This window comes from Sturnira hondurensis, unplaced genomic scaffold, assembly GCF_014824575.4.
Source record: "Sturnira hondurensis isolate 20B ecotype Veracruz unplaced genomic scaffold, ASM1482457v3 Scaffold0017082, whole genome shotgun sequence".
NCBI lineage: Eukaryota > Metazoa > Chordata > Mammalia > Chiroptera > Phyllostomidae > Sturnira > Sturnira hondurensis.
In genome coordinates, this window is record NW_028089713.1 from 1,436,010 (window position 1) to 1,505,437 (window position 69,428).

Consider the following 69,428-nt stretch of genomic DNA (forward strand, 5'->3'; position numbering starts at 1 on the left):
CTTATTCTCAAGGAGATTTACCAGGAGAATAAATCCCTGCCTGGGAACTGGGACACAGCTCCATCCACCGCATCACGTCCAAGGGAGGGCAGCCAGAGCTGACTTTGAATGTGGTGGGCACACGGCCCTGGCCACGCACAGGCAGACCTATGAAGTCAGACGATAAAAAATCTCCCCATGTTCAAAATCCTTGCATCAATAAGCAATATGGCTGATAGTTACTGAATGTCTAATATGTGCCAGGCATTTCCGAGGGCTTTCCGCATGTGAAGGAAGTGGGCATGTTTATTACGTCTGTGTTCTACACATCAGGAGATGGAGGCACAGAGAGGCGACACAGGTGGCCCAAGATTGCTCATCCAGTGAAAGGCCTGGCTGAGACTTGAACCTTCTGGCTCCAAAGCCTGTGCTCTCAGCCCTCAGGCTATCCTGCCAGAGGGGCGGCCCTCTCCCAGTCCCACTGCGCCTCTTTCTGGTGCCTCACGGTGAAGTGCACACATCCCCGGGGAGGGCCCCCTTTATCCCTGATTTGTTTGCTCAGGTTCCCCTCTTGTGAGTTACACATGTTAAGAGGACAATGGGAGACTTTCCCAGGCTGCGGACTGGTTCTTTGCCTTCAGAGGTTCCAGGCTGCTTCTCCTGGGTTCCACTCACTCATCCATTCCAAGGGATGGATGAGGGGACAGGGCCACCTCTTGAGATCTTGGTAGGGGCCTGGAGCTCCCCTGTGTTTTCAGACCTGGATGCTGCTCTTTGGGCTTAAGTCATAGAACAGAGCCAGCCCCCAAGGCAGTGTTCCTCAACCATGGCCCACTGCTTCTGAGTCACCTGTTATTTGTCCCCACCCTGATTTACTGAACTAAAATGGGGCAGGGGGACACAGCCCGGGGATCTGCATTCTCAGCCAGCATCCTAACCAATTCTGATGCACGAGGATGTCTGAGGAATCCCACTGCATGGCAGGGACTTGGGAGTGTCGCAGACCCAGGTTCAAATCTCAGATCTGCCACAAAATTAACTGTAGGGTCTAGAGGCCCAGTGTCCTCATCTGTAACAAACGGGGGGTTATACCTGCCTGTTGGTCTTGTTGTGGGCACTAAACAAAACCAGGAGAAAACTGATGCACGTGGCACCTAGGAACCGCTCTGGAGGCTCGCCCAGCTAGCAGTTAGGCGAGGGCACATGAAAAAATGCCTTCCCTGGGAAGGAAGAGCTGTGAGTCGAGAACATGGAGCATCACTTACCTCACAGCAAACACTGAGCTGCTTTAAAACAATTCTGACCTTGCATTTCCTCCGGGGAGAGCTCCGTGAAGCTTTTTAAAGATAACTAGGTTTATTCCCATCCTTAGGTGCATGCCATTTCAAGCTGGGGTCAGAGGTGGTAAACAAAATACCGATTTTGGCTCAATGCCCACTAGCCGAGCCCTTCATCCACCAGCCCTTTCCTGCTCCCACGCCCCATTTCCCCTCCACTTTGCCTTCCCAACCCCTCATGCTGAAGCGAAAGGCCTCTTGGCAAGCCACCGACCTGCCAAGGTCCCTGGGACCCTTAGCCCTGTAGCTGCTGCCAGGAGTGGGCCGTCTCCGAGTCCTTCCTTTCCTTGACTCCCCCAGTCTGGCTGATCCGGGGGAATGCCAAAGCTTTGGAAAAGCTTCAGCCATTCATAACAGGTCAGCTCCCTCCGGAAATGTTCCCCAGCTCTGATGAAAGCCTGCCAGGCTGCTCGGTGACGTCCAGCTCTCAGCCCACACAATGGGAAGGGCAGAACAATGCTGAGTAGGAAAAACATCCCACCCACCCAGGGGCTCACATCCTCTTGGGATCCCACCCGGCCCCCACCCTGAGGCTCCCTGGGCCGGAGGAGGTGGCGTGGTGAACAGCTGTGGATGAGGGGCAGGGGAGGAGTGGGAACGTGACCAAATTGCCCCAGCTTGGCTACAACTGAACCAGCTGGGTGAGTCAGATTAGAAGTCAGATCCGCTTATTCTGGCTCAGCTGCCGGCCCGGGACCACTGCTCAACAGCCCCGACACTGGAACAAATTAAAATCTGAGCTGGCAAACAAAGCAGTTCAGAGCGTGGCGAGGCAGGCAGGCGGGTCTGGTGGGACGCCCAGCTTTGTCACTTCACTGCCCATGTGCAAAGGTGTCCGGTCTCCCAGGGCCTCAGTGTCCATATCCATGAATTGTGTATTTGTACCAGCCCGCTCAACCTCACAGGGTGTTTTCAGAACAAAATAGGCTACTGTGCATGAAGGTGCCTCAACATTTATAAAAGAATCACTGGGTCACCAACTGGTGACTAACAAACTGGTCATTAGTAACAAAGCAAGTGGGGGATGGGGCGGCCCACCTGAGGGAGCTCACACCCAGAAGAGCAGGGCACTCTCAGCCCAGGCGGCTCACAGCCCCAACCAGGAACGACAGATGGTGCGAAACTTGAGTGTGGATTGCAGACTGTAAGAGTTTCTAGCTTGTCAGGCTGGAGAGGAGGGCTGGGGTGGGGAGTATTAGAGGTCCCACCTAGAGCTCAGACTTCTTACTTAGGCTGTGTCTATTTGGGCGATGCAGGTTATGAGGGGCTAGGGCCTTCATGAGCCTCTTGCATCAGCATCGGTGTAGGCCTACTTCGTGCCAATAGAACCGAGCCCATCGTGTTCATGCAGTTGATCAAGAAAGGCTTCTTGGAGGAGGAAAGTTTGAGGCATGCTTCAAAGAGAGGGAAGTGGCCCCTACAAAATGCTGAGGTGGGAACAGACCAGTTTATGTAAAACTGGGAGCAGGGAGGACGCTCTGAGGTCATCTGTGGCCCCCATTGATGGCAGGGACAGCAGCCCTGGGCCCCAGCAAGGAGAGGGAACCTGGCCAAGGCTCAGCGAGCCTGACTGAGCTGGGGCTGCAGAGGGAACACGCACAGATGGAGGTGCAGAGGCTTCAGGGAGGAAGCACCTTCAGGGAAAGGTGGGACCTTGGTCTTGTGGGAGAGTGAAGAGCGTGCAGTGGGTTGTCAGACCCGGAGCTGGAGGGAGGGACAGTCGGGGCTGGGCACAAAGGCCCTGGACACCTTGCGTGGGAGAGCACTGCCCCTTAGAGACAGCAATGGGATGGTCAGTGAGATGTCTAGAAGCTCCTTGAAGCTTGTGGCCACATTCTTTTGCATATTCTGGTGGGTGGAGGAAGAAAGAGGGGTGGTAGTTAGGGTTTGGAAACACCTAGAAATAAGACCATGTGGCTGTAAAGGGGCACTTGCTTCCAGAGGTCTGAACTGGAGGAGGCAGAGGGGAAGAGAAGGGAGGGACTGGGAAAGGGTGGGGTCCAGCAGGTTCCTAGCATATTAGATGTTTCATTTTGAGGCTAATTCATGTCACTCACAACTGGGAACTGAACCTACAGGATGGAGGTCCAACTCACTCTCCAAGGCCTGAAAGACCAAAGGCCCTGCAGAGGCTGAGGAGGGGGAGGGAGGGTGGCAGAAAGGAGCAGCCCGGGGCGGCTGCTCGCACTCACTGGGATTATCACTGGGCATCTGGAAAGCGCAGATAAAGGAGCCCACTCCAAAGCCATATTGTTATTATTTCTGAATGGACTTATCTGGCCCTGAGCAGACGCCGAGTTCCTTGTGCAGAGAGCGCTCTTTAATTATTTCTGAATCTTTAGTGTTTCACAGAGTGGTTTGGGCCAAGGAGATTTTTTTTTTAAATGTCTGAGTTTTTTAAAAACTTAGATAATGTTTGTTCAGCTCACAGTCCTTTGTCTAACACATACATCCGTTAGGGTAAGAGAAATGAAAATTCTGAAGTCTGGGGCAGCTGGGAGGACGGGTGCCCCCCCCCCCCAGACAGAAGGGCTTTTATTACCCCTGGGCCCCATGCAGCCCTCTCTCTGTCCAGTGAGTGAGGCCTGCTTCTTCCTGGGGGACAGGCGACATAACAGCCAATGCTTACATGGTGTCTTCTCTGTGGCCATAGATTCTGGGAGCTTTCCACATGCTAACTCCATCTCCACACTAATTCTACGATCACCTCACCTCACAGAAGGGAAACTGAGGCACGTGGCCCCATAACTAGGTGGTGGAACCAGGATTCAAGCCGAGGCAGCTGAGTTTTGACCCTGCACCCCACCGCCTCTCTTGCTTAAGGACCCCAACCCTCCCCGATCTTCTGGTGCCATGGAGCCAAGCAGCCAGTTCCATTGCCAAGTACAGCATTTGCCTGGAAGTGTAGGTCATAGGTGGCTGAGGGCAACCTTGCACCTGCCCAAGGCAGGACACAGAACTGGGCCCATCCCTCTTCCCTGCAGTAGCCATCCCTCCCTCATCAGCTCCGGCCTTAGGGATCCCAGGTTAGTTCATTGCCACACCCTAGTCAGGCCCAGGTCTTGAAAGGCCAAGGAAGTCTGGCCTCCAAGTGAGTGGCCAGAGCAAGAAGAGGCCCAGGCACCTTGAAATCCAAGGGGAGGGTGCTTGCCAGCCCAGAAGCTGCATCTCTCTCGGCTTCTCTGGGAACTGCTTCTCACTGGCTGGTTATACCTTGCTGCCCTCTTGGCAGAGTTAGAGACCCAAGGCACATGGTCAGACCAAGTGCAGACCAGGCCGACCTCATGTGGGCCCTTTCTTCTGAAACCTGGTAAGGCTTCCCAGTGGCAGTGCATGCCCCTGGAGCTCCCATCAAGTGGTCTCCCAGGCCCTGCTTGGATGTCCCTCGGGACAGAGAGCTCACTATCTCAGAAGGCAACTGGTCCACTTTGAGTGACACCTGTGACCCAATGCTTTTCACCGTCGACTCTCTTCAAATGTCCATTTCACCAGCTGCACGTGAAACTCCCTAGAGACAAAACTTGGGGCAGAGGTCCTCTCCTTAAAGCCTCACAGACTCGTTTAGTTAGAATACGCTTAATATGTTCTGGTAATGGAGATCTTATCAAGGGTGAAGAAAGCAAGAAAAGCAAAAGTATGACCCAATTTTAGTGCCAGGACTGGGACCCCTGGGGAAGCTGGAATTTCAGTGGCGGAGCAGGGGGTGGGTGTGTGCAGAGCCATGTGAATGCTACGGCTCCCTGAGCACTCTGTGGTGTGAATCCTTACTACCCTGTGAAGGCGTTGCCACTATCATTTTAAAAGGAAACCGTGGCAAGGAGAGGCTAAGTTACACGCCGGAGGTGACACAGCTTTCAAGCAGCAGAGCTGGGATTTGAATCTCGGTCGGTGCACTTTGGAGCCTGGGATGTGCAAGACTCCTCCCCAGGACCCCAGCCAGTCCCTCCTCCTGGGGAGACATGGGTGGCATGAAGAGTTTTGGTTGCGTCCGAGATCTTTTTCAAAAAATTGGTAAGTTTTAAAAGAATGACTGACGGATGGTTCCCTTTCCCCCAGGTGACTACACCCTCACAGGAGGAAGCAAAGACCACATCCTGGAGACTCCAGGGAGCCAAGCACCTGCGAGGAGGGCCTGAGTGGGTCCCGTGTGCATCTCAGGTCCTGGAACCGCCTGGCGTGGAGTCAGGACTTCTCAGATGAGTGATGAGAGAGAGAGGAAAGGTGCTCGGGAGGAGATGGGAAGATGAGGGCTGGCCCAGAAGCTTCGGGCAAGGAGGGCTGACTGCACCAGGAGGGCAGGGCCGTGTACCTGCCACACAGCCACAGCCACAGGACTTCATGCCTTGTGCTGGCGTCCTAGGACACGGCCAGCGGCAGGAGAGGGGGATAAGGCTGGACAGCAAGAAAACTCTTCTGGGGAGTGAGGCTTGGGACAGACAGTGGGAGGCTGCAGTCTTCTTCCTTGGGAAAGAGGCCAGGTGAGAGGATTGTTCTCTGGGTGTCAGTGTGACCAGGGCCACTCCCAGAAGAGGAAGGAGGGCGGGGCAGGAAAAGCCGGTAACAGTGGGAAAGGGGGACAGGTAGAAGGAGAGATGGAGGGCAGGAGGGAGAGGAGGAAAGGGTGATGAGCACAGAATGCAGTGGACGGCTGTCCCATCAGCACTGCCCTCCGCCCCGCCTGTCCTGTCTGGGGAGAGTTGGGACAAGTTCACTGGAGCTGGGCCCCGAGTCTGGAAAAACCAAGGCCAGTGGTTTCCCATCTCAGAAAGAAACCCAGAACCCCTTCCGTGCCCCACTGGAGGGATTCTCAACTCTGGCCACACATTAGGGGTATCTGGGGCGCTTTTCAAACACTACTGATGCCTGGTTCTGCCAGCAGAAAATCTGGGCCAGTGGGTCTTCGCTGGACCCCCCAGGGAGAACCACCACCCCAGGTGAGGCAGGAGCCAGCCCGCCTGCCACTCTGCCCTCGGCTGTGCGAATCCTCTGTCCCCGGGGGACCACAGGGCTCACCCTGAACTTATCAGAGAAGCCCCTCACCCTGTGCCATCGAGTCTCCCTGACCCAGCTTCATTTTGCTTCATCCCACTTGACCCCTCGATGGCTTGTGTGTTCATTTGGGTGGTGTCTTTCTAAGCTCCGAGAGTGAGGACATGGTGGTCTTGCTTACTGCCCCATTCTCAGTGCCTCACAGTGCCTGGCACGCAGTGCGTGCTTGGTGGAAATCTGCTGTAAGAAAAACCATTTCCACGAGTGGGTCTGCTGCTGGGAGGTGAGGCTGGAGTCATACATCTTTGTGTCCTGACGCCCAGCACAGGGCCTGGCTGTGACCAATTCATGGTGCCGACCACTTGCTTTGGAGACAGAGGGGCTCATGGGGTGCGGCAGAGTGTCAAGGCTGGGAGCAGGGGTCGGGGCAAAGATGAGCCAAAGGGGCTGAGCTGCTTCGAGAAGGGAGGGAGGAGGTCTGGCAACAGTGTCCAGCACTTGGCTGGCCCAGGTAGCCTAGCAGGACAAAGCAAACGGTTGGGCATCAGCCCTGATCACAGGACTCAGACCAGACCATAAGGACAGGGTGACTGGGAGCCCACAGGAAGTGGGGAAGGAGGGGCAGAAGAGAGCCAGCCCCAGGTCCCATCTGTGTGGGAGCTGATGTGGGTCAGGACCCAGTGTGTGATCTGGTGCCACTGCCTCCCTTGCAGACAGGACCTTCCCTCAGGCACTGTAGGGCTCCTGCCAGTGGGCATGTGAAGGGAAGGGCCAGTCAGGCCCCTGGGCATTCCTGACCCATGCCATCAGCAGATGGCAAAAGTGAGGCCGGAGGGGGAAATGACTTGCTAAAGGGGACTTTAGCCCAAGANGACCATAAGGACAGGGTGACTGGGAGCCCACAGGAAGTGGGGAAGGAGGGGCAGAAGAGAGCCAGCCCCAGGTCCCATCTGTGTGGGAGCTGATGTGGGTCAGGACCCAGTGTGTGATCTGGTGCCACTGCCTCCCTTGCAGACAGGACCTTCCCTCAGTCACTGTAGGGCTCCTGCCAGTGGGCATGTGAAGGGAAGGGCCAGTCAGGCCCCTGGGCATTCCTGACCCAGGCCATCAGCAGATGGCAAAAGTGAGGCCGGAGGGGGAAATGACTTGCTAAAGGGGACTTTAGCCCAAGACCCCCACTGAATGGGGCAAGCCCCGTTTATAAGAGCAACCAGGAGGCAGGAGGTAGTGTCAGGTGGGGCGGGCGGCCCAGAAACAGAGGGCTCCAGGCCACAGGCCCTGTGTTGTGGCCGTCTGGCCGCTGGAGAACCCACTGGCGGCCCTCACAGTTCTGCCCTGGTGGGTGGTAACCAGCTGCCAGGACCCTCCAGCTTTCTTCTCTGAAACCTTCGTTTTCCCACTGAAGGCTTTTGAGCACTAACTACATAGTGTAAGCCTGTCCAGCTGAGCCCCCCAGGCTTCTAGGGCAGAAACTCAGAGTGCTTTCTAAGTCCCCCAGCCCACGTGAGCCTTAGCAAAGGCCTGAAGCTGAGACAGCAGGATCAGCGGCCCCCAAGGAAGACTCTTAAAGGGGCAGGGGCCTCTGTGAACTGGTGGGTGGCCACTGCCTATAACTCAGTGGTGGTCTTACAAGGTGCTCCAGCAAAGCAGGGGCTGCCCTGGATCCTACCCTGGTTGCCCAGGTTCCTGGGACTCCACGTTGTCTGCCCCTCCCCCTTCTCCACTCCCATCCATCCCTGAAGACCAAGGGCTGGGAGGGCAGACAGACCTGGGATTCTGATTTACTATGTGATCCCGGACAAGTCTTTTAAGGCTGGGAGCCTTGCTGTTCTCACCTGCAAAGGGGGGAGAAATGGGACCACCGTGAGGCTCAGGAGATGCCTCTACGCATGGACTGGTACACTGCATGGAGCTTCACGACACCAGGCCCCATCCATTCTCCTTCCAAACTCAGCTTATAAGGCCTGGCTCTGGTTCTTGCGTTTCTTGGCCCCTGCCCCCTCACGGAGCACAGACTGTCCTACGGTTTGGAGACTGGCAGTCTGCAAAAGGATGAGGAGGTCGAGGCTGGTGACTTGGTGGCCTGAGCATCAAGTCCTTGTCCGCTCCTTCCTTCCAGGGCCTTGGGAGACACCACCCACCTCTCAGTACTAGCTTCCTCCCCCAGAACGCAGCCATCCCAGATGAGCCCACTGAGCAGGGAGGTCAGGAGTGGCTCAGGAGCCTCCATTCTCTGAGCAGTCTTGGGAGACACACCCAGACACTAAGCTGGGGACTGAGCAGGGTGCTGAGGACTGTGGGAGATGTGTATGAGAGGAGGCTGCAGGCAGACTCGGGGTAAGAGGTGGTCTGGGCAGCCCTGGAGACATGGAGTCCAGATGGCTGAGAATCACTGAGGTTTGGACCTAGTTTTGCTGCCCTGGCCTTGGCCATCCACTGTGTCAACCCTCTTGAATCTTCCTCCCTCCCAAGAAGTCAGGGAGCCACTGGTTGGGGGAGAACAAGGGCTGGTTACAGCAGACAGAACTGCAGACCCCTCCCCAGACTCCATCTTCACCGTCCTGGCCTCAGGCACCACCTGGGCCAAGGCCGGATGCAGGCCTCCTCCTCGCCCACCCACAACACCCAGAGTTGACTTCCTGTCCTAAACGAAGCAGCATCCAAAATACAGTAGGGAGGGTAGAGGGCACCCCTCCTACAGCCCAGGTGAGTTCAGAGACACACACAAATCTAACTCTCTCTGCACTTTTATACACACAAATACACACACACACACACGCACACACACAAGCCTACCCGCATCCTAAGACCCAGAGAAGGCCTCCATCTTTGGCATCAATCTGTCAAATCCAGCTTTTCTGCATGCAAATGCCTGCCCCTTCCAGTACATGAATTAAATATGTCACCTGTCTTTGGCTGAGTCACAGGACATTCGCAGTACCCTGGATGAGAAGTGGCGGGACACAAAGGGAGGCAAAGACCCTCCGGGGCTGCTCCTCAGGCTGAGGGGTGGGGCTGGGCTGGGGCTGGTATAGACAGGTCGGGCCTGGCCTGGCTATTCAAGACTCAGCCAAGTGTGGAGGCGCCCTTGGGGACACAACAGGCCTGCTCCGAAGAGGTGCCAGGGAGTGCCTCCTTCAGGGGCCAAGACCCCTCATACTCCCAGCCCCCTGGGGCAGGGCTCTCAGGATCCAAGCCTGTCTGTCCCATCCCACTTTCCTCTATGTCACTGTGGCATTTACACCTGCCTTCTCGTGACCGGGGAGGCTGGCCCCAGGATTGGGTGCGGCAAGGACAGGGCCACATGGGCTGGGAAGGAGGGGACAGGGGAGGCTGTGCAGGCCCTAAAGAGCTGAAGCCAGGCTGGCACCAATGTCAGGGTGACCCTGCATATCTGGGTGCTGTCCTCAGGACCCTGGCCCGGGGCTGGCTTATCAGCACTTGGGTGTGATAAGCAGGAGCTGCTCTCGGGAGAGGGTGGACTGGTAGGAGCCTGGGCCTGAGCTCCAAGGGCAATGAGTGTGCTACCGCCCACCACCTTCAGACGGCCCCATTCAGGCTAGGGAGACAGGCGGGGCGGAGGAGGCGCAGGGGTGCCGCTGGCTGAACCAGGCCTCCTCCGGGCTCAGCTGGGCATCCAGCAGCACAAGGGGACTCTGGCAAGGAGTGGGGAGCATGAACAGGATGGGGTGCTGACTGGGAGTGGGGGTGGGCTGCTATTCCCCTGTTGCTACAGGGACACCCACTCCTCAGGTTGGGGGTGGGCTTTGGCACACACACTGGTACCAAGGATTCCAGGGTTCTGGAAAAGGTGCCACACTGCTTCCTACTCTCAGAGGGGAAGAAGGTGAAGGGTGTGTGGGCTCCAAGGTTCCCGTAAGGGGTTCCACCAAACTGGTGAGACAGGCGGGCCCCTGAGGGAGGCCTGGTGGTGCCCATGTCCAGGGCACAGTGCTCGGCCCGGCAGCTGGGTTCTCCTGCCCTTGTGGATCCCATGTGGATGATGAGGACTTCAGGGTAGGAAAGAGTCCAAGGTCCCTCTCTGTCCCCCTCACCTCCTCTCAGGGCAGGTGATGGAGGAGTTGGTGTCCAGGCAAAGGCCCACTGGGGAGTCAAGTGGGAAGCTGGGTCAGGACACAGCTGTGGCCAGCAAGACATCTTCTGGACCAGCCTTAGCCCTCATTTCTCGGTCCTCCAAGGGCCGCGGAAGCCCCCTCCTGCCTGCAACTGTGGTCAGTGAGACCTCTCATCCCGAGAGCCGCAGTCAGTGGGCACAGCTCAGAAGATGCTTTGTCGCCGGTTCTTCCCTCGACCTGGAGAAAAGAGGGGAAGAGAGGGAGTGCAGGGAGGAGGCGGGGCTGGGGGAAGGGCATGCTCCAGAGCTGCGGCTGGAGGAGGCTGGAGCAAGCAAGAGCATGTGCTTGGAAGCTGGTCAGTCCTGGATTCAAGTCCTGGCTCGGCTACTCAGGAGCTGCAGGAAGTCATGTCTTAACCACTCACAGCCTCAGTTTCATTGACTCGGGAACATTAATAGTACCAACTTCAAGGGGTTCTAAGGATTCAGTGAGACAATGCATGGAAAGTGCCTGACACTTCCGAGGCCATCGGCTGGTTTACGTACACAGTACAGTTGATCCAGGGTGCAGGCTACTTAGAGAGAACACACCAGAGCATGTACCTTCATCAGGGCTCTGTTGGATGCAGCCCAGTTCTGTCTACAGTGGGGGTAGAGGAGGGAGACACTAGAGGAGGAAGCCTGAGCCAGAGATAGGGAAATCCGCCCCTTCCCTGCTCCCCATGGGCCCCCGGAAGGAAGGCCATGCTGATTTCCCATCACATGAGGGGCTGCTGGGCCCCATCTCTGTTCCTCCTCTGAGCCTCTGTCTGTCCTGGTCTTCTGTAATAAGGGGCGGTGGTGGAGGCACAAGGCCCTACCTGGCTGCTGAAAGGCCAGGCCCCGGTAACCTGGATCCTTCTGGAGCTGAATCTCCTTCAGGGAGAAGATGGAGGCAGCTACAGCGAGAGAGGAGGAAGGCAGGGAGAGAACTGAGTGGAGCCAGCCCTGCTCCTCGGGCCTGTGGCCCCCATGCCCATCAAGTGCCTGGAGCTGGGCCCTCCCCCGTGGCTGGGGAACCCCTTCCGTTAGGACTAGCCAGGGGCAGCTAACTAGGCCTTTCAGGCAGAAACTCAGAGCCACAGTCTGGCCCCTTAATCACAAACGAGAACCCAAGGAGGGGAAGCCATGTGCCCAAGGCTGCACAGCTGGACCGAGGGCCTCTGGCCTTTTTGCTACAGTTCTTCCACTCACACCTGCTGCCACCTTTCCTGGTTCTGGGGTGGCCTTGCTCCCTCCCCCAACCTCCCCCTGATACTCACTGTCTTTGAGCTGGTGCACCTGCTCTCCCAGAGACCGGAAGTAGGGGTGATTCAGGGCTGCCTCTGCTGATATGCGACTCTTCGATTCATACTGAAAAGCACAGCGGTCTGTTGGGTCTCGCCTGGGGGGCTGCAGGGACCCCTTTGGGAAGTGCTACTCCTATGCTAAGTTAGACAGCCAAAATGAAGGGGCCTGAGTCTAAGCTGAGAAGCCCCTGGGGTCAACTGTGCCTGCTCCCACCAGGAGAAAACTAGAAATCAGGCTTCAACAGAGTGACCTCCTCTCGGGATAGAAATGCTGATGCTAAAGCAACCACGGCCATACGGTTAATAACAGTAATACCACTGTGGGATACCAACAAGCACCCTCTGTGGTGTGCTTCCACCATGCCATGCCCCACATTAAGTGTGTTCTACAACCTCAATTGAGCCTCATTGCCATCTTATCAAATACGGACAATTAATCCCACTTTGCCATTGAGGACACTGAAGCACAGAATTCTGTAGCTCGCCCAAGCTAGTGAGTGGGTTTGAATGGCGGTGTGAATTCAGAGTGTACCCACCCCAAATCTGGGGAAACTGGAGCTCCTCTGGGCCTGGGTGGGGGTGGGGTGGAGGATAAGGGGTGGGGGGCAGTTCAGACTTGTGAGCATGAGCACAGAGGTGGGCAGAGGGCCAGAGTGGGGTCCTAGGGCTTCAGTGGTCTTTGGTGCCTGTTCCTGGGCCCAGCTGAGGGCACACTCACCAGGAGAAGGCTGGTCAGGAGGTTGATGCCATCAGAGTCCAACCTGCAGGAGGAAGGAGCTGGCACAGGCCGGGCCTGGGCAGGATGGGGAGGGTGTGGTGGGTGGCACTCTGAGACAGGACAGCCAAGACCACAAGCAGGAGAGGTGTGGGGAGGCAGGCTACCTGGGAGCGTGGCTGATGAGCGGCTGGGGGAGGTACCGGGGGAAGTTATAGGCACGGAACTCGGACAGGGCCATCACACCAGGCCATGTCTCTTCTACAGGGGTCCCTGGGGAGACAAAAGGGGGTGGGGAGGCATGGTAAGGAGCCAGGGCCAAGAGCAACTGGAGGCCACTGGGAGGCGTGAAGTGTGAGGCAGAAAATGGCCAAGGCCACAGGTGCAGCTGCTCTTCCCAGTCCCTTTATGCACCAGGGCTAGACAGAGTTCTGACGCCCCTGGTGGCCGTGTTGGGGGCGCGCAGGAGACTGACCGAGGAGTCGGAAGATGAGGTGCAGCTCCTCCTTGACTGTGGAGCCCGGGAAGAGGGGCCTCCCTGTGGCCATCTCGTAGTGAATGCAGCCCACGCCCCTGCAGGGAGCAAGGAGCAGGGGCGTGTCAGGCTGGGCCTCCTCACGCCCACCCTTCCGAGGGCTGCCCCACTGCGACACCCTGCCCCACAGCGGCTCCAACAGGTCCTGGCACCGGGGTGGGGGTCCAGGAGAAGAGGGGCTCCTAGCACAGCCAAGCCCCCCACTGAAGCCCCTCTGGGGGCATCTCTGGGCTCTAGGACGCTCTGACCGCTCCCCTTTCACTCTGTGACAGGTCTCTAAGCAGCGTTCTCAAACATTTTCCCCCATGGTGCATTCGCACCAGAAGTCCTACACCCATTCTCCTAGGGGACCTGGCCCAGGGAGCAGGGGCCGCTCATCGGAAACCTGGGCCTCAGTTTTAAAACTCCTACTACAACAATGAACAATACCCATTTTTGCTTTCCAAAACTTTCCGTAGGACCGATGCTTGGGGAAGGGCCGTCATATTCACTGCAGGGCCTCCTGTGCCCTTTGGTAACCCCCTGGGGGATATTTCACAAGCACGCCTTGGGGGGGTCTATTTAGAGACAGGAAACCCCAATGTGGTTCAGACTCCATCCTCCAACAGCCAGTCCGACAGGCTGCGCATGGCTTCTGGTCACAGGAGGCAAGGCTGCCCTTCACAGCGGACTTGGGCAGTGACGGGGAGTCTGGGGTGTAGAAGGTCCCCTTGCCCTGGGTCCCGTGACACTCACTCACCACATGTCAATGGGGGTGGAGTACTCTGTGGACCCCAGCAGCACGTCGGGGGGCCTGTACCACAGGGTCACCACCTCATTGGAGTAGGTCTTCGTGGGGACTGACTTGGCCCGGGCCAACCCTAGGGACAGACAGGGCACTGAACCTCTCCTCAAAACAGCGCCCCACTCTGAGGAGACCGTCCAGCCCCCACCTGGCCCTGGCGGCTCTGGGCCTCACCGAAGTCAGCCAGCTTCAGCTCCCCGCTCTCGTTGATGAGCAGGTTCTGGGGTTTCAGGTCCCGGTGCAGGATCTTGCGGCGGTGGCAGTAGGCAAGGCCCCGGAGCAGCTGGAACATGAAAATCTGAGGCAGGAGGAAAGAGAAGGGGGAGCAGTGTAAGGTGAGAGCATGACCCATCTGGGAGACCCTGCCCCTCTGCCCCACGGCTGGGACTCAGATGAGGACAGGGACCGGGCAGGGGGGAGGTACCTAGAGAGCCGCCCTGGCCACGCTGCAGCCCCATCAGCCCAGGGAACCCGGTCCAGAGGGGAGGGCACCAGGTGTGCACAGGAGGTGGGAAGGACGGGGGAGAGCAGCCGGTTGTCTACCCAGGGAGCTGAGGGCCACGAAAGGCAGGGAAGCCCACCACGCACTGGTGCATGTGCTTGACTTTGGCACACACCAGAGACCATTCATCCCTCTGAGCTTCCCCAGAGGCCTCCCTCATCCCAGCAGGTAACTGAGGCTCTCATGTGACGAATGGGAAAGCTGATGCTCAGAGTTGGGGGGGTATATTGCATCCACAGCTAGGGGGTGGCAGGGGGACATGTCTGTGTGGCAAGGTAAGGTGCTCGGCATGGGCCTGGCCCTCTCTGGACAGCACCCTCCTTCCCTTCGTCCTGCACAGAAGGTCAAAGCAACTGCAGCAGCTGGTCCTTGGTGGTGAGAGTGAGTTCCCATGCTGGACTTGAGAACAGGTAGGTGCCGAGATGGACAGGGGCCTAAATGTGTGGGGTCCCTCACCTTGACGTTGTGCATGCTCATGAGGTTTCCACAGTGGTCCAGATACTGCTTCAGGTCGCTGTCCTGGAACACAGAGCCTGGCTCAGCCATGGCCTGTGCTGACCCCTGGCGGCCAGCCCCTCCCTGGGTAAGGCCCAAGCCCAGGAATGGGACAGGTCCCTGGCTCCAAGCTGCCCCTAGGCCGGGGCCTTGGCCCACTCCTATTGGGAAATATCTGAGAACCTGACTTTAGAGCAAGGCCTGGGGCACCCCCCACCTCCCTCACCCTCGCCACCCCACGACCACCACAAGGGGAAGAAGGTCCCAACTCACCAGGTACTCAAACACCAGGGTGAGGGACCGCTCCGTATGGATGAGGTCATGCAGGGTGACAATATTGGCATGCTTCAGGTTCTTCAACAGGGACACTGGGGGGAGACAGGCCCACTGGGTTCCCGGGGCCCCACGTGCCCCTCATGTCCTCTCTTCCTGAGGTTAGCCCCCTGACCCAACTCCTACAGTGGCCTTCCACCCCAGGCTCCCACCAGGGCTCCAGCAAATGAACCCCTCCTCCCAGGGATGCTCAGGAGTTGGGGACCCTAGGGTGCTGTACCCTCGCGGATTGCTGTGCATGGCGCCCCCTCCTCGTGCTCCAGCCGGATCTCCTTTAGGGCTACGAGGTTCCCCGTCAGCTTGCTGCGCCCTTTGAAGACTGTGGCGTAGGTGCCCTGGGAAAGCAGCCGGAGCCCCAGCAACACTCAGGTCCAGCTCTCCTCTGTCCAGTGCCCCCTCTTTGTGCCTCTGCTGTGACTGTGACTTTGATTGGAGGGCTTTCCCCTTCTTTTCCCTTCACTTCTCTGTGAAGCTGTCCCTAACTTCCCCCAGGCCAGCTGCCCCTCTATTATAATGCCAGTTGGTTCTTCCCGAGGTTGATGTTTATGTGCAGGTCTCTCCTGGTTTCTGCAGGGAAAGGGCCTTCTTCCTCCTCTCTGTAAACCTTTGCCCACCCCCACCTATAGCAGAAAGCCCGGGGCAGTGACTACAGATGCAAGCTAACAGTACTGAACTACACCCAGGCACTAAGTGTTTGCTGTACAAAAGCTTATTATAGGAACCTCTTCAATCCACATAACAACTCTGTAAGAGGGAACATTACGAGCGCCATTTGACAAAGGAAGGCAGGCAGGTGCAGAGAAGTGACATAATGTGCCCAAGGTCACCAAGCTAGGAAACAGTAGAGCTGGGATTCGAACTCAGACAGAAACGCTTGTGGAGAAAAAAGCCTGGATCCTGCCTGGACCCACAGACAACTCCATCCTCACGCCCTCCTCCAGGACCTGGGCCCACCTCAGCACCTGCTGAGCCCGGCTGGACAGCCACGATCATGTACCCCTGTGGGGCAGGCGCTGGGAGAGGGCAGGTCAGGGAGGGGTGGGGGAGACCCGTCCTCCTCCCAGCCAGCCTGCCTGGCCACCCTGAGAAGACCAAACCCAGCCTCTTACCTCCCCCAGTTTGTCCAGTTTCACGTATGTTTCCAGTTTCCCAAAGCCAATATCTGACTGAGAAAGGGAGAGACATAGGGTCCTGTGAGCTTGAGGCCCCAGCAGCCCCAAGGCTACCCCTCCCCTGCTCCAGATTCCGGGGGGGACAGGTACTGAGGCCTCCGCAGGGAGAAGGAACAACTGCGGCTGGCAGGGGAGAGGACAGCCACAAGTCCTCCCTCTTCTCCTGCCCCTCGTCCCTGTGGCGCAGGAGGAAGCCCTTGCAGGTGGGAGTTGCTTCCTGCCCTGGCAGCAACAGAGGAGGGTGTGGAGCTCAGGGCCCTAGCACCTGGGGAGGCCTCAGCACCCACCCCCCGTCTGTCTCCATCTTGTTCAGGCTACTGGCTCCAGGAATTGTCTTTTCTCCCCATGTCCAGTTCAGAACCCACCACCCCAATAGCCTCTCTCGAGCTCAGCAACACCCAACCCATAACACTACGGATTCCTAGGCCCTACCACCCAGAGAGTCTGACACAGTGGGTATCTGGAGTGGGGACTGGAGTCTGTGTTTTGGAAGATGCTCCCAAGGAACCTGACAGGCAGCCAGGAACGGGCAGCAGGTACCAGCTGGTCTATTGATCTCAGGGCCCAGAGGAGGCATAGGGGTCAGACCCAGCCCTGGTGAGATCCGTCTATGGAGTGGAGGTTGACCAAGGACACAGGTCTATGTAGATCTGCTTCGACCAGCAGGTGGCACCAGACACTCAGGAACTTCCCGGACCCCCCTGCAGGGCTGATGCGTGTGCATCCTGGGACTCACCAGGGATGCTCTGCGGGACCTGCGGCTGAGCGGTTTGGGCAGGTCTGGGCTCTCCAACTGTAGCTTCTGCAGGAATTCCTGGGGCAAGCGGATGTCCATGGGCAAAGAGAGCCTCTTACTGATGTCCTGCAGTGGTCGGGGTGAGATGTGGACACCAGTGTTTGCTCCAGGGTAGCTAGTGCTGTGGGGACCCTGGCCTCTCACCCTGGGCCTGGCTTTCCCTGTAGAGCCACCCAGTAGGGCTAAGCCACATGCTCCAACCCCAGGCTCACAGCCACTTCAATGATGTGCTCAGAGACATACATGAACACCCGGTGGGCTGGGTGCTGTGTGACTTTTGGAGGCCCCACCCCCTTTCTGGGCCAGCAGTATCACCATCTGCAGACTAAGATGCCTGCAGACAGCACGATTCTGGAAGCATACCTTTCACATACTTGGGTGCACACATATGGGTCATAAGAACAACAGTCAAGTTGTACAGCCCTTGCTATATAGCAGGAATGTTCCAGGCACTTGGCATATATCAATCCACCTAACTTTCACAATGACCATTTTAACACAAGAAGACTCTGGTATACAGAGGTTGAGAACCTTTCCTCAAGGTCATGGAGCTAATCAATGGCTGGGCTGGAACCTGAACCCGTGAAGTCTGGCTCCCAGGCCACCACTCTTCTGGGCACACAGTAGGGGATGCATGCTGCCATGTCCACGGGAAGGAGCCCAAGCCCTCACCTCCATGGAGAAGCGGCGCTGGTTTTGCCTCCGGCAGTGCATGCCAGGGGACAGCTGCCTGGGCTCCTCCCCGCCATCCGTGGGAGAGAAGGTGCTGGGGTCTGGCTGGGGGTCTCTGCCAAGAGGACCGAGCTGCAGGTCTGTGAGGGAGAGGCATCAGCTCCCCACCCTGCCCCTCTGCCCCAAGGGGAGGGGAGGTCTGTGTCCTCCCCCCATCCTCCCACAAGGCCACAGTGAAGGTGGGGGCAAGGAGGGCAAGGAGGGGCTTTGGGGGATGCCGGGGTTGGAGGCCCCAGCCCTCACCCTCATTGCGCTGGTTGTGCAGCTGGGTGAACTGCTCTGTAAACTCAGTCAAGGACTCCTCAATGGTCTCGGTGCGGGGCACAGACAGGGAGAAGCGGCGCTTAAAGTTCTTCACCTTATTCATGATCAGCAGGGACCAGGCAGAGGGCCCTGAGAAGGGAGAAGGGAGAAGAGCCAGCCATGAGAACGAGACAATGGGAGGCCAGTCAATCCCCAAAGTGAATTCCAGACCTGAGTCTTCATCTTCCCAGCAAGCTCTGCCACCCTGCACTGGCCAGCCAGAGTTGGAGCTCCCGGAGGGGAAGTCCCGACCCTCTGCCACACTGGGAGTGCCCCCAGGATTCCCTGCCCTAGGGAAATGCTCACAACATGGATCAGGCAAACCCACAAAGGACTGCTCATTACAGCAGCATGAAGTGACAAGCAAGCCTGCGTGGCAGGGAGGGCACCAGAGCCAGGTGGCCCCCTGGCCAGCAGCTCTTTACCAAGTTGTGTGCACGAGCTTGGACATGTCAGCAGCCAGTACGCCTCACTAATTAATGCCTAGAAGCTAAGCATCAATGGGACAGAGAGTGTTCCAAACCCCATCTCCCCTACTACCAATACTCCGAGATCCCTCTCTGGCTTGTCCTGGGTCCCCAGGAAACAGAAATAAGAGGGAAAAGATGAGGGAGGAGGGGTGTGCATTTGAGCTGGCCCAGCCTCATCTCTCCAGCTGAAATTTGGGAGGTCAGGGGAGCTGGAGGTCTCAGGGGAAACATAGAAGTTGGCTGGAAACAGAGAGGGACCAGGAGAAAACAGTGGGGGAGGGGCGGGCCTCTCTGCTCACCCTCGGGGGCCCTTCCCCAGCCAAAAGGGGTTCTCTCTCTGCAGCTCCTCGGCCCTCTTGCCCTCTGAGTGAGGGGACACCCTGCTGGCCTCCCAATGAGACTTGTGCATCCGAGTCTTCCCACGCACCCTTCCTTCTCCATCCTGCCCTGAAAACCCAGACTGGGGTTGTCCCTCCTCCCCTCCATCGTTTCCTAGGCTCCTACTGCGGCTGCCCTCTCATCCTGTTCTGCCCACATCCCCCCAGCTGCAGTGGGGCTGGGTCCCAGAGGTCCCACAAGGGCCCCACCCTCACCTGCCAAGAAAGCATCAGGGCCACTTCTGTGATGGGAAGGGCCACCCTGTACTCTCCCAGATTTTACCCACGCACCAGGCACAGCCTATTCCAGAAGATGCTCTCAGCACTGTCACTGGCCACTGCCCAGTTGCCAAGGCAACCAGGCACCTCCTGAATCCTCTGGTTTAAGGGATTATGGGTCAGTAACATGTTTGCTTTGCTTAATGATCACATCCTTCTGCCCTCAGCCAGAAAGGACCCTGAATGTTCCTGGCTGCTCCCAAAGCACCTATGTTTGGCCCCCAGTTCCTCTGAGCCCTGAGACTGGACACTTGCAACCTCAGGCTTGCGCCTCTCAGGATGCAGGCCTTGGGTCTGCACTGCCAGCTAAGCCTCCCTGTCAGTGGGCCCTGAAGTCTCACTCAGTTTGGCTCTGCAAATAAGGACCGAGGACCTACCATGGGCCAAGCACTGTGTTAGGCACTGTGCTTACAGTGGTGAGTGAAGCGTGGTCCCTATTCAAGGAGCTCAGGGCTGGCGAGGCCTCTTCAGGTGGGAAGGTAGCTGAGAGCTCATCTTCCAGCTGCCTTGGCCAAGCCCGCCGGCCATGCACTTCCCCGACGCCCCAGCTTGCAGCTCATTCCTGCAGCAACCTCACCTCGCGCACTCTGTGTGCAGCCAACCCCGGGGGGGGGGCGTAATAGAAGGGTCACATGAGTTCCAGTGACAAGGGACACAGATGCACCTTCCCTGTAGAATCACACTTCCCAGTGTGACAGGAGAGTGGAGATGTCCCTTGTACATGGGTCAACTGTTTACAATGTTGGCTGAACATCAGCATCGCTGGGATGTTTTATAAAAAATTCAGGTTCCTGGGTCTCACCCTCAGCCCATGGAACTGAGGCTCTGAGGATGGCAACTGAGAAAATGCAGTTTTTAAAACCACCCCCCAGCCCTGGCCAGGAGTGTCGTCCTGCAAACCAAAAAATTATGGGTTTGATTCCTGATCAGGGAACATGCCTGGGTTGCAGGCTTGGTGTCCAGGGCACATACAGGAGGCCACGGATCGATGTTCTCTCTCCCTCTCTCCAAAATCAGTAAGCATGTCCTTGGTGAGGATTAAAAGAAATACACAAAACACAAAAACTAAAAAGCATCCCCAATGATCTGGACAGGGAGCCACAGTAGGGAAGCATTTGAGGTCCAGCTAAGGGAGAGGGATCTGTCCAGGTTTCTGGGCTGCCACACTCACTGAGATGGGAACTCCTCAGAGCTGGGGAGGTGCAGGAGAGCCCCCAGAAGGGAATGAAATGTCTGCCCGGCACACACTGCCAGCCCAAGCTCAATCATGATGATCCGTGGGGGTGGGCGGAGCCAGGCCCCTGGCTCCCTGAGCTCTGAGCTCTACTAAGAGGGGCCAGCCATGTCCGCTTCTAACAACAGGGAACCCCCGTAAAGCTGTCCTGCAGCCTGAGATTTAGGGGGTGGAGCGATGGGCCTGTGACTCAGCAATCCACCAGTAGCCACCATCTATCTCATGCCCTTGCTCTTGCCCGTGTAGGAGGGTCAGGGGAGCTCATTGAAAGCCTTTTGGGGGAGAGGCCTCCAATTCCTACAGGAACAAGGAGACCTAGCCCGTACCTGCTCCCTTCACGTTCGGTTAGAAGCAAGGAGCCACCAGCTGGGTTGGGCAGGGCAGGGGATGATGAGACAGGGAGCCAGAGGAGGGTGAAACCAGGGACAGCTGACTCAGGCGGGAATGTGGGGCTGGCAGTGCAGAGGGCTGGGGACCAGCTGGTCTCCACTGGCCTGAGGAGGGACCAGGAGGAAGTGGCTGTCAGTGGTGTAGGACCAGTGGAGGTCCAGTGTGGGGACAGACTTCCGGATGGTGACAGGGGGCAAGCGGCAGGGGTGGTGACCACAGCCAAGAGTAGCTGCCTCTCTCTGCAGGGGACAATCGGGGCATTGAGCCGAGCGGGGTCTTGGGTGTGACAGGGCAGCCTGGGCAGTGAATGGCCCGTTGTCCCAGAACTCAAGACACAGTTGCCTCTGTCACTTTGCCCTTGGGAGAGTCAGCTCCTCAGATTAGGGGGTCGAGGGGGAAGGGAGATGGGAAAATGGCCTGTCACCTTGTGCCGTCTGCCCCCATCCCCATATGGGGACAGAAGGGCTCAGTGTGACCCAGCCTGAGGCCGCCCCAGTGCTGGGCACAGTGTGGTCTTTGTCCTCAGGCCAAGAGAGCCATCTGGGGCTGTCCCCGTGCAATCGGTGCCAGGGGAAGAGGGAGATGGGCGTCCGGGGCTGCCGGCCTGGTCGGGGTGGTGTGGAGGTCGGGCGGCACAGCCCTCTCCGGAGCTGTGGGTGGGCAGACTGACCACCCAGTGGGCCTTCCTCCTGCCCCCCTGCCCAGGTAAGTCCAAAAAGTCCTCCGCCTGCCTCCTGTCACCTCCTCCCGGGCACACGCTGGCCCGCCCAGAACTTCCTGCTGGCACCAGAGAAGTGGATGGCACAGGAGGAAGGAGGAGTTGGGCCAGGAGGAAACTGCCACTTGCTCAGAGGTCACTGTGCCTCCTCACTGTCTTCTCCTAGCTGGAAAGGCCCCCACCTGCCCCTCCTGGTGGCCAGGGCTATAAGCGCTCTGTTCTCCTCCAGGTTCGCTCCACCCTCACTCTGAATTAGAAGCCAGACAAACCCAGGTTTAGATTCTGGTGCTGCCACTGGCAGGCTGTCTGATGGTGAGAACACTCTATAATCTCTTCCCTTTGGCTCTGGTCACTCATTTGACAATTATTCATTGAACAGCTACTATGTACCAGGAAGCGTTATGACCCTGAGAGTCTTGTGCACAAGACAGATGGTTCATTCCCGCCTTCACAGTACTTGCGTTTTAACGAAGGTGGGGAGGGGCAGCCTGGACAACAAAGTAGATAAAACATGTGGTGTTGGGTGGTGGGAAGCGCAGTGGAGGAACTAAAGGGGGGATGGGGGTGGCAATGTTAAACAGGACAGTTAGGAAGGCCTCCCTGAGGAGGTGACGTCTTCTTGGAAAAGTCCCAAGTAGGCATGGAGAGGAAGCTGGTCACGGGGAATCTGGGGAAGCAGGTCAGCAAGGGAGCAGCAGGAGCAGAGGCCCTGAGGCAGAAGTGAGAACTGGAGAGAAGTGTCCGTGTGACTGGAAAGGAGGCACCAAGCACAACGGACCACGGTGGGGCCCCTTGGGACTTGAGCAGATGGGTGATGTGATACCGCAGATTTTAAACGGCTGCCTCTGGCTGCGGTGTTGAGAACTGACTGTGTGGGCAGGAGGCTACGCAGAGGTCCCGAGAGAGTGCTATCCCAGGCCTGCGTGGGAGCAGTGCGGGTGGGGAGTGGTGGGGTTCTGGAGGAGTCTGCCAAGGGGGCCTGCGGAAGGACTGCCTATGGACTGTGAGGCGGGAGCTGAGCAGGACCCTGAGGGTTTGGGCCTGAGCAGCAGGAAGGATGGAGCTGAGAGCAGAGGCTGCTGTGGGCTGGGGAGGAGTAGGGTTTGGAGCAAGTGCCTGGTGTCCAGCGGACGTCTGGGTGGACGTGCTGTGTGTGCCGACGCGACACAGCACGAGCACAAGGAAGATGCCCAGCGATTGTCAGCTCTTTCCTCCACTGTTCTCCTCTCAAGCGCCTGCTCAGACGTGACATGCCAGAAAAGAGGCCACACGCAGAGCTCATGAGCCACATCCCTCAGAGCCACCCGCCCAGCCCACACAGTGCTTTGAGACCCCAGCACGGAGGAGGGCTGGGAATCAGGGGACGTGGTCAGCTACTGACAGCCAGAGCCACCAGAAGGAAAGGCCAGCCAGGCAGGGCTCCCCAACTCAGATTAAGGCGTGCGCAGGCCAGGGGACCCGGCCTCCTGGTGGAAAGATCTCACCCTGTCCTCAGAGGGGAGACGCCTCCTAGAACAGGCCCCACTGGCCCCACAGGGACATTGTCCAGGACAACCTCTGCCAGGCCCCAGACCAAACACCCGCACTAGGGTTGGGGCACCTGGGAGGTCCTGACCAGGAGATCACGAGGCCAAGGAGGAGGTGGCAGATTATCTAGGGAAGCTGGCAGCAGCCCCCACCTCACAGAAGCTTGGCAGCACCCTGGTGGGGGGGGTGAGGGGGACTTTCACTTCTTAACCTCTGGAGAGCAGGCCTGGAGATTCCCCAGCAAACCCTTACACAGAGCCCCCTTTACCCGCCTCCTGGATAAAGCCCCACTTCCTGCCCTGCGCTCAAGGTCCTTCAAGATCTGGGCGCCCCCTCCTCTCTGGCTCTGCTCTCCCACCTCCCTACCATTCTAGCTCTGCTCCAGGCCACACCCCTGCATGCGGTTCAGGTCTCAGACCTTCAGATGCTTCCCTGAACCTCCAGGACCGCTGGGTGCCTCCCAAAGTGCACGAACTCACGGGATCGCTTTGATCCCCTGCGTCGTGCCGGTGACAGACAGCAGGCATGGCTGCCTGCTTCACAGCCCACGGAGCACGCGCAATGTTCCAGGTACATGTCAGATGCTTCCTCAACTCCTCTTTTTATTTTCTTTCAGATCTCAGTCTCTGTGGGTCCAGAGGCAGGGGCTAAAGGATGTAACTTCCAACTGCCCCCTTTCTGAAGCCCAGGGGGTCTGATCCGTAGTCCCAAAGGCTGACCACCAGCCAGGACCCTTATAATACCCTCTGCTGCCCACTCCCTGCCCTCACCTCGGTCACTCAGCCACGTGGGGCTTTGGGCAGGTTTCAAAAGAACTAGAGGCCGTGGCTGACTAAGTCTGCAGACGTCATGAGCTGAGACTTCAGACACTCCCTCCTCCGTGCCTGCAGGGAGCCTGCAGATAGCATCGCTTCCTTCACCCTCTAACTGACCCTGCCCTGCAGGGAGCTGGGGGCTGCAGTTTCCCGAGCTTGCAAACCTCAGGGGAAGCCAGTCACCCCAGGGCTGCCGAAGCCGGGAGGCAAGGGCAGAAGCAGAAGCCCTGGGCCCTCACTGCTGACCTCGCCCCACCCCAGCTCCGGCCTGATGAGAGAGGCTGCCAGCCTGTGGCCTTCTGGGTGGCAAGAATCTAGGCAGACAGCTAGGTCTGCAGCCGCCCTGCCAATGAGCCGAAGCGGTGCACAGAGTGATGGACCTCAGAGACGACCCCACAGCCTCTGTGTGAAATGTAGGAAGCAGGCGGGGAAGGTCTCCAAGAGCAAGCTAGGCTAACTCACAGGGAGACTGGTCAGGATATGAGGCATCTAGGGCACAGGGGCACCCCTGCAGCAAGCCCCCCCCACCGACTGCATGGAACAACCTACAGTGAGGGCCACCTGCCATCCAGGCCTGCTCTCCAAAACTCTCCTAAGTCTGGAGTCACAGAAGAAATCGCAGCTCTGCCACTTGCTAGCACTGCTGCCTGGGCAGACACCTGCGCCTCAGTGTCCTCGTCTGCTGAACGGGGATAATTCCTAGTAACTCCTAACCTCCTGTCCAACTGCTACCTGGCTGCGGGCCCTCACTTCCTCGGCGGCTTTCTGGTAAAGACACTCCCCTTCTCACAGCCCTTCAGTACAACACTGCCCTCAGGAAAAGTCCAAGCTTTCAGGCCCAGCAGACCAGGCCTCTTGCATTGTGGCCCTGTCTCCTGTTGCATCTGTCACCCGTCCTGGAGGGTCCAGTTCTGCAGAGCGTGCTGGGCGTTCGCAGAGGAGACCGCGTTTGCGCTCCACAGCTCTGCACGCGTTGTTTCCTTGGCCTGGCCTTCCTTGGTAAAACCACTTCTAAACTCAGCTCACGTGTCATTTCCCTGCGAAGCTGTATGTGACGCCACCTGCTTCCTCTACGTGAAGCAAGATGCTCCCTCCTCGTGGTTCCAGAGCAGCCAGCACACACTCGAAACCAGACTGTGACGTCCTTCAGGGCAAGAGCCGTCAACCTCATTCCGCCAGCGTCAGGAACCTCCCTGGTGCTCAGTCCGTGTCTGCGGCCCAAATGAACCAATGCTGCATTAGACCTTGGCCATATCATAGCGATCTGTTAAAGACTCTATTCTCTACAGATGTACAAACATTAGGCCCACTGAGGACAGACTGTCAATCACCTGAACCTCCAGGACTTGCGTACAATAAATGCAGGTTCCTTCCTTGCACTCTGGCCTGCTAGGGACCTGTGTCCTGGTTTATCTGCTCGTCGGGCCAGCCCCACTCTTTGGGGCTGGCTAACACCCCCAGGACGGGCCTGGCTCTGCCCCCTTCTGCACACACTGAAGCAAGCCAACCAGCCCCAGACTCCCCAGGGTGTGGCTCCACCTCAGCTGTCCTGGCTCTGGGCAGGACACCAAGGTGGCGGGCCAGGGACTAGGGAAAAACCAGCAGAGCGCTCACATCTTCAAGGTTCGACCAATCCAGGCACAACACCTCTCTCCCTAAACCCCTGCCATGCTGCCCTGTTGTTTTCTGCAGCCAGCCAGCCCCACCCCGCTGTGCTCCCATAGAGTTTGCACATGCCTAAGCTGGACATGCCTCAGTTTGGACCCTTGGCTCCGGGTCCTGTTCACTCGTCCATTTCCCTGGTTTACCTGCGAGCTCGTGAAAGGCAAGGACTGGGCCTGACACTGAGTGAACCCTCACATGTTCAGTGAGTGAATATTCGGAAGCTGTGAATTCCTACGTCCAGGAGCCGTTTGGAGGCAAGAGGACCGAGAGGACACCATCAGCTGCCCACTGGACTTGAAGCCTCTGCCATGCCCTAACCTTTCTCGCCCAGCCTGCTCTGGGCCCCAATGGCAGTGGGGCGATGGTGCACTGGGGCAGAGGTGGCAGCTCCTTGCTTGGTAGCAACTTCCTAAATGAGGCCCGCAGAGGTCTCAGGCTGGCAGGTGTCACACCGCAGTGACGGATGGACCAGAGATGGGAAAAACACTAATGAGAGACTCCAACCAGAGTACATCAAGTTGAGGTCTCCAGGGCTCATGGGGAAGGAGGCTGGCGGGCCCCTAGGGCCCTCCTCAGGGACTCCCATCCCTCAGGGGTGATTCCCAGAAACTCTCGGGTCAAGTACACTACCTAAGCTCAGACTTTGGCCTTGACTCCTATAGATGACCCCCCGCCCCCAACTCTCTGACTGCCCCGTTTCCAGCCCCTCTTGTGGGCTCTGCTGACACTCTGTTGCTCTCTCTGGCCTCCTAAGGCTCGAGGAATAGAGGCACTGGTTGTCTTCTGGTACTTTCTTTTTGACCTTTTTTGGAAGCCCAGCTAAAGCTGGCCTGCAATCTTCGGGGAGGCCCTGAATTTCCCAGTGATAAGATGGAAGCAGGCGCCCTTCTGTCCGCTGGGGTCCTGGACGCACAGACCTTCCCGGACCTTCCTGCTCCCAGGCAAGGCCCACCTCACCTCCTGGGCACAGGAGACCCTTCCCTACTCTTCTTACCAGCTCTTGTTAAAGACCCCCAAGAGGTCGCTCACCTACCGCTCAGGGCTTTCAAAGTTCCAAAGTTCAGAAACTCTTCTTAGGTCTTCCTTAAACCCCAAAGGAAAGCACTCACATCAGTTTCCTCCCTGTCTGCGTAAGCGCAGATGCCCATGCTCACCACCCTCTACAAATGAGTAGAAGGAGAAACCAAAAGCACCAGTTCACCCATCCTTCGGCCTTCCCTCTTCCAGATACAGGGACTGTCGTGGGACCCCTGTTAACAACTCTCTGGCTTTCTTTCCATGCCCAACTTTAGCAACAGTACTGCAGGGGCCTTTGAACTCTGGTGTCCCTGGGGACCCCTCAGGCTCAGGCACAGGGAGGGCCGAGGGAAGGGTTTCCCAGCATCTCTAGACCATATTCCTATTTATACTCCACTCCCAGCCCGCACAGCCCACACTGCCCCATGCCCCCACTCCAACAGAACCCTCTGGCCAACATTGTGCAAGCTGCCTCCTCACACTCGGCTGGTCTCTCTGGCACCAGGCTGGGCCCAGGCGACCACTTCGGCCTGGACCACCTCCCTGCTCCTTTCTGTTTCTAAGGCACACTCCAGGAAGCCTCTGGACATCTTCCAGTTTGCCAACTGTTCTCTAATTGCCCCTATCAGCAGCACTTATCACCTGTAGCTTCGGCTTCATTTTTTACTTATTTATTTTTTAGAGAGAGGAGAAGAGAGGGAGGGAAACAATGATGTGAAAGAAAAAGCATCAATCAGTTGCCCCCCATATACACCCCAACCGGGACGGAACCACAGCCCAAACATGCGGCCTGACTGGGAATCCAACCACTGATCTTTCACTTTGCGGGAAGATGCCCCACCCACTGAGCCACTCGGGTCTAGCAGGAAGTCAGGCTTCTTGAAGGAGGTGCTGGTTTCTTCCAGTCACTTTCTAATTTCACAATTAGCTGCTTGGTGCCAGGCGCTGTCCTGGGCTCTACACCTTGTCTTCCCTCCCCTTGGCCTTCTGCTTCTCCTACTTTGTGCTCCCTCGGCATCCGGTGGACTCACTTCCTCTCCCTGTCCCCGAGTGTCGGCACTCCCCAGAGTTCCCGCTTTGGCCCTTTGTTCCTCCACCTCCACACACTCTTCCTGGTGACCTCATGTTCCCCAGTGGTGGAAACCACCACCCATGTGCTCATGACTCTGGCCCCACCGAGCCCGAGTCTCCCCGAGGCAGGGCCGACTGCCAGCCAGGCACTTCTCTCTGTAATACTCGCACTGGGCCTGGGACAGTCAGGGGTTGCAAACCGTTTGAGCTGTATTTTTCAAAAGATTTTATTTATTTATTTATTTATTTATTTATTTATTTATTTATTGTTAGAAAGAGGAGAGGGAGGGAGAAAGAGAGGGAGAGAAGCATCAGTGTGTGGTTGTTGCTCATGTGGCCTCCAGTGGGACCTGGCCTGCAACCCAGTCATGTACCCTGACTGGGAATCAAACCAGCGACCCTTTGGTTTGCAGCTCGCACTCGATCTACTGAGCTACACCAGCCAGGGCTGAGATGTGGTGGTAGATAAAAAGGACAGATGTACACAACTTGTAAAAGCTGTTATGTGTGCTAAATATACACAAGCGTCATACATGTAACAAATACATACAAACTGTATCTAATCAAGAAAGACGGGTGTTAGGATGCTAATGGTAATTATTCCTGGCACGGAATTATGGGTGATGTTACGATCTTCCTTTTTCTTATGTGCATGATCTAGTAGTGCCCTAACGAACATTCCCTGTGCATGTTAAAAGAAGTAACACTCCTTTTAAAGTGAAAAGAAAGTATTTTTAGACTGAGACCCCAGAACTGCTCCGTGCAAGCCTCAGGAGAAGCACGGTTATCTGGAGCAGGGTCGGCACCCGTTTCCCATCCGGGCAGGCAGTCAGCACTCAGGCTCTGGGGGCTGCTTGCTCTCCGCAGTGATCGTGGTTCACTCTGGTGGCAGGAGCCCACAGCCAGCTGGGGAACAACTAGTGTGGCCGCATTCCAGAAGGTCTTGACTTGTGGACACGAAAATTTGAATTTAATTTTCAAGTGTCACAAAATATTACTTTCTTCTGCGAAGATTTTTCCCAGCCACTTAACACTGAACAAAACGTTCTTAGCTCATGGCCCATACTAAAACAGGCTGGATTTGGGCCATGGCCAGGTAGCTCAGTTGGTTAGAGCATTGTCCCGAAACGCCAAGGTTGCGGGTTCAATTCCTGTCAGGGTACATACAGAAGTCAACTGGTGAATGCACAAATAAGTAGAACAACAAAATGGTGTTTCTCTCTCTCCCTCTCCCTCTCTAAAAGTCAACAAATAAAAAAATTTTTAAATAAGAGATAGATAAATAAATAAGTAAATAAGTAAATAAATAACACAGGCCGGCTGTGGTCTAGGCCACAGCTTCACCAAGCCGGGCCCCTGAGCCTCTGGCACCTGCCCAGCATGAGCATCTAGCACCCCCCTGTTTGGGGGGTGCTTTTTCTCCTCCTGTCTGACTGGCGGGAGGCCTTCCAGGGTTTCCTTGCCCATCAGAGGAACCGGCTACCCAGGCCTCATGGAGGGAAGCCCCTGTGCTCCAGTGTTTGGGGGGACAGAAGGTAGAGACCCTCTCCGGGCCTCAGCACGCCAGTCAGACCTCCCCTCCTCGGCAGGACCAGCAGAAGTGGGAACCACACACCAGCAGTCTCGGGTGGGGCCTTAGAAAGCCCCTGGTCTGCGCCCTCATTTTCCAGGTGAAGAAGGCAAGACTCAGAAAGGGGAAGTGACCTGCCCACGGCCACTTGGGTTGGCAGGGCAGAGGTGAAACTAGGACCAAGGGCTTGGAACTTCGAGTTCAGTGCCCTTCCTGCCTCCCTGGGGTTGGAGGGAACCGCACCTGCCCTGAGATGGCATTCTGCCCACCAGGTGCTGTCACCAGGGAAATCTGCAGCCCTCAAAGGCCACCTTGCACAGAGAAGGTGCCAGGTTAGGTCTGGTGTCAGCCTGGAATGTGGCACCCAGCCCGGCCACGGTGGGGGCTCCATGCCAGGAACAGGAAGCAGCTGTGGGACCCCTTCCCCAGCCTCATCCTGTGCCCTGCCAGCACAGGCGGCCTGGGGACCCCGCGCTGCTGCTGTCATGAGTGACACTCTCCAGTGCTTGACCTACTACCCACCTGCCACCAGGCCCTGCAAAGACACATGGAAGGGTAGCCATGCCCCTCCCGGGTCTGGTGAACCTACATGGGCCTCCTTTGCTGGACAGTTAGGGTCTGAGGAGAGAAGCGGTCCTGGTTCCTGGGGAGACATCCAGAGGCAAGAAATGGGGCTTCTTTACAAAAGGGGTGAGGACAGCTCACCGGGGGCTTTGTCAGGATGCCCCACGACCAGGATGACGTGCAGGGGGCGCTCAAGGTGAGGGAGGGTGACAGGGTTGAAGAACGGAGTTCCCTTCCCAGGTTGGGGCAGGAGCCCTGCTTTCTGCAGGGATGACACCCAGGCTATGAGAACGTGGAATGTGGCTGCGGGCGACAGCAGGCGGGGCGGGAAGCCACGCGCTTGCGGGCGTTAGCTCACGGGATCTTCGCAGCCACGCAAAGTGACACTGCTACTCTCCCCATTTGCCAAAGGCAGGGAGAACATGGGGCAGCAAGTTCCCTCATCCAGGCGACCGACCCCTCGCTGAATGTCAGCAGCCGCACTTGAACTGACCCCAAAGTCCAGACCCCGCCCACCCGCAGCTGGCTGGGAGGACGCTCGCTCAGCAAGTGAAGAGGAATGCTGCACCAGCCTCATGGGCGCAGAGGCACCTTGTCTACCCCGCCCCTCCGTTTCCAGGGAAGGCTTTAAGGTCGGTGGGGTGAGGCAGGGCACAGGATGAGACCATTATCCAGAGTTCCAAGATGGGGGCGGGAGTCATCACTGTCCCTTCAAAAGTTCTGTCCAGTGTCTCTGAGACTGGAGTGTCCCATCTCACCAGGGTCACTCAAGGGGTCAGAGAGCATCAGAGGCCCTTACCAGCTCAGAGCCAAACCTCCCGATCCCTCCTCCTCTGCAGACAGAACCGCCATGGAGATCTCCGGAGCAGACAGCTCACCTTCAAAGATCAAGTCTGGCTGACCTGCGCCACCCCTCTCCTCTTACTGACCTGCTGATTTGCCACTGACCGCCTCCTGCCAGGCCGGGCCACTGGCTCTGCCCTGACCCTGGGTCTGAGACCCTCCACCTGGTCCACTGTGAGCCCAGCCTTCCAGTGGGGTCTGTGTGTGTGTCCACAGCTGGGGGGACCTGGACAAGACAAGACTACCCTCGGTCTGCTCCCACCCCTGGAGAAGGGAAGGTGTCCCCTCAGCAGCTAATGCCAAGAGGGTGGAGGTGAAGGGTCCAGGGTGGGGGAGGGAAGGGCTAGGACAGGGACTGCAATCAATTAAGTACTGGGGGAGGGGGGTCTTCTTACTCCAGGGGAGGAAGTCCTGCCAGAGGCCCCTCAGAGAAGGAAGCTGTAGGTTCTGCAGCTCCCGGTGCAGACCTCACTCATCCTGGAAGCTGGAGGGCAGAGTCCCCACAGCACAGGTTCCTGGTTCCCTCTTGCAGGTTTCCAACCAACCTGCACCCCACCCCCCATTCTCTTGTACAGAGCCCCGCTCCCCAACTGGAAGAGCAGGAAAGACACTGCTGAGGAGCCTGGCCTGATGGGATTAGGGAAGCCCGCCTTGGTCTCTCCCCCAGAGCCAGGCACAGGGCCATAGCTAGGGAATCGCCTTCCAAGTAGCCACCAACAGCACGGCCACCGGTGACTTAGCATCTGCTACATGCCAGGCACTATGTGTTCTTTCATTTAATTCACATAACAACCCTCCCTATTATGAGCTTCACTTCACAGATGAGGAAACTGAGGCTGGGAGAAGCTCAAGAGTCTGTGGGGAGATAGGAGTCACAGCTAGTGTGCGCTGGAGCTGTACCCCATCAAGGCCTGCCCTTTAGGCCTCAAACTCAGGGTAGGAAAGAAGGAACCGGGGGAGGGATAGATGGAGATGCTGAACAAAAGTCCAAAATGGGGTGTCCCCAGGGAAAGGAGAGGCAAGGTTGAGTTCAGAGATGGGAGGAGCCAAGCCAGGCCCCGCCCCACAGCATGGGGCCTGCACCTGGGCACAGGCAGAGGACGGTCTGGCTCTGCAGAGAAAACATGCAGCCATACAGGCAGCTTCGTGTCCTTGAGGCCCAGGGGAGGCTTCCAAATGAGGCAAGCAGATCTCAGATCTCAGAGAAGGAACCTACTTGTTCCACGGATCTGGTGCCCTCTCTCCTGCGACCCCTGGAGAGGCTGGCTGTGCCTGGCGCAGGACACAGAGCCTTTTACCTGGAGCACCATCCCCATCCTTCTTCCTCTGAGGGCTGAGGTGGAACCAGAGGACAGCGGGCTATGCTGGGGTCTCCTGTAGCGGGGCAAGGACTGAGAGCAGGGGGCTCAGAAGGACGAGGGCTGGGCCCCACCTCTGTGCGACTTTGGGGAAGTTGGCCTCCCAGAACATCTGTCCCGTCGCCTGTACTATGGGGATAAAAACACTTAGTTCAGAGAGGTGAGTGATACTCGGTAAATGGCAGCTGCTAAGGCATTCAGAAGTTGGATGTGACTTACTGAAGCCTACTCTGGCTCTGGAAACCCCAGGAAGTTTGGGGAGAATAAAGGCTCCATTCTCCTGGAGGGGCGTGGGCAGTGGGCGGGAAGACTCCCAGGAACCCAATGGGCAGTGAGGTTGCGGGGAAGGGGGGTCAGCCTCACAGCCTCACAGCCTCACCAGCTACAGGGGAGGTGGCTGGGGCAGGGTGGCCCTAGACAGTGGCTCAGCTGCAGCAAGGTGACCCTGTCTTCAGCAGGCTTCCAGATGCAGATCCAAGCCCAGGAGACAGCATCGCCTGGAGTTGTGCTCACAGTCCCCTACCCCTGAGCCACTGTTGTCTCAGCCCCTGCCAGGGCCAGGCTACAGGCAGGGAACCTCTGAGGACCAGGACACCTGTGGGCCGTTCCCAGGCATTCTCGAGGCTTCTGCTCTTTCAGGCCACGTCCAGGAATGTGCTGTGTGCCCAGCCCCAGCGGAAAACGCCACACGAGCATTCAGAACCTCACAGGATGCTGACACAGGAGGGGCAAGCCAGTGGTGTTAGTGACTCAGCCAGGGCCCTGGCCACAGTTGGGGAACTCCTGAGGGCTGGGCCGGGGGTCGGGATAAGGTTCTAGGGAGCTGATACGCACTGCCCACTGCCCCGGCCACAGGGCTCTCACCCCTGCCTCAGGAAGGGGCTCAGAGAGAATTAGAACACCCCACTGGTGCCCAGCAGGATGCCGACCCCAAAGCCCAGAAAACCAGTCACTGTCTCAACAGCCCCACTCTGTCCACCACCAGGTCTGTGCAGTCCTCCACACCCGGGCGCCTCTGGCCTGCAGCAGATCCTCCTGCCCCATTTCCTTAGCCCAACAGGCAGCCCACCCGTTCCTGTGGCTGCATTCACCCTTTGCCAGTGGCTGCCACGGGGTGAGGGGCCACAGACCCTCCCGGTCCCTGGGTGGGCAGAGACAGAAGGGGCAGCAATTTCCACACACCAGTCCTCAACCTCCCTGCAGCCACCATCTCCTAGTGCTGGAACCCGCGGGAATTCATGGGTGTCCTTCCACCTTCACCCCAGGGCTCCGGCCTCCCGCCCCTAGTCTAGAGCTCTGGAAAGTTCACCAGAGCCCGCAAGCCCGTGGAGGCGGCGATCTGGCCCCACCCTCGCGGGTCCCCTCCTCACCGAACACTCCTGACCCTTGCCCTTCCCAGAAGGAAGGGCGCTTAGAAAGCGCCAGGCTCGCCGCTGGGTGGAAAACTTTGCTTCCCAGGGTTCAGACCAGAGCCTGGGGGCCCAAAGGAGTCCCGATGGAAACTCCCTGCGGGGCGCGGGGGTCTGAGAATGCAAAATTGCCCTCCTTCCTAAGCCCCTGGGACTTGCGAGTGGCCTCTGCAAGGGCATCATCCTCCCCGTCTCTCCCCACCCCCTGCACGCCTCGAGATCCCCGGTCTTCCTCGCCGTTCGGGCAGTCTCTAACAACCCCTCGCCCCCCCCCCCCGCCCCCGCCCCCCTCCCGCCCCGGCAAACGCAGCGGCGCCTTTAAGAGCCGCCGGCTTACCTTTGCTCCGTTTTGCCCGCGCCACGGTGCCCCTAGCTCCGACTGTCCCCACCTCGGTCCCCAGCCAGAGGGACTCACCACGCGCGTCCAGGGGCCGCGGTGCCGGGCGCTGTGCCCTGCTCCCAGCCGGGGTCCCTGCCGGGCTCGGAGCTGCTTGCCCTGTTCCCGAAAGGTGAGCGGCTCCCTGGAGAAGCTGCAACCTGAGCTGGAGGAGGTGGAGGAGGTGGAGGAGGTGGAGGAGGAGGAGGAGGAGGGAGAAGGGGAGGGGTGGAGGAAGGTAGGGGAGAGGACAGAGGGGGGAGGAGGAGGAGGAGGAGGAAGGGGGAAGCCCGGCCCCGCTGGAGTTTTTCACGTGTACAAGTTGACTCCTCCCCGTCCCTCCCGAGCTGCCCACAGCTGCTGCCAATCTCCCTGGCTGCCTCTGCCTGGGTGCCCACCCCTTTCTCCCACTCTGAGAGCCCTGGCCCAAGCACCACTTCCGGCGTTGGTCCTAGGACTGGCCCTGAGGACCTTGACTAGGGGTGAGACTGTCGGGACTGGAGATCCCCAGGACTGGGGCTAGTGTGCTGGGGCAATTTGCTGAGAGGGCATGTCTCCAAAGGTACCTCTCCCACCTTCGGAGTCTGCACAGACAGGTCCTGTTGGCCATGTTCATTTGTAGAGTTCTTGAAAACAGTAGCTTTTAGAGCTTGTCCTCTCCCCTGTTCATGGGTCTTGTCATCTACCTTCAGGTACAAAGCTCCCTGGTTGGCCGCACCCCTCCAGGGCCTGAATGGCCCCACCAAGAGCCATCACCCACACTTTCTGCCCTGAAGGCTACGTCAGTGTGTCCTTCTAGAATTAGACCCTGCAGGCCAACCAGGGATCACCCAAGAATACTCACAGACTAGCTAAGCCCAGAGAGGAGGTTGAACTGGCCCAAAGCCCCGCAGGAGTTAGTGACAAGCCTCGATTAGGACTGAGCCCAGTGCCCACGCTGCCCATACTATTGGACTCAGGGGTCAGAGGCAACTGGGATGGGATGGCAGTGGCACAGTGGCCCCGTGGGGGCCCCTCCCGGCCTTGCTTCCCCCTGAAGGCTGTGAGGAGAGGGACTGGTGCCTCAAGTGTGATGGGCACCAAAACAGGGAGGTCTGCTTCCTCCGCCCTGCCAGTGGGCGTGGCCTCTTTAGTTTGGGGGCCCTGGCAGTGGGGGAGTCTCTTGGGGAGGGGTGGTAGGCGGTGTGAACATGTTCCTGCCTGAACCCTTTCCTGGGGCTGATCTGAAGTGACCGACACCCTTTAGGTCTGAGGCTTTGAGCCTTGGCCTTTCCCTGGGAGAAGGAGTTGTTGGGAGTAGAACAATTTCCCTTCCAGAAGACGTGGGCCTGAGGTCAACCACTCAGGCCTGCACCTGCCCTCCAATGTCAGCATAAGGTCTCTGTAGACTACTCAGGGGATGGGCATGGCAGAGCGAAGGGAGCAACTGCGCGTAGCAGGAGCGTCCTGTGTGCTGCCCACGGGGGCACCCTTTGAAGGGCCTTCCAGCTCTTTGCTGCCTCTGTACTCTCTGCCAGGCATGCAGATTTCCTGGGCACACAGCCCTTTATCACATAAAACTGCTGAGGGTTGAAGGGTGCAATGAGGGCTGGACCCAGAACTTTCCAGGCTTCGGGAAGAGAAAGCAGTCCGCCTGGTTCCGTAACCCATGTCTGTGATGAGAACGCTGGGAGTCAAGCAAGCCGTGCAAAGGCAGGGATGGGATCAGAAGGGCAGAGAGAGGGGCTATGGCAAAGGAACCGTGTTTTAGACAATCAGAGAGAATGGAACCAAAGGGCAGAGTTTCAAGGAACCAGGGAGATGGATGAGGTCAAGAGGTTTCTGAACATCTCGCATGTGCCAAATAGTAGACAAGTCTCTGGGTACAAAGTTTCTGGGAGCTCCCGTCTAGTGGGGCGGCTACGTAAACAGCGGGGCTGCTGCAGGACTGAAGTGGAGCTGGGGCTGCCTGCAGGGCTTGTTCTGCGGCTCGAGCTGAGGACGGTGGGGTGAGAGAACCACGGAGGGTTTTTTTGGTTTTGTTATGTTTTGTTTTTCCAGGAGGGCTAACACCATGTGCAAAGTGCAGGGATGAGGGAATAAGGTCTCACAGTTCTGTGAGGCCAGAGCTTAGAGTAGGTGGGGCTGGAGGTGATGCCGTAAAGAGGGGCGGGTGCTGGGTTCTGAAGACCCTTCCACTTCTACTGAAAACCTGAAAGCACATGGCCACATGTGGAAAGAGACATCACCAGTCTGCAATTTAGGACGAGCTCTCTGGCAGCCAAGTGATGGGTTGATGGTGCGGGTAAATCTGGAGATGAGAACCCCAGTTTGGAGACAAATCCTGGGGAAAAATAAATTCTAGCAGTGGCAGGAAGGAGAGGAGAGAACTTACGTGATAGATAGGAAACAGGGCCACAGAACTTTGTGCCTGTCTGAGACTAGACTGTAAGGTGGTGACAAACATCAAGGTTGGAACTATGGGTATGACAGGCCAGGCTGGGAGCTCCTTAGGGGCTCCTCGACTCCCAGAGCCTCCTTGTATTGGCTGTGTGGCGTGGGGCAAGCGACTTACCCTTTCTGAGCCTAGTTGCGCCACTTGTAAAACAAAGATACTAAAAGCAATCTCGTGTGGTTGTTGAACACATTAAAAACAATGGACACCAAAGCATGAGGCTTGGCTCATGGTAGGAAGTCAGTAAGTAACAGACACAGTTACCATCGTTGGCCCATTCAGCAAACACTCATTGAGCACCTGCTGTGTGCGGGGGACTGTGCTGGATCCTTGAGGCAGAGGGGTGATTCTAAGCCTCGATCCCTAGTCTCAAGCAGGTCACCATCCCGTGGAGAGGGATGTGCACAGGGACAGCCGCGTACAAGGTGATACGGGCTGGGGCAGAGGGAGAATCCCTCTTACTGTACCTAAGGGAATCAGGGACAGTTTCACAGAGGACAGGTGACACCTTAAACAATGTAGGGCCAACCACTTGCTCAGAGACTGTCACCTCACCCCCTGCCCCTGACATAGGATTATTTCAGAATCTCCAAAATCTTCCATTTTGAAGACATCACCTTGCTCCTTGCTCCTGCTGAGGGGGGTGGACTGCAGAATGCAGTCTCTTTGGGGCTCAGAAAGTAACAGGTGAAACTTCAGCAGGCCCAGTGCCAGGCATGAACGGGGATGGGCAGGTGGAAAGGACAACCAGGTAAGAGTGACTCTGGACAGGTGGGCGGAGCTTACTAGCTGGACAGGGAACCAGTATGTGCGCACTGTTTGAGCCGTCCTATTTTTTCTGCTCCCTGTCTGTGCCCTTCGGAAAATTCCCTCTGAAGCCTCCCTCCCACGCCAGTGTTTTCCCTACACTGCTGTCAACGAGCCCAGCTCAGCAGACGCAGCACCACCTGGCTCTCCCACTGAGAAGGGACTCCTGTCCTGCTGCCCCACAAGCAAGACCATGGGCTTTAAAGCCACGTATGCTGTGACCTTGGGCACTCACTCACAGCTCCGGTTCCCCATCAGCACCACAGAGGTGGTGTTAGTCCTGCTCTCACGTGGCCATTGTGAGCTTTCAGTGAGATGTTCACTCGGCACCTGATCCATGTTCTTCCCTTTCTCTGCAGCCCAGTTACTGCCTCCCGTCAGGGTCAGACAGGAAACTCTTGACTGAGGTTCCCCTGGACCCCTGGCTTCTAGGGCCCCTCCCTTCTGCTAGTTGAAGGGTCTGTGGCATCCTGGGAGGCCGTGGTCCCCTAGCAGCAGGATGCTGGCCGGCCTGAGCCTTGTGACAACAGGGGCCAGGAGCAGTCCAGGCCACTTCCACTCTGATCTTGCCTCTCCTCCCTGCTGCAGAGACCTGCCACTGCCCTGCAGACAGGACATGTGGCCCCGCGTGCCTGAGGGCTGAGTGGGGAAGCTGGAAAGAGCCCTTGCTCACGGGCCATGTGGATAGTGTATTGGCATGGCTTCCGGAAAACCGAAGCCCAAGGCCATCCCACGTTCCCCTGGGAAGCTCAGCATCCAGATCGGAGAGTTCGTGGAACAGAGATGGCTCCTCCTTTCGGGCCCCACCCTGCAGGGACACTTGGAAGGCCCCAGACCTGACTCTGCCCCTAAGGGCCTCAGTTTATCTGGGCCTCTGTTTTCCTCCTCTGCAAAATGGGAATAATGTGAACCCCATCCTCTCAGGAGGGTTAAATGACAGCGTAACTGTGCAAGTGCTTTGTGAATTGCGAAAACATCTGCATGTGTTTGCAGTCCTTAGTGTTCAGCCAAAGGCCCTTCGCAGGGTTCTAGGAGACACGTAAAGGCAGGAGAAATGGGAAAGTAAGTAAAAGCAGCTTAAAACTCTCCCCAGGGCAGGTACATCCTTGGCAGGGGGTAGGGAGGACAGTAGCCGAGACCTGAGCCTGGGGACTGACCTGTGGGCTGGCTCTCTAGGGCATTAACAGTCAGTAGGGTCAACAGGACTCGGCTGGACTCAGCCAATTCTTACTCCTCTTCTGAGTAAACCCAGGCCATTGTTTTCCAGTAACATATCACTGCACCACGCATCATACCCCCTTCCCACCGTCACACACACCATGCACAGCCACTCCAGACTTCAGAGGGGGCACGGCTGCATCCCCAGAGGGTTCTGGGGCAGGGCAGACATATAAACAGAGTCAGCCAATCACAGCCCTGTCGACCCTAGCAACAATCAGACCAATTAGAACCCCGAGCCCGCACCAGCACTGCCTCCCAAACATACCACAATCCTTCAGGTTGCTGCATTGCCACAGGAAGGAAACCACCACACGAAGAAGAGAAAAGGGGAAAGAGGCCCTTAGCAGCAAGCCTGGGCCAGGCATTGGGGTGAGGATGCAGGCGACACTGGCTAGGGCTGGGTCGTGGAGAGGGACCCCGTGCAGGCCGGGGGAGAAGAGAGAGAGTTGGCTCACCTGGGCTTCCTAAGTCCATTTTCTAGCCCCGGGCCTCAGTATGCTCACCCATAGGTGGGGTCAGAGACTCCTGTTTGTATTATAGGATGTGCTCGGAGTATGCAATTCTTCTCCAACTAGTAAGTAAGGCTAGAAACCGTAGATTTTCTTTTCAGAAAACCTTAAGAATTGCAAGACTTCTGGGCAAAGGAGAGTTGATTGATCCCCAGACAGATCTAAAATCAAAGCCCGAAATCCGGCTCCTGAGCACATCATACAGGGTGTGGCAAAGAAAGGTGTGCAGTTGTTCACATGGAAATGATCCGGCAAATAGTCAGCGATACCACCACGAGGGGAACCTCTGTCCCGAGTGCCCACAGCCGCAACCCTCTGTGTGCTCTGCCGCACAGAGATGGGCCTCAGCTGCATTTGATACCATCCATCTGGCACCTGGCCTGTGCCAGGCACGGGCGCTGGCTTCAGCTGTGGCCAGGTCAGGACTTTGAGGGGCCTGTAGAACGTGTTGGTGGTGATGTCTGGAATTGCCAGGAGGCCTGTGGGACAGGCCTGGAGGCTGGTGTCTTAGGGATGGCAGACTGCCCCCGGAGGGCTTTACTCAGGGCCAGGGAAGAGGGCTGAAGCTTGAACCTTGTGGGCTTCGTAAACCAGCTTCTGGCTTCCAGCTTCCAGAACTCCTCATCCTCCCTTCGGTCAGCTCCCAGAGAGATCGTAATTAGCATTGAAAACCTGGCAACTGGGCTCTGCTGCCAGCTGCTTCTGGTAGCTCTCCGACAGCGGGCCTTTGGGCCCCAAGACTCCCTTCAGAATCTGAGCAAATCTAAGGAACTCACTCACCAGTATAAAAAATATGTGCATATTTCCCATTCATTTTCAGGACCTAGGGACCTGCCAAAGCCCACTCACAGACTCACTTGTGGGGCCCTAGCACACGAGGCCCTTGTGAGTCTGTGTCTGCCTCCCTCGTCGGCCACGTCAGACTACGTGTACTTTCCTCGTCCGCGCTGCTGTATTTCACTGCTTCAGGCCTTTGCGCATGTTGTTCCCACCAGCTGAAGACACTTCCTCCCTCACCTGGCATCTAGTAAACTCCTATTCGCTCTCCAAAGCCCAGCTCAGGAGTTGCCACCTCCTAGTCAGAGCCCTCGATGCTACACAGACGCGCTTGACCGCACCACCGTCAGAACAGTGCTGCTCTCATTGTGTCTCCCAACAGGTGGGGCTCCATGTCTGCCTTCTCACTGGGCTCCGAGTCTCCCAAGGCCAGACACCACGCCTTTAGCCTTGTAGCCCCAGTACCCAGCAAAGAATAGGTCTGGAAAACCAAAACGGCAGAACTTAACTGGCAGAGGAAAGAGGTGACAAATCGAAGGCCCGTGAGCAAACTGGAGGACAGGACAGGAGCTGGGAACAGGGAGGGCGTCAAGCAGGAAGGAGGCTCCAGGAGGAGCCTAGAGGACAAGATGAGAGGCACAACTGAATTCTCCCACTAGGAAGCCATGGGCAGAGTGACCAACTGTCCGGGTTTTCTGGGGACTGTCGGATGTAGAGTTGAAATGCCTAGGCGAACAGAGATGGTGAGTCACCTGAGACTGGAGAACTTGATGAGGGCAGTCCTAGAGGTGGGGGTGGGGGGCGGATGAAAGGTGGGGAAGGGCGGCTGGCAGTGCTGAGGACTGCTGAGTGCTAGGCTCTGCCAGGAAGAGCAGAGCAGGCGGGAGCTCGAGGACCGTGCCAGCCTCCCAGCCCAGCTCTCCTGCCCCCACTGCCCGGAGAGAAAGCAAACAGAGCTGGCATCGGGAACAGCATGTACGTCTTGGTGACATTCCTGCAGCACCCCAAGCCTGCCACCTCTGTCACCAGCCTTTCTTCCCCTGTCCCAATCCCTGCATACTGGGTCCTGCTTGGATGGGAAATGGCTCTTCTCTTCTTTGCAGCTACTATTTAGAAGTCTTTATATTTGCATATCTTGTCCAGCTAATTAGATTCTGAACTTCTTGAAGGCAAGGATCCAGCCCTCCCTCCCTCCCAGCCTCCCTCTCCCTCACTTCCCCATTTCTTCCTTCAGCAAACACTAATGCACCCAGTGGTCACAATGGCAGCCCAGTTCCTGCCCTCAGGTCTCTCACAGTGCGGATCCGGGGCTCCTAGACATGGGGGTTTCTACCTCTGAGCAGGAGGAGGGCTTTGGAGAGTCTGTTAAAACCCGTAACATTGTATGCCCGTATCGGCTTGCACGCGCATGTATGTGTATGTGAGAGAGAGAGAAAGACTGCATGCCTCTAAAGAGGGAGTCTCTACGAATGCTCATGTTCAAGGTGAGTCAGCTTCTGGACTGAAGCTCGGTCTGGATGACATAAGCAGATTGGTTACTGCTCTGTACCTCTGTTTCCTAATGTCTGAAATGGGGATAATATAGCTCCTTTTCATGGGGTCAGGGTGAGAGTTAAAAATGCATGTAAATAACTTAGTACAGTTCCTGGAACATAACCAGAGGACAATTACTGCTAATTATTATTCTTTTTGAAAGAGAGATATATAAAGATACATGCGCTTTTGTGAGGCCCTGAGAGGGTTCTGTGATCCAGAGCTGAAGACCCAGGGGCCCAGTGGTTGAGACCAGCTGGTGCACGGCCGGGGCAGCGTGCTGTGGCGGCGTTATCAGGGTCACAGTCAGGTGCAGTCAGGGCATCGTGAACTTCCGCTCTGCAGCTCCCAAGCATCAGGATCTGCTCCAAAGAAGTCACTCGGGAGTAACGAATGTTTGAATGTACCCACGGTGCCACCGAGTAGCACATCAGGTTGGAACAGCACGTCAGGAGAGACCAGAATGGAGAGGCCCTTTCCATTTCTCCTAGTTGGATGGAGTAAAGAAAAAAAGAAGGGGGGAGAAGGCGGAGAGAAGAGGGGGAAGGGAGGGGAGGAGGAGGGGAGGAAAAGACAGCTTTTGCTCCTGATCGCATTAAAAACAATAGCTTCCACAGCCACTAGGCATCCGTAAATGACAGAGCCTGCCTCTGTCAGCTGGCTCTGCACCATCTCATTAGCTGGGGTGCTGAGCGACATCGCACGCCCTCTGGGGAGCTGCCTTGTCACCAAGTGCCTGCTCCGTGATTAAACACAAAATCCCGGACTTTTCAAGGCACCGGCCTACCCTCTTTGGGGGACAAGGATGTGGTGGGGAGGGGCATAGCAAGGATGAGGCCTTGCTCTGGGCCCTGCTGGGGACAGAGGGCAGGGTGGGGGAGGGGAAACTGAACAGATGTGAGTTGTGAGTGAGGTGCCCCAGGGTCCTCCCGTGACCTTAGAGGGAGATTTGGGGAAGGAAGTGAAAGGTCATGGAACCAGAGGAGGGACCCTGCCTTCCCCCTACGGGACACCCAGGCAGCAAACAGGCCAAATTGGCTTCCGTAGGAGGTTCTGAGCTGGACTTCAGGAAGTGAGGTCCAGAAAGAGGCAGGTTGAAGTCCTTGCTCCAGGTTTGTCTGAGAACATCTAAGCACTCCACCCCCCAACACACCACTGGTTTGTAGCCAGATGGGAGCTATGGGGATGGATGCTGGGTGGGGGTTGGGGGGACAAGAGAGCCCACAGAGGCCCCGTAGACACAGTTGGAGTAAGCACTGGGCTGGCTGCAAGGGGAAATAAACGTAAGGAGATGTGTGTGGGAGAGATCATTTGACAATACCTTAGGGGAGAGGTGAGCTCCCCTAGTGTTCAAGACTGCTCTAGTGACAAGACCGTTAGCTAAATAGCAGCAAAGTTTTTGCTTTGCCTAGTGGGGAACACAAACCAGTTGGGAAGCAAGAGGGGCCAAGGCGAGCCCCAGCGGTGCTTCTCCATGCGTCTCCACGAAGCCCTTGGCCACTCTGCCGAATCCACATTAAACAACTATGTTAAAAAGTTACCCTGCTGAAGAATTGCAAATGATTAGCCAGCTCTGGATGCTGATGTCTGCAGCCAACCATGACCACCAGCCACAGGATAGAGAAGATGCTCTTGGGCTTCTGCATCCGACCTCGTGCTGCTGCCCAGGGCCCAGGGTGAGGAGGGAGGAGGACGACAGGGCGGATCGCAGGGATGGCAGCTGCCTGGGGCCTGGGGGGGGGGGTGCGCAAAGGGGTCAAGAGGAGGTATAAGAACAAAATCTCCTATAGGTGTCCTATCCCCTCCACAGTCCTCTGCTGCCCTCTGTCCCTGGCCTGAGTGGCTTGGGCCTGGATGATGCTCTGACCTCACACTCCAGCAGCTGGATCCTGATGGGAAAGGACGGCCACGGAGAAAATCCTTCAGCGCAGACAAGAAGGCAAGTTGGCTGGGGGCAGGAAGAGGGAGCCCGGAGGCCAGAGCCTCTAACACCAGGGCATGGATGGAAGCCGCGGATGCTGCCTGGCATCCATTCCCAAGGCACTTCATGTTTGAGCTGAGCAGCTGGATCGGTGGCCAGCTAGAGCCCAGGGAACTGGCTGCTGACAGAGTCAGGAAAGTGCACGGGCCGGCCCTTCTCCCCCGGGGTCATCCTGGCTCTGACAGGCTCCAGGCCAGTACTGCTACCCCTCCAGTTCCCCCCTATAAGGAGGGAGGCAGAGAGGAGAACGGCCTGGCAGGGGCGATGCACAGTGCTGGCCCCTGAGGTTAGCACTCCCCGGAGAAACGCCTGGGCGGGCTGTGCTCCTCTCACCCTCTCTCAAAACCTCGGCTCTTCAGCAGCCCTTGGCCAGGCTTGGGGCGTGTGTCCAGGGCAGGGGGAAAGCAGCTACCCCGTCCCCACCTCAGTCTGGAGGATGCAAGTTTCTGGGCCCAGATCTATGGCCTTGGCCACCACACCCTGTGAGCCCAGCTCTGGGGGCCACATTTCCCTGGAGTCACAGCTGATTTCCCTGGAGGCTCCTCCCGGACCAGCTTCCCCTTTTCCTGCCGCCTGGGAGGGGCTGGGGCCCCAGCACAGCCAGGTGTGGCCTGAGGGTTGAAAGTGGGTCCTGGCAGGGGGGATGGGTCAGGAACCAGAAGCAGTCTGGATCCTGGGGCACATCTGGAGGAGAGAGGAAGGAGCAGGGGTTCGTATTCGCAATCCCTTTTCCTCTGGAGTGAGCTGGGGCCCAGAGCAGTGTGGATTAGCCAGGCCTCCCAGGAGCACACCTGTCTGAATGATGGGGCAGATACTGGGCCTGCTCAGTCCAGACACACCTGAGTGGTCTGCTAGGTTCAGCGGCCCTGCATCCGAATGAGCAGGTATGTCCGATCAAAACACACGTGAATGTGTGTCAGGTGCTACCGGGCGAACTGTGCTCGTGTCCCGGCAGCAGTGCTGAGTGTGTGCAGGTGGGGCCAGGTAGGGTCCTGAACGCACCAGGCCGCCCCCAATGAGACTATCTCACCCAATGCCCTGGCAAGGAAAACACTTTCCAGGGGACAAGCCGCTCCGGGCGGCAGCCCAGGCTTGCAGGTTTGTGTCTGGCAGAGTCTGGTGCCACTAGAGGAAGGAAAGGAGCAGAGCCGGGCCCCCAGCTGTACCGTTTGCGAGGGGAGCTTGCCCGGGGTCCCTCTGGGGCGTTAACGCTGTTCAGCATTTCTTTCCTAGGATCTCAGCCTTTTATGACCCCATGACTTTGCTCTTCGTTGAACAGCTGGTGACTGAACCTGATCCAATATTTACTCCTGGAGAGAGGGCAAAGGGGCAGGCGTCACCCGGGCAGCCTGAAGCTGCAGTCGGCTGGGTTCTGGGGGAGGGAGAAGGGAGAATGTGCTCTTTCCTCAGATACCAGAGGATTTCTCAGACCTTAGTTATCCCTCCACTGAACCATCTACCTCCGCTCCCCAGCAGGGGCTGGGATTGACTGGAAAGGGACTTTGTCCCTAGGGAACTGTCCCTGAGAGGGGTGAGAGTCGGGTGGAGGGAGCTCAGCAGGGAGTGGTCAGAAACCCACAGCCCTCCCTTGAGATAAGAAGGCACCAGGTCCTACCCAGGCGCCCCAGCAGGAGGCTTCCAAGGGCAGGAGGCCTTCTTGCAGGGAGGGGTCAGGCTGCTTTCCTCTGAAAGGGAAGAGGAAAGCATGGGACCCACTGAGGAGTGAAAGCAGGTAGGCCGTGAACCTCAGGGCTACCTACCACCTCAGGAAGGGTTCAGACCCGCCGAGACTCTGGAGAATCAAGAAACTTGGTAATCTCCCCATATTTGGCATTTTAATTCTCCCTGGAGGGATTATCAATAAACTTTGAAACCCAGAGTACCCTGCCAAGTTATGTAAAAAAGAGGCTGCCGGCCTGATGGCCCTGGCTCAGTTGGTTGGGTGTTGTCCTGCAAAGCAAAGGGTCCCCAGTCTGATTCCCGGTCGGGGTGCAGGCCTGGGTGCAGGCCTGGGTTGCAGACCTGGTCCCAGCTGGGGCGCGTGTGAGAGGCATCTGATGGACATTTCTCTTACACATCATTGTTTCTCCCCCTTTCTTTCTCCCTCCCTTCCTCTCTCTCTAAAAATAGATAAATAAAATCTTTAAGAAAAATAAAAGAGAAGCTGCTCGGGGAGCTCCCTCACCAGCCTGCAGGAGAAGAAGCTCTTGGGAGAGAGCGAACTTGGGCTGCTTCAAAGAAGGGCAGAGAGTGGGTGGAGAGCAGGCTTGCCAAAGAGAGGGGCCATGTGTGGCAGGCCTGGGGGCCAGTGTGTTTTTCTGATGTAGATCATGGTTAATCTTCATGGTAACAGGAAGTAGATATCGTTATCCCATTTTACAGATGAGAAAACTGAGGATTAATGAGGCCAAATGACTTTCCTAGTCCCTTGGTGAGAGGCAGAGCTGAACACAAATCCAGGTCCACCCGAGTCTAGAGCACCCCTGCTTTCTGCAGCACCTGGGCGCTCAGGTGGCAGCAGCCCCCTCCCCATGCCCAAGGCCCACCATGGGGCAGGTCAAACTCGGGGGGAGTCTCTGCTACAACCTCAGAGTGTCCACGCTCAGATGCCTGCTTCCTGGCAGCCCCCGGAGACTAAGTAACAGAGGCAGCAGGAGAGGAACACAGGCCTTGGCCGAGAAGAATACATTCTGATAGCACTAACTAGCACATGTGACCTTGGGGAGGTGGTTTCACTGCTCAAGGTTTCCTCCTCCAAAAAGAGACCCTAATCATGCCTACTTCATAGAGCTGTTTGAAAATTAAATGAGATAATGCACATACAAGTGACATGTCTAACACATAGTAGGTACTTAATAAATGATAGATTTGGTGGGGCTGGCTTCATTGGGCATCTGGTCATGCAGGCTTGCGGGACACCTAGCTCAGTAGGGCCCCATATTCAGAAGACCTGTGCTTAGTTTAATGCTTTATTGTTGTCTTCTTGAAATTCAGAGTACTTTTTTTAACAGGAGTCTTGTGTTCTCATTTTGCATTGGGTCACAGACTGTCTTGCCAAACCTGCTTATTGGTTCTGGTTCAGTTCCCTGACCAGAAAGGACTAACTGTGCCCACACTCTGGAACAAGCCACCATTTCATTGTTTCATGATTTTCTCTGCCCATCCACCCTGCACCTTGCTCTTGCATGCAAGAAATCGGAGAGCGGGCACAGAACCGCCCCTCTCTCCAGCACCCCAGGCGGCAGGAGAAGGTTGCACTCCTGCTCCTTCTGAGGAGAGGCACTCTGGGGGCAGAACCGAGCTCTGGCCCCTGGCAGTTGAGGGTGGCCTCCCTGACGCCGGCCCAGGCCCATTAGGTGTTAACTGCCCACCATCCGCCTCTCCCTTCACTTCCTCCCTGGAGCCCAGCAGGGGTGACTTCCCTGCCCACCCACTAGGGGACAAGCTACTCTGGGTGAGGGCTGGGGTGAGAGCAGAGACAGGGCTCTGAGCATTGAAGTCAGGAAACGATGGCCAGGGTAGGCGCTGCATGTCCCAGGACGGAACCAAGGTGGGCTGGACTCCGCCACCCACCCCCCGACTTCGCAGACTGCTCCCAGGCATCTGACTTCTACGGCTCTGCCCCTTCACTGTTTTAGACTCTAGTTCCCAGGGGCCTGGTTGGCAGTCTGGGCCCATCTCCTGAAACCAGAGGTGCATCCTACAGGGGAAATGCAAACCGACAGGCTGGGAGGCTGTCTGTCTTCTCTCATTCTCTCAAAAGACGACAGCCCACTTCTAGGTCTAGAAGCCTTTTACAAGGAAGCTGGGGTGCAGTGGGGGCAGATGAGGGAGAACACAGAGGAAGAGGGGGCTGAGGTGGAGCTGCTGGACTGGCGGGGTGGGGGTAGCACGAGCCCACTCGAGACCAGGCAATATCGGAGTCTGAAGGGACCTTGGAGATCAGAGACTGAAATAAGTCGCCCAGTGTCACAGCCAGTGTCACAGCCAGTACTGGAACACGAGCCACCTGATGCCCAGCCCAGGGGGCTTTTCATCTCATCATCTGAGTGCAGGATCAGAGACAGACTTGGGTGGCAGGGGGAGGAGAGAGCCCCCCAACTCCTCCCTACTTCTGCACACACCAACACACGTCTGTTCTAGCTCTAGTTACTGCTGGATTTAGAGGAGTTAGACCCCAGTCAGTGAGAAAAGGTTTCAGGGTAAGGAGGTCTGTGCCCTCTGACCCAGTGTAGCACGGCCTCTGCGACCTGAGGCTCGGAGGGGTGGCACACTGTGCCCCGCTCCCACCAGGACCCTTTTCCCAGTGGCTGATCTAACATGGCAGCTACCTTTCTGAGTCACCAGCTTGAGATCTTGGGGCCTCTTCGTGGAAAGAAGTGACCTGGAGGATTTCCCATTCAGTGTGGGATCTTCAAGATGATGGAATTGCTAATATTTATGAAGCTCTTTCTACTTGCTAAGCACTGTTGTAAGAGCTTTTCACGTATCAATTAATCTAATATGACATTATCCAATGGAGATAGATACTATCATTGTCCCTATTCTATAGTTAACGAAACTGAAACACAGAGAGGTTAAGGAACTTGTTCAAGGTCACACAGCTAGTAAACAGTAGAGATGGGATTTGAACCAACGTGTCCTGGGAATAGGTAACCTGTGCTGCTCCAATTTTCTCCAAATGAGAGCTACTATTTGGGCTCCTAGTTCCATGCTCCTGGAAATATAACACCTGCTTGATGCCCGCCCAGGGCTTTTTATTTGAAAAGAGCTACATATGCTTCTATGCGTGTGTGTCCACATGTGTACATGTATGAGGTCTGTCCAGAAGGTATGCAGCCATGTAATATGAAACACCGAGACATTTATTGAAGATACAAGATGTAAGAAACATTGTACATGGGACGATGACGCCTCAGTCCCCTTCAGAGTAGGCACCTTGGGACCTCACACAGTTCTCTCAGTTGCCATCAGCTGTCCTGTCATATTTTCCTGAATCTCATTAAACAGCCTGAAATCTCTTCTTTTTCACAGGTGATTTTAATTCTAGGAAAAGCCAGAAGTTGCAGAGTGCCAAATCTGGGCTGTAGGGAGGCTGAGTTACCTGGGTGATTTGGTGTTTTGCCCAAAAATTCTGCACAAGACATGATGCATGAGCAGGTGTATTGTGGTGATGAAGCTGCCAATCGCCAGGTGCCCACAGCTGTGCCTTCTGAATCATCTGAATAGTTTCAGTGGAGGAGTGTTCAAGCTTAACACAAAATTTGATGTAGATTCGTTGCTCTACTCAGTCATTTTGGATGCAGCGGCCACACAGTACACATGCTCATTCAACAGCGTCTACTGCCCCACAGTGAAGTTGTCATTGTTCACACATGCGCCTTCCAGGCCACTCTCCTTGGCCGCCTAGTTACATCAGTGTCGCTCAAGCTGTTCTTGTTATATTGAGGCTGGATATCTTCTGGACAGCCCTCGTATGTATACATGTATGTACACACATGTATATACCCATATACCCTCTGATTCAGCTCCCTTTCCCTCCCACACTCAGTGCCAAGTACTGTTACCCAAGCAGAAAGTTATTTAAAGTTTGGGGAGCCTACCTCTCTCTCCTGAGCACCTCTTTCCTGCCCATCAGAACACCCCTTAATGGCCTATGCTGCCACCTCCTGGCCACCAAGGGCTAAGACTGACCCTGGAGGTATTTTTTTTTTCAGGATTCTTCTTCAATTTTACTTTTCATTTCCTCTCAGCGACAGTACCCTCCCAGGGCTATGTGACCTGCTACATGCTGTTGATTCCCATATACACATTGTATGTTACTCCAGGTTTTTTCCAGAGTTGTGTAGATGTAGTCGATATNTAATGGCCTATGCTGCCACCTCCTGGCCACCAAGGGCTAAGACTGACCCTGGAGGTATTTTTTTTTTCAGGATTCTTCTTCAATTTTACTTTTCATTTCCTCTCAGCGACAGTACCCTCCCAGGGCTATGTGACCTGCTACATGCTGTTGATTCCCATATACACATTGTGTATTACTCCAGGTTTTTTCCAGAGTTGTGTAGATGTAGTCGATATGTAACATTGTGTGAGTTTGAGGTGTGCTATGTGATGGTTTGAAATATGCATGTGTGAACTGATCACAATAGGTTCAGTTAACACGTCCATTACCTCACACAGTTGGGACTTTGGGGGGAGGGGAAGGAGTCTCCGCCTGAATCCTCCTCTCTCCTGAGAGCTGGGCCTGTGTGTTCCACTGCAAATGGCTCTCACAGCCCAGCCCCCAGACTCCGGAGAGTTCAGAGCTGCAGCCAGAGCTCAGGTGTCCTGGCTCCTAACCATTCTCACGTCAAGCATTGCTGCTTCTCTGACAACATCGCATAAGACAAGGACCAAATGAACCCCCGGAGACGGATAAGATAGAAATCACCTGCTGGCTGGTGCCACACTCAGGATTTAGAGCCGAGTCAGAGAGGCAGCTGCCCCGGTGGGCTTTCTGGAGAGTGTCTTCCCAGGCTTTGGAGAAGAGAAATGGCTCTTAAAGCACACAGGTAAGGGAGTGTAGCACTGGCTGGAGGCTGCCGAGCTGTTTGGGGCAGCAGAAGAGTGGTGGGGTGCGGGTGCGTGCTGGGACCCCCGGCATCACACTGGGGACGCTGCATGAGTGAGCGAGAAGCTGAGAGAACAGGGGCTGAGGGCGGGACCTCGGGTTCTGGCTGTGCCACCCAGAGAATCGGAAGATGAATTAGAATGAAGGACCGAGTAAGAGCTGTGGGACCGGGGAGCTGAATTCTGCAAAGATGCCTGCGTCTTAGAGGAAGGGCTGGGATGCAGCAGCCCACTGCCTGCTTCCTTTTGTACTGCCTGAAGCTCAAATTGGTTTTTTACATTTTTTAAAAATATATTTTATTTATTTATTTTTAGAGAGAGGGGAAGGGAAGGAGAAAGTGGGAGAGAAACATCAATGTGTGGTTGCCTCTCATGTATCCCCTACTGGGGACCTGGCCTGCAACCCAGGCATGGGCCCCGACCGGGAACCGAACCGGCGACCCCTTGCTTCACAGGCCCCTGCTCAATCCACTGAGCTACACCAGCCAGGCGTTTTTTTACATTTTTTTGTTAAATATTTTATTGTTTATGTTGTTACAATTTCCCCCCCTTTGCCCCCCTCCACCCAGCCTGCCCCCCATTCCCATGGTTTTTACACTTTTAAATGGTTGAAAAATTCAAAAGAAGAATAAAATTTTATGATGTTTGAATATTATATGAAATTTAAATCTCGACATCTGTAAATAAAGTTTTATTGGATCACAGCCATGCTCATTTGCTTATGCATTGTTTAGGGCTAATTCCTGCCACAATGGCAGAGTCTAGTCATTGCAACAGAGACTGTGTGGCCCACAAAGCTCGAAGTATTTGATGTTTAGCCCTTTGCAGAGAAGTCTGCAGACCCCGCCTTAGGGGGAAGGGCCCTGGGCCCCAGGATCCCCTGCCCTCCTGCCTGCGTTGGAGGGAAGGCAGCCAGAGCAGCAGCAGGAGGAGCTGGATTCTCCAGCCTTTGCCAGAGCCAGCTGCCTGGTTCCCTTGACGAAGCTCTCCCAACAGTGAACCCAAATCTTCCCAGCCCTGAGCCAGCTAGCTCCCTAGGGGCGTCCTAAGGGGAGCTAGACCCCTGCACACACCTCTGGCCTGGGAGTCCCAGCTCCACCGTTGTGAACAGTGAGAGCTTGTATAATTCCATAACCTCTAAAGCGGAGGATCCCCATCTATAACATGGGGTGGGGAGCTGCTATCACAGATCTGGAAGGACTGTTAAGAATTCTATGATGGGACAAAAGTGCCAGGTGGCATTCTGAAATCCGCAAGCAGACCTTGTTGCTGTTACTGAAGTGGGTGCAGCTCTTAACTGTGCCCACTAGAGGGCAGGAAGGCCTTGCTGGCAGCCACCAGGATATTGCCTCGGCTCCCCACCCAGGGAGACGTGCAGCAGGGCTGTTCTCAGCCCTGGCCTTTGATCAGCTCCTGTTCCCCTAAGGCCTGCTGGGGGCCAGTCATGCAGAGCTTCCCACTGGAGCAGGGCCAGGCTTGCTTCTCACCCTTTGTCCCTGAGAGGCAGACCAGACAGGTTCCAGTCACTGGGCACACACTCCTTCTCCAGTCTATTTGCGCATCACCTCAAGTCATCCTCCAGTGAGTGGCCCTGGGTGCAGAGCAGAGCAGGCGGCATAATGCCCCTCATCCAGCCGAGAGGACCAAAGCTCAGAGAGGGTAAGCCACTTGCCCTAGGTCTCACAGCTGGTTAGCAGGGTGCCTGGCATTGTAGCTCACATACTACCTTCTGATGCTAGGCGTGGGTCTCTCCTGTCGGAGGCTGCCCATACTGTCCTTGACGCCCCATCTCCCTGAGGGTCCACCTTTGGCTTCTTTCAGCATTCCTGTCTCTGTCCTCCTGGCTGGTGAAACATGAAACCTCCCCTCTATCCCCAAGTGCTTCCACACACAGGAGCTCATTTCTACCAAGAACAGGCTCTTCCGGGGTATCTGAGGGCAGAGACTGTTGTGTCCATGGCTTTTGGATGCAGTTGTGAACTCAAGGGCAGATGGGCACATACGCACTCTTATATGCGTATGTGACAGGGACTGGGAGGCCACCAGAGATGGCCTTTGGGAAGCGCAGGGAGGAGAGTGAAGAGGCAGAAATGCTTATGGTTTTTCAGGGTCAGTCTGTAAAACCAGACAGGGCCTGTAACGGACAGCAGAGTAGAGAGAAACATGGGAGCCCGTAAAGTTGGAGGAGGCTCCTTGTGAAGGAGGCTCGAATGCCAGGCTCAGGGAGGAGGGTTTAATCGTGTGGGCAATGGGGAGACATAGAAGGCTTTGGGGGATGGGTGGGGCATCAAACAGTGGTGTCTCAGCATGTCCTTAGAGAGGCTGCTGTGAAAGTGAGGAGGTGTGGGTGGTGGTGGGGGACAGAGTCAATGACGTTGAGATGACTGGATATGGGGTCACGTGGGTGCTCAGAGCAGCAGGTGGACCACTCTGTGGAGGGCATGGCTTTCTGGCCACTTTACTGTACATCTGAAATGGGCACAAATGCTGGCAAATGTAAACTGTGTTTAAAATATTTTTAAATGTATATATAAAAATGGCATATTTGCAACACACATGCACAAAGAAAGTAATGAGGAAACAAGGCACCTTGGGAAGGAAGCAGGGGAGGATGTCTTTGTGGTCTGGGTTAAGGGGACTGTAGACGCAGCGCAGCGGGCACGGGTTCTGGCAAAGAGCAGGGCGTGGGGACTGCTGGGGCGTGGCAGGTAGAGAAGAAGCACTAGCCCAAACTAGGACTGACTGAAGAGCTCAGCAGTGTGCGTCTGTGTGAGAGGGGTGATGTTAGGAGAAAGGTAACTATTCTTTTTATATCAGGATGAATTTAAGGACATCAAATAGAAATGCTCTGTGAATACAGCAGGATGCAGGGTGGGGCGTTGGGAGAGAGTCAGGGCTGGAGGCGTAAAAGAGGAGGCACTCGGCCAGGAGAGAGAGTGAAGATGGGGGGGGCGGGGTAGTGTGGAGAGAGGCTGGACGGGGCAGGGACTGGACGGGTAGGGTCCAGGGGAAGGGTGTGTACAGGAGCCTCCCCACTAGTCAATCCCCTTTGCCACCCAGTGACTCCCAGGTGGAGCACATGACACCCCCAGCAACAAGAATCAGTTCAGGGGGACGTTTTGAAGCCAGAAAAGTCAATGTTCCTGCTGCCTGTCACGACCAACACCAGTAAGTGGAGACAAGGACTGAATCTTCATGGGCACTTTATTCAGATGCCAGTGATCTGAGAAGACTGCAGATTATGTGCCCTCAAATCCATGTTAACATCTCATCTCAAGAGAAGGGTAGGTGAGGGGGTTGGAAACGGTTAATCAGGTGAGAGTCGCAGCCCAGCAGTGATTTCCCAGTACTTCTTTGTCTACTGGTCAACGATTCTTTATCTGTGTCACAGACGTTCCCTCCCTGGAACACAGTGGCTCCGAACCCATCTGGACGGATTGCTCAGCCACTTGCAGACCCCCTGGGCCACAAAGGCTGAACTGCTCGTCCACCTCCTGGAGTCAGGGAGTCATGTGTTCTAGGAACGACGGCTTTCCACATCAGTGAATCACTTAAGCCTCTCAACTATAACAAAGCTGAAATCTTTAACTCTTGAGTTTCCCTATCAATTTATCTCCAGTCAGGCCCATGAAAACTATAGCCCTCATGATGGCCAAGCTGGGGAAAAGGAACTCTTTCCATCAGCCTGTGAACAAAGAGGCAGGTAGGGCTGAGAGCCCCTGACGCCCATCTGGGACCCCATGGGGAGCCCGCCTGAGGCTGAGGAAGACAGCGCAGGAGATGGAGAGACCTTGGCCCTTGGTGACATCCCAAGTCGGTTCATCAATCCTTGCCTGACTCATGGGTGAACAAGTAGGTGTCCTTTATAGTTTTAAGGCATTTAGGTAGGGCTTTCTGTTTCCTGCAAATGGAATATCCTAACTCAGCCTCAGGAAAAAGGGGTTCCTGAAGAATGCCACCTTTTGGTGACAAGGGAGAAGATTTCAGAACAGGGAAAGGAGGAGAGTATCAAATGCTGAGAGGGTGAGGTCAAAGATGTTTCATCGACCAAGAACTGTGATGGAAGAGGAAACAGTAGGTCAGAGCGGTTCCCATAGTCACACAGCCCCACACCCAGGACTTAGCACACAAATTCATTACCTCAAGGGGGAAAGGAAAGCTGTGTCTTGGAGACCCTCACCCATGGCTTTGGTGTAGTCCTCCCCCTCAGCCCTCACTCAACTCCATTCCAGAAAGTTCTGGAGGTTAAATGCCCTCATGCCAAATCTCCACTCATCTGACTGATACAAAGAGATCTGATCAGATCCCTGGGGAGGAGCAGGGAGGGGCCACGTTTTCCGATGGACTGTATTTTAGATGGGAAGGATCTCCCGGTGCAGGGTGGCCGGCCATTCTTCTTTGGGTGTTCGAGAGGGCGCTCTGAGGCAGAAGCCTGATAGTCTTCCAAAATTGTGTAGCTTTCGTATCTTAGGCTTCAGTTTGTAAACTAACCCTATAGACGTAAGATAATTAAAAACTAATGGGGAGTGATGAGAGAACTCAGGTGTTAGAGTTTAGCCTTCATTCATAGGCTTAAGTGATTAAAGCTGTGACTAAAGAGTTACAGAGTTTCGCCTTGATTGATAGGTTTAGGTGACTAATGCCTGTGGAAAGCTGTTCCTCCAAAACTGTGAGGCTTCTGCGTCAAGACCCCTTTCCTTTATCACGAAATCTTCGCCTCCAGAATTTTCCCTAGAGGGTGGCGGCGGGCAGGACCCCACTTGCAGTTCAGTAACATTGCTTCTACCTCAGACAAGGAAATATTTTAAAATATTTAATATTTAAAAGCTCTTCAGACAAAGAGCGATCACATTCCTCCTTAGGCAGCCACCCAACACTGGACAGTTTTTCTGGTGTCCGACTAGATTCCTTCCGGGTGAGAGAGGCCCGTTACCCCTCCCACGGACTGGTGCTGGCTGGTGGACCTGCAGCGGCATCTGAAGGTGACGCGCTGGGGCAGGGGAGAGAGGGAGGCAGGCAGGTGCCCTGTGCCACACACGGCCCCCCAGGCTGAGGCAGGGCCGGGCTCTTCCTCAGGAGATGACTGTTGTGGTCCAAGAAGCAGAAGCTGCCGAGGATTCTACTGTAGCAAGAGGCTTGCTAAGGCAGACACCCAGCCCTGGCGTGCCCCAGCACACAGACGGGGAATGAGCAGAGCCAGCTCCCCGCCACGCGCCACTCTGCCGTCCTGCTTGCTGCCGAAACGCCTCGCTGACTTTTCTGCCAAATGCACCTTCCTCTTCCAGAGCTCCCTCGATGTCCCTGTGGGGACATCAGGAGGGTGAGAGCCGAAGGGCGCAGCTGAAGGTTGTCGTCCAGCGAAGGTCACAGAGGAGACCTGCTCAAGGGAGCCAGTTGCCTAAGGTCCCATGGCAAGTCTGTAGCAGGGCCGGGATTAGCACTTCAGTCCCCTCACCCCAGTGAGAGGTCACTCCTGTGCAGCTTGGGTCCCCTCCGATCCCAAACTACACTCGAGTCCTCCCTGTCTCCCACCACAGACCTGGGGCTGCCCTCTGAGAACCCTGATGGGTGACTGGCAGTGTCTGGGTGTGGACTGGCATGGGGTCTTTCTTCAATTTGGCTCTGGTTCCCTTACTGGAGGTAGAGTTACAGGTCACGTTGTCACCGGAAAGGGACCAGGCCTGGAGCAGGTCTGCTGGACAACCAGAGGTGTACGGTTTCTTGACTTGGCATGGTAAAGATTTCCCAACATGAGTCCAGGTGATTTTGAGAGTACGTTTATTAAGGCTGAGACAATGACACAAAGGGGGGGGGGGTTAGGGTAGAAGAGGTAACAGCAGAGAGCCCAGGTGGTGCCCTGCTTTGGCTCCCTAGAGACGTTACAGGAAAGGAGTGAGCCAAGGCGGGGCTGCTGTTAACTCACCGAAAACTCAGAGAAAAGGGGCCCTGGAGGCAGATTCAGGAGCTTAGCCCGGGACCATCTGCCCGGTGCTCCCCCGGTTTCAAGTCTCGTGGGGACCCTTAGAGTTCAGGAGAGAAAAGTAAGGATGCACCCCTGCGAGGGGAGAAAGGCGTGGGCACGCTCCTGAGACAGCCTGAGCTGGTCTTTGACTTGAGGGTTCTCATTTGTTTTCTAAAGGCGGGAATTTTAGGGGAGGTCTCAGGGGAGGATCTCTATAGAATATTCATCAGCTTTATGCTGATGCACCAAAATGAGATTTGTTCTCCTGACTTCATCCGTTCTTGGGTGTGGCTGGCAAAAATGGCGCTAATTGGATTGTTGTTGTCTATCTCCCGGAGTAGGGAGGTCTCAGCTATTTACCTGGTGTTTGGGGAGAAGTGTGAACCCTTTACTCTTAAGGACCCTTGGTCGGGGAAGGTAGGACTTTGTGGTTGGTGGTTGTAAACTGCTTGGCCTGTGTAAATATCTGTCTCAGTTTCCCTGTTTCACTTACTGGCCTGACTCAATGTCCTGTGGTCGCAAATCAAGGAAGGAGCTAACGTTCCCGCACCCGGCAGGGAAAACCAGAGTAGAAAAGTCCTGTCCCACCCGAGGGCAGGCGGGAAATGGGGAGGGTCTGTGCCCACCCATCCACGGGCAGCAGGGGGATTTTCCACAGGCTGATGGCTCGGCGACCGTGGAATGAGGGCCAGGGCGGGGCAGGGGTGTGCTCGGGAGAGGGAAGGTGGGCAGAGGGAGCAGGGCTGTGGGGGCCTTTATGGAACCGCGGCACTTCTGCTCCTGGGTGTCCCCTAGCACCTGGGAGGCCACACGGCCCCACCCGCACTCGTTGTCACTCCCAACAACGTGTCTCCCGGGTCCCCTATCTTGGCAGGTAAAGAAGCTGCTCCCAAGCTCTTAGCCAGAAATCCCCCCGTCACATCCCCGCTTTCCAACTCTTCATTTCCTGACAGTCGGCACATTTTGCCAAGTTTACCTTCTCAGTATTTCTCAAACTCACCCCGTCCTCTCCAACCAGCTCCCCAGGCCCTCCTCTCACCTGGGTCACAATAAGGGGCCCCAGACAAATCTCCTCGCCCTGCCCCTAAGCCCACCCTCCACCGGTCCTTCTGGGTCGGTCTGAGCAGCGGGCTCTCCTGTTTCAGGCATCAGGGTCCCCCCATGCCCGTGGGATCACCCTGGGCCCCTCAGTATGACCCAGGCGGTGGTTGTGGGTTGGCTCCTGCTCGCCGAGGCGCCGGGGCGTGTAGTTGTTAGCACAGACGCTGCGGCCTGCCTCTCTGGGTTCAGATCCTGCCTGCTACGTTCTTGCTGCGTGACCAGGGGCAGCTGGGCTTCTCTGTGCCGATTCCGTAAAGTCAGAATTTTAGGACTACCTGCCTCACGCACTGGCGACAATTAGATGAGTGTTCTGTGCAAAGCGGTGAGGACCGAGATTGTTACTACCGCCTCCTCCTGCTTCCTCTCCTGCCCCTCCCTGCCTTGCACGTTTGCTTCAGCAGCTTGGCCTTTCTTTTGACGCCCCCTCACCCCAAATTGGCTATTTCTCACCTCAGGGGCTGGGACCCCGAAGAGGTAACTTCCTCTGCTCCTCAGCTAGACTGAGAGCCCCTGAGGGCACATACCCTGAATGCTTGGTGCCGAGACCTCTGCGTGGTCCGCAGCACGCCCTCTGTAAATATGTGTTGAGTGAACAAAGAATGAATGAGTGAATGTTGGGTTTGGGTCTCCATTGCAGTGAGGGTACTCGTGAGGGAGGACGTTGTGGGTGCCTCTGTGATCCCAGGGACACACGTTCATGTCTGTGTCCCTCCCCCCGACACGTGTCCAGTCCCCTGTAAGAAGCACCAAGCACATGACGGTGGCCAGGCCAGGGGAAGGGCCTGGAGCCTCCTGGGGTTGACAGATGTGCTGCTGGGGGACCAGCCACAGGAAGAGGCAACGAGGAAGGAAAATGGGACTTGGGCCGTGAGAAGTCTGCTGTCCCCTACCTTTCCTTGGGTCTTCAGCAACTCTTGTGGCCCTGGGGCTCTGCCCCCAGTGTGACCCAGCATGGCCCTGGGCTGGGGTCAAAAAGTCCCCTAGCCGTGCCGTGCCACAGCCCTGGGCCCATAGGTGGGGACAGCAACACTTGTGCTGTCTTCCCAGGTGACTGTAAGGCCCAGATTCATCCACACGCCCGCTGGTCACCCACCATCCATCTACTCAATAACTTTAGCATCATTCAGGTCAGCACGGCCCTGGTTGCAGGGGGCAGGGTCTTGGTTAAGACACATGTAATCCCCGCTCCCAGGGGACTTGGAGAGATGGACAGACAGACAATGACCCTGTGAGGCTGAAGTGTAGTGAGTTGTGACTGAGAATGTGTGGAGTGTATCGGGAATGAGTGACGTGAAGGGGAGACAGGCCTCGCTGGGGCTCCCAGGACCATCCTCGCTCACGTGGTAGTGCTGGTGCCAAAGACTTGGTGTCTAGCCGTCCCTCCTGGTCACAGATTCCTGGCACCATGACCCCACTCCCCCCACCCCCCCGCCAACGACCCATAGTCCTTCAGCGCATGAGAGGGCTTCGACCATTAAGGACTTAATATTGTGGGCCACAAAGTCCTCTGCCAACCCTTGTGTTTAGAGCCGAGCTGAAGGTAGTTCACAGTGTCTGGGAAGAGCAGGTGGAGGCTGCAGCAACCCCTCACCACCCCTGCAGGCAGTGAGATGCCCTGGACCCCGCATTTCTCCCTCCTGCACTCACCTGGGAGCATCTAGAGTCCCCCTCACCCCTGTTACGAGCTGGGTGACCTTGGACTCATTGCCTAACCTCTCTGAGCCTCAGCTTCTGTGTTTGCAATATCCCCACTCTGGGGTTCCTGTGAAACTACGTGACTTAACTGAGCTGAAGTGCCAGAAGCAGTAATTGCACAGACCAAGCAAACACACAGTGACTGCGCACAGTGAGCTCTGTGTTTTATGAGCACGACCCTTTTGTTTTTTATCGTGACGTGTTACATGTTGCTTGTCTGTCTCTCCTGAGGTCCTTGAAGGCAAGGATCCTCTGACTTCCTCACTCATCTTGGTACCCCAGGGCCTGGCACAGTGCCTGGCTCAGAGCAAACAGGCCAAAAATATTTGTTGAGTGAGGACTGACTAACCAACCAGTCAGGAGGGGCACCGGGATGGGCTGGGGCAGACGCTGCTGCACGTGGGCAGGGCTCTCTGTCTGGGAGGATGGGAGAGAGGATGCCAGAGTCCCAGCAGGCACCGTCAGGGGATGTCTGGTCCAGTCAAGGTGCCACGTTTTTTCTTTTCCTGCTCACAGCTCCCAAGGGCACCGTGGCCACCTGCGGGGGCAGCAAAGGCAGGCGCCCGGGGAGGCAGAGTCTGGAGCCAGCCCGGGGCGGGGTGTACTCTTCTGCCACTGAACTTCTGGCCTGGGAACAGCGAGAGGGAGAGTCCACGTGGTCCTGCAGAGTGGCTGGGACAGCTGGTCAGGTATCCCTGAAACTGTCAGGGTGTGGGAAAGGAGGCGCGGTCCTTGTGGCCAGTAGGATGGACAGCTGGGGGCCTGTCCCACGTCAGAATGTTGGGGCATCATTGCACTAAGGAAATGGGGGGGATGGAGTGGGGGCATGCCTCCCAGGCAAGGGTCAGGGCCAGGCCTCACACAGGTCACCAGTGTGTTGCCTGCACTTCGCACAGCCTCGCAGGACGCACGGACCTGGGCCAGCTGGATCCAAGCCTCAAAGCTCAGCAGAGGCGGGGGTGGGGTAGGGGCTCTGCAGCCTCAGTTGAGAAGAATGATGAGTTAGGATAATCAAAGCGCATTCTAATAGGAATTGTGTTCTTAACTGATTAAGAACCAATTTTAGCCCTGGTCAGTGTGACTCAGTGGGTTGAGTGTCGCCCCACAAAGCCAAAGGTCACTGGTTCGATTTCAGTCAGGGTATGTGCCTGGGTTGCAGGCCTGGTCCCCAAATGGGGTACGTGAGAGAGGCAACTGATCAGTGTTTCTCTCACACATCCATGTTTCTCTCCCTCCCTTTCTCCCTCCCTTCCCCCTCTCTCTACAACAAATAAATAAATAAAATCTTTAGGAAAAAGAACTGGTCTGATTGCTAGTGGACAAGAAAAGGTCCGCAGGCCTTTGGGTGCAGGGGCATCCCTCTGTTCTCTGAGTCTGTTTGGAGTTTGGCTCACCCTTCTCCTCTCAGCCCTCAATCCCGGTGATGCAACCAGCCAAGCAATGAACAGCCACGAGGGTTGCCAAGCTGCCGCAGGCGGGACTCTCTCGCAGAAGTGACAGTGATCTGCTGAAGGGACCCCAACAGCAGGGACCCCAATAGGAGGGGCTTCATGGGCGGGAGGGAGGCACGAAGGGGGCGGGAGGGTGCTGGCTGCTCTAAGAGGAAAGGAGGCGATCTGCTGCTCGGAGAGCGCCCTCACCACCACCGAGGACCCCGTGGTTCGGTTCCCAGCAACTCCCGCGTCACCACACAGGCTCACACTCACACACACGCTCTCACACACCACCCAGGCAAACTCACACACACATCCTCATGCACCAACACCCCCGACTCACACACACAAACACACGCACGCACGCACGCACGCACGCACACCTCTCTGCTCCCTTCGCACCCTAAGACAATTCCAAACAGACATGTGAGATTTGCGATTTGTTTCTGGTGGGGAACAAGGCAAAGACTCAGGACAATCTTGGGGGAAGGGTAGTTGACATTCTTTTTCTTTTTTTCCCTGTAATGAAAACTTGTCGGCTGTTTTTATTTATTTATTTATATTTTTATTGCTGTTCAAGTGCAGTTGTCTCCATTTCGCCCCCACCACTCTCCCCTCCCCCACCGCCCCCACCTCCCACCCTCAATCCTTCCCCGCTTTGGCTTTGTCCACAGGTCCTTTATCATGGTCCTTGACAACCTTTCCCCTTCTCTCCCTTTTTATCCCCCTTCCCCTCCCCTCTGGCTACTGTCAGTTTGTTCTTTATTTCAGTGTCTCTGGTTATATTTTGCTCGCTTGTTTGTTTGTTGATTAGGTTCTACTTATAGGTGAGATCATATGGTGTTTGTCTCTCACCGCCTGGCTTAGTTCACTCAGCATAATGTCCTCCGGCTCCATCCATGCTGTTGTGCAGGGTAGTTGTAGTTCTTTTTGAAGTTGTTTCTGTAACTATCCTCAAGCCCGTGTTTGCAGTTATTTTCCATTCATTTAGTCAGGCAACACGTATTTCCATTTTGACTGAACACCTACTATGTGCCAGGCACAGTTTTAGTTCTAAGTTACAGGGATCTTAGTTTGGGTTCCCCAAGAAGCAGACCTGGAGACAAGGGCTTTAAGTAAATCAAAAGGCTTCACTGAGGTATCATCCACACACAGTACAATTCACCCACTTGAAGTGTATAATTCAGTGATTTTTAGGATATTCACAGAGTTGTCCAGGCATCACCACCATCAATTTTGGAACATTTTCATCACTCCATAAAGAAACCCATACCTATTCTCAGTCGTTCCAAATTTTTCTCTCCTCCTGCCCACCAGCAGCCAGGAATCTACCTCTTTGTCTACAGATTTCCTTATTCTGTACATTTTGTATCAACGGAATCATACAATATATGGCCTTTTGTGACTGCCTTCTCTCATTTAGCATGTTTTCAAGTACTTCATTCCTTTTGATGGCTGGATAATATTCCATTGCTTGGCTACGTCACATTTTGCCTAGTCATTCACCAATCAATGGACATTTAAGTTGTTTCTACTTCTTGGCTCTTCGAGAGGACGCTACTATGAACACTCGTGCATGTTTAGGTTCCTCTGGGCCATGTGGTAACTCCACGGTTAACGCTTTGAGAACCTGCCAGACCGTTTTTAAAGTAGCTCTACCACTTCACACCCCCACCGGCCATGTGTGAGCGCTCTAATCTGAGAGAGGATTTTAGCTGTAGGATTTTACTTGGGAAATGATCCCAGGGACACCAGCAGGGAAACAGGGAAGGGAGAAAGGGAAGGGAAGACAGCCAGCAAAGAATCATTACTTAGCAAATTACCACAGAGAGTCATTGAAGCTTCAGGCCATTTGTAGCTCTGGGAGCCAGTATAGAACTTGCATTTCAGAATTATCCAACCCAAAGAGCACGGGGACAGGCAGATGTATACACCAATTCCTGAAAGTTTTTGTTGAGTACTTGCATGTGTGAATTTCCAGTAAACCCCTTTGTTTGTTTGTTTGTTTGTTTGTTTGTTTGTTTTCGGCTTGATGCGGATGCAAGCAGAGCCAGCACAGCAGGAGAAAGCTGCTATGCAAAGAGAAGCAGATGCCGGCAGCTGGAGTCCAGCCTGCGTGCACTAACTACAGCAGGTGAGCCAGGTGCCAACAGCACCTGCCCGCAGGGGGCTTGCACTCTAGTGACAGAGAGAAAAAATGTCCATAGCACGCAGTCAGGGAGCACCGTAAGGAAGAGAAAGCAGGGTGAGGGGACAGAGGGACACAGAGCGACACTGTGTTGGCGCAGGTGGTCAGGGCAGACCTCTTGGAGGAGGTAGATTTCTGCTGAGACCTGAGTGAGGCCAGGGACAGGCTCCCTGAAGGCCCGCTCCACGTCCCGTGGGAAACAGCATTGGAATTGGGCTGTGGGAAGAGCAAGCACTAAGGCCCCGAGCAGGGGTGACCGCAGCGTGCTGGAGGAAACTCTCAGGGTCCAGAGCGGCTGCAGTGGAGTGACTGAGGCAGAGACAGCAGTCGGAAAGAACAGGTGCAACCAGGGGCCAGCGTGGAAGTCAGTTTGGGTCTGTGGTAAGGGAGAGCAGCAGGGGAACTCCCACCTGACTTCCACCTGTTTGCTGCCATCAAGGCCATTGGGTCCTGAAGTGTGGAAACAACACCCTTACCCAACAGCCAGTGAGCCCATTAGGCCCCGAAGGGGCTAACACCTTCCTCGTGGACATCCAAACCAGCGCCCCACGGTCCTTCACTCCACTTGCTAGCCCCAGGCACCGGTCTAGGCAGCGAGCACATCTGGCCTAAGCCCCGAGCTAATGAAGCATGCATTCTGAAAGGAGGAGGCAAGTAGGCAACGTAAATATGTGCTGTGGGCTATAAACATAGAGCTCGTATTAGAAAGGGATCAGTGCTTCAGACTGGAGAAAATGAAGTCGACACAGTAAGTGCAGAGTGCTAGGGGGCTCAGGGGCTTCTCAAAGGGGCTGGCAACACTGAGGTGGCGCCTCTCACCCTGCCTGGCTCCTGGAAGCCCCCTCCCCACCTCCAGAGAATGTATCCAGGGACCCTGCAGCCAGGGAGAGGAGTACAGGGACCCCAGAGTGGAGGGCTGGGTGTGCTCATCACTGGTCCAGGAGCAGGGCCTAAGAGGAGGGAGAGGAGGGGCTGGGAAGGGGCAGGGCTGGGCCTGCCAAGCCACAGGGGAATATTGATGAGTTTTCTGGCAAGAAGTGACGAAGGTGGTGGGGGCTGTGTAATGAAGACAGATGATCCCAGGCCAACTCCACTCATCTTCCTGGAGGGGAAGAATCACAAGCAGGTGGGGGGAAGGGGGTGTGAGGGCTTGCCAAGTACCTGGATGTCCTCTGCTCTGGCACCGAAGGCTCTGCAGCTGCCACTGGCACCCACATCCTCTCTCCTCCCCCGCCAGCCCCCTCCCTCCTCCCACCTTGGCCTTCCCCCTGCTCCTCTCCTTGCCCTGCTTTCCCTGGGCCCGGGCCCTTTCCCCTTCCTCTACCCACTTTCCTCCCTCTATCCCATTTCTCCCTTCGCTCATCTCTGCAGCCCTCCCTCCAGGGGATTCGTCTTTTTCTTTGCCCCTCTTCAACCCCAGCCGTCCTGACTGTGACCCCTAGAGCAGCATGCAGTCCTTCTTCTGGGGATTTCCTGTCCCCTGGCAACTCCCGAAACAGCAGCCACTCCCTGCCCCCATCCTCTCAACATGTTACGGAGGGTGTGGCAGGCACTGGCCACACCAGCCCACAGACTGGCTACAGCAGGACTGGGGGAAAGGAACGGATTCGTTCTGCCCAAGTCCTTCTTTCTTACCGCGATAAAATGCACGCACACAAAGCTCACCATTAGTGGCGTTTCGTGCATTCACAAGGCTGTGCGCCAGCACCGCCCTTTAATTCTGGCACGCTTCGCCACCCCAGAAGGAAACCCCATACTCACTGGCAGTCTCTCCCCGCTCCCTAGCCCCCGGCAACCGTTAATCTGCATTCAGTGCCTATAGATTTACCTATTCTGGACATTTCATACTAATGGAACTATGCAGTATGTGACTTTTGTGTGTGGTTTATTTCACTTAGCATAATGTTATAAAGGTTTGCCCATGTAGTAACACGTATCAGTACTTTATTCCACTTGCTGGCTAAGTAATATTCCACCGGACCATCTTGTGTTGTGTTTCTCCATCCATCAGCTGATGGACATTTGCTCAGGCACCGAATTTTGAGACAGAAGCCCCAGCTCCCTCTCCCGCCAATGTGGCCTTGAGCAGCGGTACAAGGGCACCTTTGAGTCTCGACAGCTTCACCTATAAAATGGAACCATAAAAATTTAAATATGCCTGCCTTTTTTAGAGAATAAGAAAAATGAGCTATGCTCTTCTGGCTTGTTAAACTGGAAATTGCCTCTCACCTCTCTCTGTTCTGTCTTCCCATTTGCTACTGAACTCAGGGTAAACACTCAGTAAGGAGATTTGTGTGCCGGCGCCGGTGGATGGGGGTGCACTGCTGGGTTCGCTGTCCTTTGGACCATTTCACTGAGTACCTGAGCAACACACCTCATTCTTCAGACTTTAATATCTGTGAAATCAGCGTGCATTACAGAACCACTGGCTGTGTAGTGATTGGTGGTGCCCTTTGGTTTCTTAGTGGTTTGCAGAACAGCTGTGCTTCTTGCAGTCAATGGTCATGTGCTAGGCAGAGGGGAGTGAGCATCACTCTGAACAACGAAAGAAAGAAAAACCGACTCCCTCATGAGACAGAGGTGATGGTGGGATCATGTAAGTTAACCTGTAACCTGGTAAGTAAACTGCCAACAAAACCAGTTGGTGGAAATGGAAATACTGATTTTCTTGACCTTACATAATGTCAACATCACGGTGAAAGCCACACCTTGCTGGCATGAACAGCGCTAGAACGTGCGGTCACTGAGAGGGTGGTGAAGTTGATGAGAAAATCTATGCGAATGGGTCTCGTGAGCTGCGATGCTTGATGGAGGCGTGAGGTGAGGCTGTAACTCTCTCATTCTCCCCAGGAAAGCCTCCCGCCCTGCTCCCGACAACCATCTCCACCGCAGCAGAAGCCACATGCAAATACTGAATATGTTTGCTTTCATTAATACAGGCCGGAGATTGTAATTGCGTCCTAGGGAGCAGAGGACTCTGTCTGGAGGGAGGAGGGGACGGGGGATGAAACATGCAGAATTCCTGAGTGTGGCTAATTGAGCACCTCCACAGTGGAGCATATTAGCTGCTTAGGGAAGAAAAACTGCCTGCCTGTCCTCGAAGCTTGCCCATCCCTGGAGCCTTCTGCAGGTGGGCCAGCCTCTAATCTCTCACAGCACGCGCAGGTGGTTGGGACACGAGCCCTGACCGCTCCTGTGGAAGTCTCCTTCTCCAGCTGACCTGTAACCTGTTTGGGGGCAGGGCGCTCTGTAAGCTTCTCGTGGTCTCCCTGTCCGTCCAGGTGGATAGGAGGAAGGTAGAGGCGAGTCACGAATCAGCGCAGTGTGTCTCAGAGTGTCCACTCAAACCACCTGCACAGACTGTCGCCTGCTGGAGCTGGTCACACAAGCCATGCCCAGGTATCCCAGAAATCTCTTCTATGGAGGGTACCTTTTATGGATTATATTTCAGTGGGTCCAGGTTGGGGGCCAGGAATCTGCATTTGAACAGCTTCCCCAAATAACTGTGTTCAGTCTAGTTGAAAACTACTGAGGCTGAGGATTAAACTAGGTAGTCCCATAGGTGCTTTCCAATCCCAACAGCCTGTGATGCACATTCCTGTCTTCTAAGCATTCACTCTCCATCTCCCAATCATTAAAAGCCTACTTCGTGCCTCACTCATGTAAAAGACCAAAGCTCGACCAGGGATCAGGAAAATGGCCAAAGAGGAGACCAGCATCAGTGTTCCTGCTCCCAGCCAGAAAACAGGGAGGAGGAGGAGAGGGCGAGATAGGGCAGTGGCCTGGGGAGGGGGAGAGACCAGGGCAGGAAAGGGCTGAGTGGGCGAGCAAGAGGCCTACTATTACTGGCGGTCACTTGGTCCTGCTGGTCCCAGGCCTCCCACTAACCCTGCCCACCCAACCAGCCAGCCAGGGAAGAAGGGAACACTGCTACCCAGATGCCTCTCTGCTTTGATCACCAGAAAGTCTCCCCAAGCCCCCAAGATGAGTGTGAGCTGTTGAGGTTTAACCGAACTAACGTCAGATGAGGAGCAAGCCCCAGGGCCTTTGGGTGCACTGCTCCACAAAGCTGGTAGCTCTGGACAGATGGATGACGTGGAGGTCCTGTCATCACCCCTCTGGTGTGTGTCCGATGAGTCCCACTGTCTGAGGCAACCATGCTAGGTGTTTGACAATAGCTACTGCAGCCAACATTTCTTGTCTCCAGCCCTGAGCTCTTTACTTCATATGCATTACCTCTTTCATTCTTCATGCCGATCTACTGTGAACCCCTCCTGCAGATTAGGAAACTGAGGTTGTCCTGTATTGTGTAACTCGAGCAAGGCCACCCAGTTCCTTCCCCTGGTGAGTGTTTCACCGCTTTCCCAGATATGTGTCTCAGTCCCAGCCACTCTCTTTTGTACCCTCTGCAGCCTGTCCCTGCCCTTCTTACAGCAAGTGTCCTGGAACTCGACCCAGCATGGGTATTCCTGGGGATTCTCACCTTCCTGGCTCAAGATACTGCCCTTCAGCCCTGGCTGGTGTGGCTCAGAGGACTGAGCACTGTCCAGGGAACCGAAAGGTTGCCGGTTCAACTCCCAGTCAGGGCATATGCCTGGGTTGTGGGTCAGGTCGCCCCAGGTCTGAGGTGTGTGAGAGGCAACCAACTGATGTTCCCCTCACCCATCAATGTTTCTCTCCCTCTTTCTCCTCTCTCTGAAAATAAAGAAATGAAATCTTTTAAAAAAAGAGAGAAAGAGTCTGCCTTTCTGTTAGCTCTGGGGCTTTTCTGGAAGCCTCACTGCACCAGTGACTCACCCTGAGCCTGGTGTCAGGTGAGACCCCTAAAATGATGTTTCTTGGTCCTGACACTCCCTCCTTGTTATAGAACGAGGGGTTTGTGCCCAGGTCCAGGGGTTGCCATTTGCTCCTATGGGTATTTCCCCCAGTGTGCTTTGTGGTTCTGCCTGCCACGTCCTTGACAGACACATACAGACACACCCACACACACTCCTCTCCTCTGGGACACAGGTATACCTTTTGGACAGTTCACTCCTTGGAGACCACCGGTTTTCTATTTCTTCCCTGCCAAGTGGAGACGCAGGAGTCGTGACATACTTCTTCCTGTGTTCCCCTCTCCACATCTCACAGGCAGGCAAGATAGCTTCATGCCCAAGAGGGCGGGCTCGGGGTCAGACTTCCTGGGCTAGCGTTCAAGCCTGAGCATTTGGTTCTATAACCTTGGGAAATTCATTGAGCATCTGTGCCTCAGTGTTCTTCCCTGTAAAATGGGGATAAGTGTATCAACCTCACTCATTATTCTGATGACTAAATGTGATGGTAACTGGTCAGTAAATGTCTTTTCCTCCTCCTTGCCTCCTTCCAGCTTCCTTGGGTCTCCCAATCCTGCCTTCCTGCCCTGACAACTCTCACAGCTGCTACATCATGCTTGCCCTTCGTTACAAAGTGTAACCCAGAATTCCTGTGATGAAAGGGCCTTAGATTCGCTCTTATCTGGCCCCTTTGTTGTACAGATTAACACACACACACACAGTCCCCTCCTGCTGCCCCTCTGTTGCTGCATTTTGTTCCAAAGTGGTTGTGTCTTCAGAACTCCAGTTACCTCCTTTCTCCCTCCAGCTCACACAGCAATCAAATCAGGCTGCTTTTCCCCAGCACGATCAGTGAGCTCCCAGGCTCCAGGTCAGTGAGCTCCCTGGCTCCAGCTGGCTGGATTTGTGGCTCTCTGCCATCCTGTGGGGTCCTCAGGGACCTGTGCAGCTCAGGAGTTATGGGCGCACAGAGGCAGGGCTTTCAGTGCACTTGGCCTAACTTGTCAGTCACCTCCTGGGGCCAGTTGCATGGAAAAAATAATAAAATAACAGGGCCAATACACTGATTGCATTTTTATAATCCTCATTCAGATCTAAAAATTGTCCTCATGGGGCACGCTGGAAACTATTGGAAGAGAAAGGCAGAGACCCCTCTAGAAGCGGCCAGGGAGGGAGGGCTGCAGGGAGGGCGCAGTGCGCCTGAGCAGTTGGGTGGCCCTCCCCAGGAGAGGCTGTGCCTGTGTGCCAGGAAACTGTGGTGACAGAGGGTGGCTGGGCTGGGGCCCTCCAAAATCTGCATTCAAACCAAGGTTAATAGCTGTGCAACACACTTCACCTCAATTCTCCAAACTCCTCCTTCCACCCAACCCCCTCCACCTTTAGCCCCTCTGATGAAGAGACACCGGGCCCGTCCTCTGCCTGAAGGGAATGGGCAGCAGCCTATGGGGGTATCGGAGGCAGTTTTGAAACAGTAGGGATGGATGTCTTGTAATTAGCTTTCTTTCCAAGTCAGAAAAGAATACAACAATCATTTTTTAAGGTAAAGGGCATTCTAACATTAAAATAGAGAGAGGAAGAGAGAGAAAGGGAACAAAATGCCAGACTGAATGAAGGACAATCCTTTAAATTGAATTAATTTGGCTTTATTAAAGTCACTAGGTTACTTTTGCTTTTTTGAAGCAGTGCCAGAAGCCCTGGGATCCGAGATTTAATTGGAGGTCTGCACTTGCAGTGTGTGACTTTGGTTAAGTCAACCAATAGACGTGAACATCAGTGGACTTACCTTCAGTGTCTCCATCTGTAAAACAGGAATGGTAACGCTTATCGGGTGATGGGGAAAGAGGGGGCAAGGCAGGGAATGAAACCCTTACTGAGCCTCTGTAAACAGACAGACATGTCACCCAGGACGTCTTGTTTATATTTCAGGACAACCTAATGAGGTAGGTGTTGGCACGAGCGTTTTACAGAAGACAAAACGGAGACTCAGAGGTCCAGGTCACGCACAGACCCAGGGCTGGCACCCATACCTGCCTGGATGCAAAGCCCACACTGTTTCCAAAAGGGTAGGTGGGAAGGGGACGGGGAGGGAAGGAGGGAGGAGGGGCCTGTTCTGTCTTGAGAAACAGCAGCGGGAGACGAGGTCATCTACTGAGATGACGAAGGCAGGGAGTATCTGGAGTGATAGACTTAAAACAAATTATTCTATTTTATTTATTTATTTTCTAATTTTTTACTTTTATTTATTTATTTTTAGACAGAGGGGAAGGGAAGGAGAAAGAGGGAGAGAAACATCAATGTGTGAGACGTACATCGATCAGTTGCCTCCTGCGCACCCCCCAACTGGGGATCTGGCTCGCGACCCTGGCATGTGCCCTGATCAGGAGTCGAACCAGCCACCTTTCACTTTGGAGGCCAACGTCCAATCCACTGAGCCACTCCAGCCAGGGCCAATTTTATTTTATTTAGTTTTTATCCCTACCTGAGGACATACTCACTGAGTTTAGAGAGAGGGGAAGGGAGAAAGAGAGACACATGGATGTGAGAGATAAACATTGATTGGTCGACTCTCACATGTGCCCCCATGGAAACTTCCGCTCAGGCATGTGCCC

The 69,428-nt window shown here is 55.7% G+C and overlaps 1 protein-coding gene and 1 long non-coding RNA gene across 5 annotated transcripts; one reads left to right on the plus strand and one right to left on the minus strand.

Moving 5' to 3' along the window:
- Positions 1-3,184: 3,184 nt before the first annotated feature.
- Positions 3,185-7,622, plus strand: LOC119001652 (uncharacterized). Its single transcript, XR_005069612.1, has 3 exons — positions 3,185-3,195; positions 6,942-6,947; positions 7,558-7,622. It is a non-coding gene; the product is annotated as an uncharacterized LOC119001652 (long non-coding RNA).
- Positions 7,623-9,036: 1,414 nt separating this feature from the next.
- Positions 9,037-34,013, minus strand: CDK18 (cyclin dependent kinase 18). 4 transcript variants are annotated; one of them, XM_037067093.1, is made up of 16 exons: positions 33,798-34,013; positions 18,016-18,165; positions 17,713-17,852; positions 16,981-17,106; positions 16,182-16,238; positions 15,293-15,407; positions 15,013-15,107; positions 14,701-14,763; positions 13,917-14,040; positions 13,698-13,818; positions 12,899-12,996; positions 12,591-12,696; positions 12,427-12,469; positions 11,682-11,772; positions 11,241-11,318; positions 9,037-10,618 (listed from the first exon to the last, which is right to left on the minus strand). In XM_037067093.1, exons 2-16 carry the CDS (start codon positions 18,137-18,139, stop codon positions 10,584-10,586), a joined length of 1,416 nt encoding a protein of 471 aa, XP_036922988.1. In that variant the 5' UTR covers positions 18,140-18,165; positions 33,798-34,013; the 3' UTR covers positions 9,037-10,583. The 4 variants fall into 4 exon arrangements, with proteins under 4 accessions (XP_036922988.1, XP_036922986.1, XP_036922987.1 ...); XM_037067091.1 differs by lacking the exon at positions 33,798-34,013 and adding an exon at positions 33,720-33,797; XM_037067092.1 differs by lacking the exon at positions 33,798-34,013 and adding an exon at positions 19,139-19,265.
- Positions 34,014-69,428: the final 35,415 nt, after the last annotated feature.

Bases quoted from the DNA above. Each gene is read 5' to 3' on its own strand.
- CDK18 (XM_037067093.1), bottom strand. From the start codon at position 18,139: ATGAATAAGGTGAAGAACTTTAAGCGCCGCTTCTCCCTGTCTGTGCCC. The intron at 15,108-15,292 runs GTACAGCACCCT...GTCTCCCCCCAG, and splicing joins ATGCACAGCAATCCGCGAGG to TGTCCCTGTTGAAGAACCTG. The intron at 12,470-12,590 runs GTAGCCTGCCTC...TTCCTCCTGCAG, and splicing joins CTCATCAGCCACGCTCCCAG to GTTGGACTCTGATGGCATCA.